The 71,180-nt window shown below is 48.4% G+C and overlaps 3 protein-coding genes across 3 annotated transcripts; 2 read left to right on the top strand and 1 right to left on the bottom strand.

The window, feature by feature from the left end:
* Positions 1-7,054: 7,054 nt before the first annotated feature.
* On the top strand, positions 7,055-8,899 carry LOC137825005 (uncharacterized). The gene is made up of 2 exons (XM_068630678.1): positions 7,055-7,669; positions 7,757-8,899. The coding sequence occupies exons 1-2, from the start codon at positions 7,055-7,057 to the stop codon at positions 8,897-8,899; spliced, it is 1,758 nt and encodes a 585-aa protein (XP_068486779.1).
* Positions 8,900-16,430: 7,531 nt separating this feature from the next.
* Positions 16,431-17,777, top strand: LOC137825006 (uncharacterized). Its single transcript, XM_068630679.1, has 2 exons — positions 16,431-17,055; positions 17,425-17,777. Exons 1-2 carry the CDS (start codon positions 16,431-16,433, stop codon positions 17,775-17,777), a joined length of 978 nt encoding a protein of 325 aa, XP_068486780.1.
* A 15,960-nt stretch (positions 17,778-33,737) lies between these two features.
* On the bottom strand, positions 33,738-34,178 carry LOC137825008 (uncharacterized). Its single transcript, XM_068630680.1, has one exon. The coding sequence runs from the start codon at positions 34,176-34,178 to the stop codon at positions 33,738-33,740; it is 441 nt and encodes a 146-aa protein (XP_068486781.1).
* Between the last annotated feature and the right edge of the window lie 37,002 nt (positions 34,179-71,180).

Below are 71,180 nucleotides of genomic sequence, written 5' to 3' on the forward strand. Positions count from 1 at the left end.
TACACCTATCTACTAACACCCCCCCTAAAGCTCCTAACTAAAGCCTAAAAGATGCTATAACAAAAGAGGTTTCTAAAGTTTCCCTCTAAGCACCTTCAACTAAAGAAACTACAAAAAGAGAAAATAAATGTCCTCTAGCTCCCAAAGCTTTGAACATGCTTCTTGTAATCCTTTGAGGTGGACTTTGACCTCCATGGGCGTCCTCCATTTGTGCCTCCACCTCTTCTTGAGCTTGATGAGTGGCCTCCATGTTCTCTTGAGCTTGATCTCCATCACTATCACCTTGCCACTGAGGTCTGGAAGAGAGCGTGTGGAGGCCACTGCGTTCAACCGATTCAACGCCGGCCTGCCCAACAAGATGTTGTAAGCGGAGCTGGCGTTCACGACCAAGTACCGGATACTTTCGGTACGCGAGGCTTCTCCGTCTGTGAACGTAGTCCTCAACTCCAGGTAGCCTCGGACTTCCACCTGGTTGTCCACAAACCCATACAGGCACCCTGTGTAAGGCCTCAGTAGGTCGGGGGATAGTCGCAACTTATTGAATGTCGACCAGAACATAACGTCTGCTGAACTCCCCTGGTCGACAAGTACTCGGTGCACCTTTCTTCCCGCCGTGCCAACTGAGATGACCACGGGGTCATTGTCGTGCGGCACCACGTCTCTGAGATCCCCTCTCGTGAATATGATGTCCGACTCCCACGGCGCACCCGAGAGTCTTTCTTCGATCGAGTTAACCCCCCTTCGATCAAACAAATCATAGGAGACCGGCGGCGGGGCTTTGTTTGCTAGGTATTGCTCCCTGAACAATCGCGACAGTTGTCGAAAAGACGTGATATGACCATCCGGGAGTCTGACGAACCAGTCCATAGCCATCCCAGTCAAGGTGCTCATAAAGAGCTTGCACTTGGCAGCGTCAGAACCGCCTACCAAGACCATCTGTGTGTGAAATGCAGCGAGGTGCGTCTCAGGGTCCTCCATCCCGGTGAAGATCACCTTGGGCCCCGCGAACGTGTTCGGGATCACTGCATCCAGAATCTCCAGCGAGAAGGGAGTAGAAAACTCCCTGGGCGGGGAGTGGTTCTCCATCTCGACATGTTCACGTTGCCCCCGATTATTTCTCAGACCCCGGCGCAACTCCTCGTTTACGCGGCGGAGCTCTTCATTCCTCTCATGCGAGGCTTCAAGATCTTCCTGCATGCGTTCCTGTTCCAGCTTCGACTCCGCCATATCCTCCTGCAGCCCCCGCATTATCTCCAGGACCTGTTGCATGGATAGTTCTGCTGGGGCTGCGCGTGCTGTACTTCGTCTGGTGGGGGCCATTGTCACGGTCTCTCCCAACTTCCTCAAACGTTACTGTAACTTGGTAGATCTTTTCGAACTTGTGATGGGACGGATGTTTTATATCGGCCCCACGATGGGCGCCAAATGTTCCGTTCGGTTGACCTGGGACGTCTTCGTGCGCGACCTCAACCGTCAGCTAGGGACTCCTTCCCACTGGTTACCTGTGGATTCCTGCAAAGAAGAAGGACAAAAGGGCGCCCTAGCGGCCGTTTGCACTCTGACGCTCAAGTCAGCCAGCAAGAAACACCAAAACTATGCACCTCCGTATCAGAGCACCGCGTATGGCACTCTAAAGGTGGTAAAAAGGAAATTGTGTCTAGTGTATATTTCTCCTTCTAGCAAAAATCTTTCCCTAGTCCCTTGTGCGTAACCTCAAGGCTCGAGCAAGCAACTAGAGAGTTTCTGGGAAATTTGCCAAAAGTTCGAACCCTGTTTCCGACATTCCCGGCACTATTTAAACTGCCCAAGCATTTAAAGCGCCTTAAAGCGCTTTTAATCACAAGCTAACGCGTTCAATTAAGGCGCCTAATTAGAAAACGTAGCGAATTTAAGACGTTGAAACGCTTGGGAGCCATTATAGTACCTGAACGCTCGAAACAGAAACTGTATTGAATGACTTTAATTACCTGGTACCTGACTAAAGGGTGTTTCTATTCTGACCTGGCTGTCGTACACGTGGAGGGCCTCACAACGCCATGACCCCATCTGGGGGCGTTTCTGCCCATCTGGGGACGTTTCTACGTGTGAGTCCTCCTGCTCAGGAGTGCTACTGCGCAACGGGTGACCTTTTGGGTGCCAACTCATGCCCCCAATCATTTAGTCACTCGCTTTGAGAGCGTATCTGCCTTCCTCTCGTACCCTGCACCCGGCTACCGTGGACGTGACCTTCCTCTCGAGTCGTATCTGTCCCAAAGGCGTCTCTGGGGCGGCAGGGGTACTTCGCGAGTCAGGCTGCCCTACATTGATGTTGTTACTATGGCCTTGAAGCCACCTTTCTCTTCTCTTTATCACTCTCCCGGATCATCGGGACCTGAGGCCTTCCCACGGTGTCGCTCCCTCCATGGTCTTTCCTACCCATGGGTATCGGGGAACCACACTGTGATTGCCTTGCTTTAGTAATGTTTGATCTGGTGACGCCTTGGTTGGGCGACGCCTTCACCTAGGCGACGCCTTGACTTGGCGACGCCTCTTCTTGACGACGCTGGCACTTGGCGTCTCTTTACCTAGGCAACGCCTTGTGTTGACTTTGAGTTTGACTTAGTCAATGCCCGGATACGGGACGGTACAATAAATTTTTCAAATCTGTTGCCAAATCACCGTTTCTGTTCGCTCCAGAATGCACAATTTTTTAATTTGATTTATCATTTTTTTTTCTATTTTGAATTTTGATTCACTTTTTTTTAACACTGCAAACTATTCAGATCCAGAATTTCATAATTTGTCTCCAACTAATGTTTAATTTCATAAGCTAAAACAGTCAGCACAAAATCAAAAACAGAGGAAGCCTAATTCTGGAATTAAAAACAGTTTTAAAAAACTTCAAAAACACAATGGAAGTGATATATAAGAACTTGTGTGGTTATCACTCAAGCATGAACTCAAATCTAAAAGAAAAATGCACCAAAGGATCAAACAATTTAGATTATAAACTGGACAAAAAACAAATCAAGAAACCAAATCAATCAAGAAAAGTACTACTAGGATTTGATAACAATTCTTGGAAACACATGACTTGACAAAACACAATTGGATTCCAAAATTAAAATGACTCAAATCAACACCATATGAACCAATTAAAATTGAAATAAAGACTCAAACAGAGAAAAAACAAAACAACACCACAATTAGGAACCTAAAATTGTTTGTAAATGGAAACTCAAGAACAATTTATGCCAAATGCACCGATTAAAATTGTTCAAACATCAACATTAACCAAAAACGAAATTAAAACAGCAAGACATATAAGGAATATGATAAAACTCTCGGAATTAAGAAGAACACACAATTAAAATCAAGATAAGGAACTTATCTCTTGAAGACTATAGCTCATGATACCAAATGATGGAAAAAATGCCTTCATGTGTGACGAAACTTGAATGATGGTGTCGAAAGCATATGAAAGAGGTGTGCAAGGATCTCCTAAGAGGTGTGGTATCCTTGAAGATGCATGAGATGTATGCTGAGTGATAGGTGATGCCTAATCACTTGGAGGGTGAAGAATGAAGATGAAACGTCTATCCTAGGGAGAGTAGGAGAAAATAGTGTAATTGGCACAAATTTGACAGCAATTCACTCATATGATTAATCTTGCAAATACATGAGCCAAGCACCTCATTATATAGCAATTGAGGGCTGAAAATTCAAATGAAAGTAAAGGGAAATTCAAATGAGAAGCATTTGAATTTGGTGCCAATTTCCTAGTCACAAGGGAAGTGTGACTTGGTTTCTTTCTTTGGCACCTCCTAAATCTACACCTACACCTTCTTTTTATGTCACATGGAAGGTGTGTCTTATCTTTATACATTTGCACCTCTTATATCTATATCTTCACCTCTTATTCTATGTGTTGGGCTTGAGCTGAAGCTTGAACTTGTATTTGGACTTGGGCTTGGGCTTCTTCTATCATGTGCTTGGGCCTCTGCCATCATAAGCCAAACAATTTAGTTATGGCCAAACATGATTTAGGGCACCTGAACTCAGAGTCTCACTGATAAAAAGTTGTCCCATCTAAATCACCATAAACATCAAAACACCTAGACTTGGAATCTTACCAAGAGAAGGTCACCTCATTTGAAAACAATCTGCACAGAATGCATGCTCGGTTATTCTACCAAAGCAGTTCGCCTTACCTAGCATTAAACAATCAAAATTTCCGGACGCCTGAATTTGGAATCTTCCCATGGGTACGATTTCTTTCATATCTTCTTGTGCTTAGAGTATCTGACTTGGGTGTCGGCTCACACGCCAAGTCTACTCTTTTAATGACTTTGGTTGGAGTATCTGACTTGCGTGTTGGCTTTCACACCAAGTCTACTCTTCAACACCGAGGTAGGTTAGCTTACCTACCCTCAGCCACTCAATCTTAAGCCATTTCAGGGTTCCTGCACTCAGAATCTTACTAAGAAGAGGTTTCCCCATCTGAATTGTACGAGCGTCGAGTCACCTAGGCCTCGAATCTTACTAGGGGAATAGGTCGCCTCGTTTAATAATTAATCATGCACACGTTGCGCTTACTCAGATAACTAGTCAGTCAAGTCGCCTTATTGTGTGTTAGCAAAATATCCTGACAAATCACCTTTCAAGAACAACTTTTCATTGGGCGACCTCATTAAAAAACTCTCGTAAGGGATAAAAAGTGTCCCCTTAATTATTTGAATTGTAAATAAAAGATTGACAAAATATATCAACTGAAATAAAACTTGAGGTTGGCCCCATTCCATGTTCGGGGTATGGCTCTACCCTTTAGAGTCTCGAGTGTAAGAATTGATGGCTTAAACAAGAGGGGGAGGTGAATTGTTTTATCAAAGATTTTCGCAAATACTTCATCTAAAATGAATCTTTAACAAACAATTCAGATAAGGACTTAAGGAAGGCAATCAAACAATCCAAAAGAAACAAATATTAGAATTTTAACCGGTTAAAACTGTGTTTTATTCAGTTGTTTATAGCAGCGAAAATATCAAACAATTTGAGAGAAAGAGAGATTTACACACAACGTTTATATTGGTTCACTCAATCCCTGAGCTACTGCCAGTTCTCAGACAAACCTATGAGTTTCCACTAGTAATCAACACAGATTACAATCACATATCACAGAGAGGTGACTTTGAATCCCACAAAGCCTACTCACCCGCTTTGCAAAACTTCACACCTCAAGACAAAACAACCTCTATCTTTACAGGATTTCAAACATAAACAGTATGTAAAAGAAGTACAATTACAAAAAACTGAGAAAGGATAGTGTACCGATCAGGTCATCGGGTGTGATGACGTGGACAAGAGAAAGGTGGGTGGTCAAGAAGTCAACACAGTCGCCGTTTATGGAAGTGGCGTTTTGCGGTGTACATAGTCGCCGTTTATGGAAGTGGCATTCTACAGTGTACATAGTCGCCGTTTATGGAAGTGGCGTTCTGCGGCATACATAATCGGTTGTCGCCGCTTTGTGTGTCACCGACGTGTTAGATAATGGAAGATGAGGTGGTCTGACATCGCCCAAAAGAGGCATCGCCAAGCAAAGACATCGCCCAAGAGAGGCATCGCCCAAAGAGGGGCGTCGCCAAGTTAAGACGTCGCAAGGAGGCTTCGGGCCTCGACAGTCCAGAACAGTAGCAAGGAGAAGAGAAAGGTGGCTTCAAGGCCATAAGTTCTAGCACCAGTAGGGTATATCCTGACTCGTGAAGTATCCACGCCACTGCTGGGAGACCCTGGTATAGATACAACCCATGAGAGGGCGATGACCAGGGGAGAACCACGTGCGTGGTACGAGAGAAAGGTAGATACACCCCAGGGCAAGTGACTAGTGATTGGGACGCATGAGTTGGCACCCAGAAAGTCAACCCACGCGTCAAAAGCACTTCGAAGGAAGGAGGGCCCACACAATGGATTAACCCTAAGTTGGCTTGCGACACTATGGGACCCTCTGCACAGAATAACGATCAAGTCAGAAGGGCACGTGGCAATGCACACGTGCTCATTAAAGGTTTCAGTGAAAGTTTGACAAGGTACGCGTTAATTTAGTTTACGTATCAAATGTTTCAAGGCACATTTTTATACGCCTTCAATGCGCTTCAACGCGCTTTAAATGCAGAAGGTATATAAAAGGGGCCTTGGGTCGTTTGAAAAGAGGACCGAGTTTTGACCGAATTCTCGCAGTTTTACACAGAGCACAAACCCTAGTTGTTTTTGCTGCGCACCCACTGTGAGCACAAGGCAATTAGGGAAACACAGTTTTAGTCACTTAGTTATTTCTGACCACCTTCAGAGCATTCGTTTACGGTGTTCCGATACGGAGGTGCGTCACCTTTGATGTTTCTCGCTAGCTGACTTGATCGTCGGAGTGCAAATGGCCGCGAGGGCGCCCCTTTGTTCACTTCTTTTCAGGTACTCACAGACGGAGCAAAACGAAGGTGCCCTAGCTCGCGAGTACAAGCCACGCGCAAAGACGATCCCGGTCAACTGGTGGGAACATTTGGCACCCACCGTGGGGCCAATATAAAACATCAGTCCCACCACACAAGTTTTTCAGTTCCAGTTCTCAAAACCCAGATAAGTTAAGAGGGTTTCCAGAAAGCCATGACCACAAGACCTGCACGCGCTAGGAGTGAAGAGATGACCATGCAACAATTCATGGGCATGATGCAAGGGCTGCAGGAAGCAATGGCAGCGTCGAAAGCGGAGCAAGAGCGCATGCAGGCGGATCTCGCAGCTTCTCAGGCGAGAAACGATGAGCTCCACCGTGCCAACGAGGAGTTACGCCGTGGATGGCGCGATGTAGACGAGCCCGAGGCTGCCTCCCCACCTAGAGAATTCACAACACCATTCTCACAAGCGATCCTAGAGACAACGATCCCCCAACACGTTCACGGGGCCCAAGGTAACCTTCACAGGGATGGAGGATCCTGAGGCACACCTCACTGCATTCCACACACAGATGATGTTGGTTGGCGGTTCTGATGTTGTAAGGTGCAAGCTCTTCATGAGCACTTTGACTGGGATGGCTATGGATTGGTTCATCAGCCTCCCAGAGGGTCACATCACGTCTTTCGCCCAGCTCTCACGACTATTCAGAGAGCAATATTTAGCCAACAGGGCCCCAGCCCCAGTTTCGTACGACCTTTTCGACGTGAAGCAATACCAAGGGGAAACTCTAAAGGAATACATAAGCCGCTTCGGAGCGCAGGTGGTAAAAGTGGGTACTACAGATGAGCCCATGATCGTGTACGCATTCAGGAAGGGGGTGTGTCCCGGGTCTTTTAGTAAATCGCTTAACCGCAGCCGCCCCCAAACTTTTGCTGAAGTAAGGCGACGAGCGGTACAGCACATTGCCTCAGAGGGCGAGGCGTACGAGAAGTGCACGATTGCTGCACCCGCACGGTCGAGAGCGCAGATACGCACGCAACCTGCTAGGGTTCACGAAGCTGCCACAGAGATAAGGAACCCAGACAGGAAGCGCACCTACGAGACAAAGAGGACCCAACCTAGGGGTCGAGCAGAAGGAAGGAGAGAGGGAAATAGGCCACTAAGGCACAAATTTGTGGTGGAACTCAAAGACCTCATCGTTGTGCCCAACATAGCTGATAGGTTGAGGCCACCAGTAAAGTCTGACAAGGTGCTGGGACCTCACAAGGAATCATGGTGCGAATTCCACAAAGCATTCGGGCACCATATTAACAACTGCTTGGCGCTGGGCTATCAGTTGGATGAGCTCGTGAAGAATGGCTTTTTAAAGGACTACCTCGCAGGGTCTACTACAACTGCGGCCACGACAGTGCCAGAGGAAGGCCAGACACACGAGATGCCAGTCCATGGGGAGGTTCACACCATTTCTGGTGGCTTCTCAGGAGGAGGGCCCACTGCCTCTCAACGTAAGAAGTATGCAAGGTCCGTGATGTCAGTGGAGGCTTTTGAGGATCACTCACCCGACGTGGACATCACGTTCACCAAAGAAGATCTTAGGGATGTTGTGCCTCATGACAATGATCCCATTGTGGTCTCGCTTGTTACGGCGGGGAGGATGGTTCACCGGGTGTTGGTCGATCAAGGAAGCTCGGCAGATGTGATGTTTTGGCCGACTTTCGAAAAGTTACAGTTGTCCCCTGACCAGCTGAGGCTATACGGGGGCTGCTTATACGGTTTTGCCGGTGATCAAGTGGAGGTCAGGGGGTACATTGAGTTAAGGACGACGTTCACAGATGGGTCGGCCTCGCGCACAGAAAAGGTCAGGTACCTCGTTGTGAACGCTCCGTCGGCATACAACATCCTGTTGGGAAGGCCAACACTCAACAGGACAGGAGCGGTGCCTTCAACAAGGCACATGAAGGTCAAGTTACCATCAATGGAAGGGGTGGTTATCACCATCCGTTCAGACCAAAAGGAGGCGAAGAAGTGTTATGAAAACAGCCTCAAGAACATGAGATCGGTATGCCACGTAACCACAACGCCGCCCCCTGGTGTGGAGCCTGAGCAGGGAAACCAGCGAGTTGTGGATACAGCGTTGGAGGTGGCCACCGAGGGCGATGTGATAATGGAGGATGTTGAGGCGAGGTCCGAGAGCGCCGCTCGGGTGGAGGAAGAGAGAAACTGCCCGGAGATCGCTAGGGAGTCAGGTATTGCGAGAGCGCTGATCGCCAGCGAGAAAAGGCCTCAGCCAGTCGAGGAGTGGCTTGAGAAGAAGATCAACGGCAAGACGTTTAAACTGGGGAAAACCTTAGACGGCGAGACACAAAACCAGATCGCCAAGGTAATAAGTAGGCACCTGGACGCGTTTGCATGGTCTGCTTTAGACATGCCGGGGATTGACCCCGATTTTTTGTGTCATCGTTTAGCAATGGATCCCTAGGTCAGGCCAATTCGCCAGAGAAGGAGAAAGTTCAACGAAGAAAAGAGGCAGGCGATCAAGGACGAGACGCAGAAACTCCTTGCAGCAGGCCATATAAGGGAGATCCAATATCCAGAATGGCTCACCAACGTCGTTCTGGTCAAGAAGAGCAGCGGGAAATGGCGGATGTGTGTTGACTTCACGGATTTGAATAAAGCCTGTCCAAAGGATTCTTATCCTTTGCCAAGTATAGATGCCCTGGTAGACAGTGCATCAGGGTGTAAGTTGCTCAGCTTCTTGGATGCCTTTTCAGGATACAACCAGATTAGGATGCATCCCATGGATGAGGAAAAGATTGCTTTCATGACAGAAAGGTCGTGCTATTGCTACAAGGTGATGCCCTTCGGGCTGAAGAATGCGGGGGCCACGTACCAGAGGCTAATGGACAAGGTGCTCGCCCCTATGCTCGGGAGGAATGTGCAAGAGTATGTTACGACATGGTCGTAACATCTCTGGAAAAGAGCAGGCACGTCACTGATCTGGAAGAGTTGTTCGTCACAATAGCCAGGTACAAGCTGAAACTGAATCCTGAGAAGTGTATTTTCGGCGTGGAGGCAGGGAAATTTCTGGGATTTCTCTTGTCGGAGAGGGGAATCGAGGCTAATCCCGACAAATGTGCCGCCATTCTGGCGTTGAGGAGTCCTGCCACTGTAAAGGAGGTGCAGCAGCTCACGGGCCGGATGGCCGCCCTGTCTCGATTCGTATCCGCCAGCGGAGAGAAGGGCCACCCGTACTTCCAATGCTTGAAGAGGAATAAAAGGTTTGTCTGGACGAAGGAGTGTGAAGAAGCTTTTGTGAAGCTCAAAGAGTACTTGGCAAGCCCGTCGGTTCTGTGCAAACCTCAAGTGGCGACACCCCTCAGGTTATATTTTGCCATAACTGAGAGAGCGATAAGTGCGGTGCTCGTCCAGGATCAAGATCAAGTCCAGAAGCCCATTTATTTTATTAGCAAGGTGTTGCAGGGCCCGGAAGTGAGATATCAGGCCTTAGAAAAAGCGGCGCTAGCGGTTTTGTTTTCAGCGAGGAGGTTGCGCCATTACTTCCAGAGCTTTACAGTGTTGGTAATGACTGACTTACCCATCCAGAAGGTTTTGAAGAAACCGGATGTGGCTGGGAGGATTGTAAAATGGGCGGTGGAGTTGTCGGAATTCGACATCAAGTATGAGCCCCGAGGACCGATCAAGGGGCAAATCTTCGTTGACTTTATGGTCGAGCTATCTTCTGAAACAGTGCAGAGCGCCGGGGATGATTTTCGTTGGGCGCTCTCGGTGGATGGGTCGTCTAACCAGCTGGGTAGCGGGGCTGGGGTTATTTTGGAAGGACCCAACGGCGTGTTGATAGCGCAATCTCTGAGGTTTGCCTTTAAAGCCAGCAATAATCAGGTGGAGTATGAGGCTTTGATCGCTGGTATTTTGTTGGCAAAGGAGATGGGAGGAAAGGTGCTGATGGGCAAGAGTGATTCGTTGTTGGTCGCTGGCCAAGTAACCGGCGAGTTTCAGGCCAAAGATCCACAGATGGCGGCTTACCTGGAGTACGTGCAAGAGTTAAAGAGGTCCTTTGTCTTGTTTGAAGTGGTGCACGTGCCAAGAGAGCAGAATGCCTGAGCTGACTTGCTGGCCAAGCTCGTCAGTTCGGGCAAGGGGGGCAGGCAGAGGACCGTTATACAAGAAACTTTGAAGACACCTCGAGCATTTGTGGCAGATCACCAGGTTCTTCAAGTGTGCAGGTCAATAGAAAGGACGGCGAGGAGTCGTAGATCCTTGACTCAGGAGACTTTGAAGACGCCGAGAGTTAGGGCACATCCAGCGGGAGTAACAAAGATGACGCAAGTTTGCGCTATCCATGACCCAGATACATGGATAACGCCCTACCAGCGCTACATGGTGGATGGCGTGCTCCCAATGGACTCGACAGAGGCCAGAAAGATAAACAAGAACTCCAGCAGGTTCACCCTCATCGATGGCGAGTTGTACAGGTTTGGGTTTACGCACCCTCTTCTGGTATGTGTACACGGAGAGAAGTGCATGAGAATCATGGCTGAGCTCCACGAGGGGATCTGTGGGAGTCACATCGGGGGCCGAGCTTTGGCAACGAGAACCCTCCGTGCAGGTTATTACTGGCCCACAATGAGGGAAGATTGCAAGAAATATGCCCAGCGTTGCAAGCAATGCCAGTAGCACGCTGATTGGCACAAGGCGCCTCCAGAGGAGCTAAAGTCGATTTACAGCCCCTGGCCGTTCCATACGTGGGGTATCGATATTCTAGGACCCTTTCCGTTGGCGATCAGGCAAATGAAGTATTTGGTTGTGGCGATCAAGTACTTCACAAAGTGGATTGAAGCAGAACCAGTAGCCTAGATCACCGCGCACAAGATTCAGAGTTTTGTGTGGAAGAATATTGTGTGTCGTTTTAGTGTGCCCAAGCGTTTGGTATCAGATAATGGGACTCAATTTGCGAGTCACCTATTGAAGAAGCTGTGTGGGGATGTTGGAATACAGCAGGTGTTTGCTTCTGTGGAGCATCCTCAAATGAATGGGCAAGTGGAGTCATCCAATCGGGTTTTGCTGAGAGGCTTGAAGAGGAGGTTGGAGAAGGCCAAGGGGTCTTGGGCTGAGGAAGTTCCCCGCATAGTATGGCCATATCACACCACCGAGCAATCGGGAACCCACGAAACCCCGTTTAGTTTGGTGTATGGGTGTGATGCTATGATTCCAGTTGAAACCCAAGAAAGCTCGCCGAGATTCCAAAACTTCGTGGCGGAAGACTCGAACGAAGAAAAGAGGATGAACTTGGATTTGCTGGATGAGGTCAGAGAGGAAGCACGGGTGAAGGCCGAAGCAGTGAAGAGAAAAGTTGAACGCAAGTACAACTCTAGAATAAGGCCAACGTAATTCAGAGATGGCGACCTGGTGATGAGGAAGGCCCACCAGTACGAGATGGAGAACAAATTGTCACCCAAGTGGACAGGACCATTTAGAATAACCGAAGCACTCAGGAACAGCGCCTACCGCTTGGAGACGCTGGAAGGAGGGGCGATTCCTCGCACTTGGAATGCCACCCATCTCAAGTTTTATTACAGTTAAAGCATTGTAAGTAGCAATTAACTCGAACAGTTTAAGATGTTTCAGTTAAAACAGTTTTTCAAGGGGGCACTCTTTTTCCCTAAGGAGGGTTTTTAACGAGGCCACGCAATAAAGAAGGTTTCGAAGTTTATCAAAGTTTCCCAAGTATTAAGTTTGCATGCTCATCATTTTTTAAGTTTTCGGAAAGAGACTTTATCGCCCTTGTGTAGTTTCAAGGCCACAGCGAATTCAGATTGCATACATTCAGTGCAAAGTTTGAAAGCATAAAGTTTTAAACCCTCATCGCCACCTGGCGATCGGAGGTGAAACTTAAGTTTTAAGTCCTCATCGCCACCTGGCGATCGGAGGCACAAGTATAAAGTTTTCTAAGTTCTTATCGCCTTCCGGCGAGAAGAGATTAAAAAGTCCTACTCGCCGTGAGCGAGTGTAGGCGAGAAGAGATTAAAAAGTCCTCCTCGCCCCGAGCGAGTGTAGGCGAGAAAAGATTAAAAAAGTCCTCCTCGCCGTGAGCGAGCGTAGGCGAGAAAATATTGAAAAGACCTCCTCGCCTTGAGCGAGTACAGGCAAAAACAGATTACAAGACCTCTTTGTGTGAGCAAATTGAGGCAAGTTTGAAAGTCCTCAGTGCATCCAGGGGAGGAGGAGATGTAACCCAAGGGCAAGTTGAGCATAAGGAAAAGTCCTTCTCACCCTCGAGTGAGTTCAGAGCAAGATGACAGGTATGTCCAGTATGAGTTAAAATCCGGGAGCATAGTCCTTGATCAGGGGTTAAGGGATTCTTTCGGGACGCCCCCTCCTCAAGTATGAACAGCTAGCCCCGGTATCAGATATCAGTATAAAGTTACAATCCAGGAGCCTAGTCCTTGATCAGGGGTTAAGGGATTCTTTCGGGACGCCCCCTCCTCAAGAATGAACAGCTAGCCCCGGTATCAGGTATCGGTATAAAGTTAAAATCCGGGGGCCTAGTCCTTGATCAGGGGTTAAGGGATTCTTTCGGGACATGATATGAATGCAATAACAAGAATACATGATTCTTTGACATTCTTAGGAGCAAGTTGAGTTGGTCATGAAATGGCACTTTACTTAGAATTGGATCAATGTTCTAATTCAAGAACTCACCAAGACTTTGCACCAAACCAAAGCTCATACGGAAGTCCATATATTGTCAAATGGAATCAAACACAAGGAATGAAGAACAAGAATGGAAAACCGAACAGAATTGCAAGCTTAAGCTACTGTACCGAACAAAAATTGAAAACAAAGCTGGAAAACACAAATTTAAACGGTGAAAATGAAAGGAAACACTAAGCATGAAGAAACTACCGAATGGAATTGAAAGGAATGAAAGAAAGAACACTTATGGAGTGAAGCTTGCTGGATTTGAGACTTGGAAAAAGCAGTCACGCCACTTGGAGCCTTATTCCAAGATAAGTGAAGGAATGCCGCCACTTGAAGCTCACCATTGGCACACAAGATAAGGCAAAGGAAGAAGAAGACAACAAGACTCACAATTTCTCTCTAAATTTGAGTATAGTCTCTCTACTTCTAATTTCCAAATCTGATTTGTACAAGGGCAGCACCTTTATTTATAGCCTATAAGGTGTTGAAATGCAAAGCCAAATGTGCCCCAAATGACACTCAAATTCGGCGCCAACTAGTGCATGAAGGAAGTGTGACTTTCCTTCCTAGTTTGGCACCTCCTAACTCCTATCTACACTCCCCCTAGCATCCCTTACTACTTACTCACCTATTTATTACATCCGCACCCCTGCTCTATAAAAGAAATACGAAGAGCCATCTTTTGATACTCTTGTCCCAAAGCTCTTACCATGCTCCTAGTTGGGCTTGGGCCCTTTGTTAGGCTTGGGCCCCTTGTTGGGCTTGGGCTTCATGGGCTTGAGCATCCTCTACTTGGTTTCCATCACGACGCCCCCTCCTCAAGTATGAACAGCTAGCCCTGGTATCAGATATCAGTATAAAGTTAAAATCCGGGAGCCTAGTACTTGATCAGGGGTTAAGGGATTCTTTCAGGACGCCCCCTCCTCAAGTATGAACAACTAGCCCCGGTACCAGATATCAGTATAAGTTAAAAACCCAGGCGCTTAGCCCTTGAGCAGGGGTTAAGGGATTCCTTCGAGACGCCCCCTCCTCAGGTATGAATAGCTGGCCCCGGTATCAGAAGATAGATGAAAGCTAAAATCTGGGTACTTAGTCCCTGGGCAGGGGTCAAGGGATTCCTTTGGGACGCCCCCTCCTCAGGTAGGAACAGCTAGCCCCAGCGTCTGATGTTCAGAACACTTCGCCTTGGTGTTTTTAGACACCCTGGGGACAATACGACGTTGCTGTAGCAGGCCTCTCCTCAGGCGTGGGCACCGAACGCAAAAAGATAAGGGCTAAGTTGCCCTGGTGTTTTAGACACTCCATGAACAATGCGGTACTATTGTTTAGACCTCCCCATGAGCGTGGGCACCAAAGTGCGACTTTTGTCCCAAAGTATTCAGACGCCCTGAGGATACCCAGAGCAGGTCCCTCCTTCAGTGTAGACACCCAGCACAGGTGAGATAAGCCCTCCTCGCCCTCGAGCGATGTTGAGGCACCAGAGACGAACAGGTATAGTCCTCCCTTGCCTTCGGGCAATGACAAGGCAAGCGACGCTTTCATGAGGAAGATTCCTCGCAGATACGAAGGCCAAGTAAGTTCCTTGGTGGAGAGACCAAGGGAAGGGTACGCATCACGACTTAAATGGGAAGGGTAAGTGTACCGTCCCGTCCCCGGGCGTTGACTAAAGTCAAAATCAATGATACGGTGGGACCCATTGAGGGGCCCGAGGAAGGAGGATGAGGCGTCGCCAAGAAGAAGAGGCATCGCCAAGATGAGGCGTCGCCAGTAGAGGGAGTCGCCGGTATAAGGCGCTGATGGTGTCGCTAATGTAAGGCGCTAGGGCGCCCATTTGTTCACTTCTTTGTAGGTGTTCGCAAATTACCAGAAAGGGGTGACCTAGCAGACGGGCAAGGTTGCACAGAAAGACGTACCCAGGTCAACCGGCGGGAACATTTGGCGGCCACCGTGGGGCCGATTTAAAACATCAGTCCCATCACAGGTTTCAGACCGACAGTTCCACAGAGTTTATCAAAGCCACCGTAACAACAAGCACGAGGGCCAAGAGACAAGGTTCCGCGCGCGCTACGAGTGAGGAAATGACCATGCAGCAGGTCATGGACATGATGCAGGGGCTGCAGGAGGAAATGGCAGAATCAAGGGCGGAGCAAGAACGTATGCAGGCGGATCTCGCGGCCTCCCAGGCGAGAAACGAAGAGCTCCATTGTATGAATGAGGAGTTGCGCTGTGGTTTGGGCAATAACCAAGGGCGACGTGACATAGATGAGACCGAACGTCTCACCCCACCAAGGGAGTTTTCCACACCATTCTCACAGGAGATTCTGGAAGCAGTGATCCCCAACACGTTCGCAGGGCCCAAGGTGATCTTCACCGGGATGGAGGATCCTGAAGCACATCTCATTGCGTTCCACACGCACATGGTGGTAGTAGGCGGCTCCGATGCCGTGAGGTGCAAGCTTTTTATGAGCACCTTGACGGGAATGGCCATGGATTGGTTCATCCGCCTTCCAGACGGCCATATCACCTCCTTCCCGCAGCTGTCGCGGTTATTTAGGGAGCAATACCTAGCGAACAGGGCCCCACCGCCCGTTTTATACGACCTGTTCGACGTGAAACAGTATCAGGGTGAGACTTTGAAGGAGTACATCAACCGTTTCGGGGCCTAAGTAGTAAAGGTTGGTACTACGGAAGAACCCATGATCGTGTACGCATTCAGGAAAGGCGTGTGTCCTGGCCCCTTTTGCGAATCCATCATTCGCAATCGCCCCAGGACCTTCGCTGAAATAAGGCGTCGCGCGGTGGAGCATATTGCCTCTGAGGGAGAGGTGTGTGAGAAGCGCACGAGCGTCGCACCCTAACGCTCGAGGGCACAGACACGGGCTCAACCCGTCAGGGTCAACGAGACCACGACGGGAAGGAAGAAGCAGGAAGGGAGACGCCCCTACGAGGCAAGAAAACCCTAACCCAGGGGTCAAGCGGGAGGAAATTGTCCGGTCAGAGAAAGGGCCAGACCAGCGAGGTACGAATTTGTGGTGGAGTTGAAGGACCTAATCGCCGTGCCTAATATAGCTGAAAGTTTGAGGCGACCGGTGAAGACTGGCAAGGTGCTAGGGCCTCGCAAGGACTCTTGGTGTGAGTTCCACGAAGCTTTCGGTCACCACATCAACAACTGCCTATCACTGGGGTACCAGTTAGACGAGTTAGTAAAAAATGGGTTCTTGAAGGATTATCTCGCTGAACCCGCCACAACCGCGGCCCTACCAGAACTAGCGGAGGATCAAGCGCACGAAATGTCGGTTCATGGCGAAGTCCATACCATTTCTGGTGCTTTTTCGGGAGGGGGACCCACGGCATCCCAACGCAAGAAATATGCGAGGGGAGTAAATTCGATTGATGAAAAGATCTCAGGCGACCCGTGGGAGTCAGACCTCGTGTTCACGAGGGCGGATCTGCGAGATGTTGTCCCACACGACAATGACCCCGTGGTCATTTTGGTTATCATAGCAGGAAGAAAGGTGCACAGGGTGCTAATCGACCAGGGAAGTTCTGCAGATGTTATGTTCTGGTCGACCTTCAATAAGCTACGGTTGTCCCCGGACCTTTTGAGGCCCTACACCGGGTGCTTGTATGGATTTGCTGACAACCAGGTGGAAGTACGTGGCTACTTGGAGTTGAGGACGACATTCACAGATGGAGCGGCCTCACGTACTGAAAGCATTCGGTACTTAGTAGTAAACGCCAATTCGGCTTACAACATTCTGTTGGGAAGACCGGCGTTGAATAGACTGAGAGCAGTAGCCTCCACGCGCCACATGAAGATAAAGCTGCCGAATCTCAGTGGCAGGGTGATTGTCATCAAGTCAGATAAGGAAGAAGCGCGAAAATGCTACGAAAACAGTTTAAAGACAAAGAGAGGTGTGTTCATGGTGTTCGAACGTCCACCGAGTTCAGACACTATGATGGAAGTAGAGCCCTCGAACGAGGCGACGCCTAAGGAGTCAACGCCTGGCGAGACCGCACCCGTAAGGGCGACGCCTAAAGCAGACGCGCGCACAGAGGAGAGACATGACGACGCTTCGCCCATAGAAGAGGCGACGCTTGGAGATCACTACCGGGCGACGCCCCCTAAGGAAGATAGCAGAGACCAACCGGCGGCCAACGTGGTGGAGAGATAGATTGGCGGCAAAACGTTCAATCTGGGGCATTTGTTGAGCCAAGAAGAACTGGACGAAGTGGCGGAGGTGATTTCACGTCACTTAGATGCTTTCGCATGGTCCGCCTCAGACATGCCGGGCATCGACCCTGACTTTTTATGCCACCACCTTAGCATGGACGCCACGGTCCGCCCCGTGCGACAGAGGAGGAGAAAGTTTAACGAAGAAAGGCGGCTTGTGGTGAGGGAAGAGACACAAAAGTTGTTGAGCGCCGGACACATCCGGGAAATCCAATACCCCGAGTGGCTGGCCAACGTTGTTCTGGTGAAGAAAGCAAACGGGAAGTGGAGGATGTGTGTGGACTTCACGGACTTGGACAAGGCGTGCCCCAAGGACTCATATCCACTACCCAGCATTGACGCCTTGGTGGATAGTGCCTCGGGTTGCGAGATTCTGAGCTTTTTGGACGCTTTTTCGAGTTAAATCAGATCAAGATGCACCCGAGGGACGAGGGTAAAACAGCGTTCATGACAGAGACATGTAGCTACTGCTACAAAGTGATGTCGTTTGGGTTAAAGAATGCAGGCGCCACCTATCAGAGGTTAATGGACAAGGTCCTGGCGCCCATGTTGGGAAGGAACGTGCAAGCCTATGTAGACGACATGGTGGTAACTTCGCGCGATAGGAGGCGACATGCAACAGACCTGGAAGAGTTGTTTGCCACCATCTCAAAATATCGCCTCAAGCTGAACCCTGAGAAGTGTGTCTTTGGGGTTGAGGCAGGAAAGTTTTTAGGCTTCATGCTTACAGAAAGAGGAATTGAGGCAAACCCTGATAAGTGCGCAACCATCATCGCTGTGAGGAGCCCGACATCAGTGAAGGAAGTGCAACAACTGACAGAGCGAATGGCAGCATTATCAAGGTTCGTTTCTGCGGGAGGAGAGAAGGGACACCCCTATTTCTAGTGCCTCAAAAGAAATAGTCGCTTTGCGTGGACCAACGAGTGTGAAGCAGCTTTCATCAAGTTGAAAGAGTACTTGGCGACACCACCCGTCCTTTGCAAACCAGTGGCAGGCGTGCCCCTCCGACTATACTTTGCGGTAACAGAGCGGGCCATCAATTTTGTGCTAGTCCAGGAGCAGGACCAAGTACAGAGGCCCATCTATTTTGTGAGTAAGGCCTTACAAGGACCAGAGACGAGGTATCAGTCGCTGGAAAAGGCATCATTGGCCGTGGTATTCTCGGCCAGGAGGCTCCGCGACTACTTTCACAGTTTTACAGTAGTGGTGATGATGAACCTCCCCATCCAGAAGGTACTGCAGAAACCTAACGTTGCTGGAAGGATGGTTCGCTGGGCGGTGGAGCTGTCAGAGTTTGACATCCAGTACGAGCCCAGAGGATCTATCAAAGGACAGGTATATGCGGATTTCGTTGCAGACCTCTCACCCGGAGGCGACCAAGAGATGGAGTCGGGATAGCAGTGGTTGCTCTCGGTCGATGGCTCCTCCAATCAGCAAGGAAGTGGAGCACGAATAGTCTTGGAGGGACCTAATGGTGTGCTGATCGAGCAAGCTTTGTGTTTCGCTTTTAAAGCGAGCAATAACCAGGCTGAGTACGAGGCACTGATCCCATGGATGCTCCTGGCCAAGGAGATGGGTGCGCAAAACCTCTTGGTGAAGAGTGATTCAAGCTAAGGACCCGCAAATGGAGGCGTATTTAAGGTACGTCCAGCTGTTGAAGGGAGCATTTAGCGCTCTTGAGTTAGTACATGTCCCAAGAGAGCAGATTGCCAGAGCTGACCTGCTTGCCAAGCTGGCCAGCTCAGGCAAGGGGGGCAGTCAGAGGACAGTAATCCAAGAGACGCTCAAAGCTCCACGAAAATTCGTGGAAGATAACAGGGTGGACGTCCTCCATATTTGTACAGCGAGAGGGAGACCAAGGAGTCATCATTCTTTGACTCAAGATACGATGAAGACACCCTGCATCAGCACATACGCGGACGCACCCGAGGAAGGAAAGTATACGCAGATATATGCTTTAGCCGAGGGAGACACTTGGATGACGCCATACAGACGATACCTGGCGGATGGGGTTCTCCCAGCAGAACCAGAAGAAGGCAAGAAGATTAAGAAGAACGCTGCAAGATATACCCTGGTAGACGAGATATTGTTCAGACACGGGTTCACACACCTCATCCTTACGTGTGTAAGCGGCGACGAGTGCACCAGGATAATGGCTGAATTCCACGAAGGTATCTGCGGGAGTCACGTGGGAGGAAGGTCTTTAGCTTCCAAAGTGATACGTGCCGACTTCTACTGGCCGACAGTGAAAGAGGATTGCGTGCGGCACGCCCAGCGCTGCAAGCAGTGTCAGAGGCACGCTGATTGGCACAAGGTGCCGCCAGAGGAGTTGACATGCTATGATGAGAATCAAATAAAGGAGGCTTTTATTAATGGAGGAAGAGGACATCCACCCTCACATTTGAAGTTCTTCCTTCTAGTCTTCTCAAAATTAAAAGAAGAAATAAAATAAAGATGAGGCCCAAGCCCAAAGCCCAAGCCCGTGTTATCTCGAGATGTTACATATAGTATTCCTTTTGCAATTACCTTTCCTTGCTTATACCTTTTCTTGTTTGTCTTTATTGTTTCTTTGGTTTTGTGGTGGTTTGCTCTTAAGATTGGTGTGCTTGCTTTGACATATTTCATTTGAGGATTCCAAGGCCTCAAGATCAGATTGGTGCAAGAACATTATTTCTTTGAGAGTGATCTCTTTTTTCAGCCTCATTTCACTTCGGCAGTTTCATTGCCAAGATCACTGTTTTTGCTAATTTTGTTTCTTAACTTGTTTGCTGTTTTTGTGTGTTTGCTGTTTTTTATTTGCAAAATGGCTGGCTATTCAAGTGGTGCATCTTACAAACAGCATTCTCCTTCCAAAGCTTCAGTCCTTGGTGAAGAAGAACATAGAAGAAGGAGGCATCACCATCATTCTCATGAAGAGAGCTATAACCGTGACCAAAGATATCACCAAGTGTTCAACATTGCTTGTAAAAAAGTCCCTAGTTTTAATGGTGATAGTGATCCTAATGTGTATTTAGAATGGGAGACTAAGGTTGACCATTATTTTCATGTGTATAAGGTCCAAGATGACCAAAAACTTAGATTAGTTTCTTTATCCTTTTTGGGCTATGCCAAAGAATGGTGGCATAAAATTGTAATGGACATTATATATCGCAAGAAACCTCCCGTGGTTTCTTGGAATGCTTTGAAAGAGTGTATGCGCGCGAGGTTTGTTCCTCCTTCTAGGAAGGAACACTTCTTGAAGTTCCAAAGGCTTCCTCAAGGACATAGGATGGTAGATGAATACTTTAAAGATTTTGAAACAACTTTGACTAAAATGAATATGCATGCTAATGAAGAGTCAAAGATTAAATGGTTTGTACGTGGTTTGAAAAGAGATATTAGAGATTTTGTAGAATTAAAAGAATATTCTTCTTTAAAGAGCGTGTTTCGCAAAGCCATCAAGGTAGAATCATATCTTTTGAACAAAACTTTCAAAAATACTCATGATGATGATTTCTACAACTCTTCTAGGAAGGATGCAAACAAAATTTCTCCTTCCAATTTTTCCAAACAAACCATGTTTCCAAACAAAGTTTCTACTACAAATCTTTCTACTCCTAAGTCACCTACCAAAACTTCAAATATCAAATGTTTTAAATGTTTAGGTTTTGGGCACATAGCTCTTCATTGTCCACAAAAGCAAATCTTAAAGATCAACAAGGTAAAACAAGACCTAACTCACCCACCTACCACAAGTAAACAAGAAAAAGACAAAGAAGGCCAAGTTGACATGGGTCTTATCCTTTCACCTCCAAGGTGTTTTCCTTCCTTATCTTTTTCATTACCCAAGGTTCCTATTTCACCACCATCTTGGTTAAAAAATGTTAGGGATGATTTGTTCATACCTCCTAATGGTTGTCACCATTTAAGAGGTCTTTTTCCAAAACATCACATCATTCCCAAACAAATTTTTCCAACTTGGTCGATTTATAGAACCTCCTTTTCTGAAATCCCATTATTTACAAATGCTAAGTCATGTTTACATTTTTCTTCCACTTTTAATTGTAAAACTAAACTGACTTTGTTATATGCAGGGATTCAGAATTCGTGGACGAATTCTCTCCAACTCGAGGAGTATGATGAGAATCAAATAAAGGAGGCTTTTATTAATGGAGGAAGAGGACATCCACCCTCACATTTGAAGTTCTTCCTTCTAGTCTTCTCAAAATTAAAAGAAGAAATAAAATAAAGATGAGGCCCAAGCCCAAAGCCCAAGCCCAAGCCCAAGAAGGCCAAAGCCCAAAGAGCCCAAGTCCATCCCATGAGGGCCAAGGCCAAGCTTTGAAATACTCTTGTATAGTTTTAGGAGGTTTGGTTATTAAATAAAGGTGTGTGAAAATGTAAAATAAAGTCACATTGTCCATGTGACTTAGGAGAGTGGTGTAGGTGTAGTTTTTGGGAGGTGTCATAGTAGAAAAAGGTCACACCTCCCATGTGACTTGTTTTTGGTGGGAATTTCAAATGAGTTTATTTGAAATTTCCCACCTATTTTTCAGCACCTTAGGCTATAAATAGAGGTGCTTCCTTTGTAAAATTCAGATTGGAATTAATCTAAGAAAACTCTACTCAAATTTTGAGTGACCTTTGGAGAGCTTTTGGAGCCTTCTTCTCTAGTCTTATCTTGATGGATCATTGGAGTCCTCAAGTGGCGGCATCACTCTCATCTAGGAGCATTCCACACTTCTAGTGGCGAGATCATCCATCCTCCTTCCATCTTCATGAGCATTCTCTTCTCCTTCCTTTCTTCTTCTTCAATTGTTCATGTTGCTTTGTGTTCTTGAATTTTTCAGTTTCGGTTTTTCTATTTTTTCCAGCACTATGTTCTGTTTCTGTTTTTAATTTCTGTTTTGGTTCGGTTCATTTGATCATTTGTTCAATTCTGTTCGGTCAATTCCAGTTTTAATCTCTTTGTTGATTCAATTTGACAATATTTGGTTCATCCAAATGAGTTTGGGATTTGGTACTAGTTATTGGTGAGTTCTTGTCTTAGAACAATGATCCAACTCTAAGAAAAGTGCCTCTATATTTTCCAGCTCAAGGTGATTCCTAAAAATGTCAAGAATCTTGTTCTATGTGGCTATTGGAATCACATCATGCTAGGCCCTTTCCCACTGGCGATAAGACAGATGAAATACCTGATCGTCGCCATTGAATACTTCACCAAGTGGATAGAGGCGGAGCCTGTGGCCCAGATTACTGCGCACAAGGTGCAACACTTTGTTTGGAAAAACATCATGTGTCGCTTCGGTGTACCTAGGCGGCTGGTGTCCGATAATGGCACCCAGTTTGCAAGCCAACAGTTGAGAAACCTATGCGCAGAGGTAGGCATCAAGCAGGTGTTCGCATCAGTCGAACACCCCCAGACGAATGGACAAGTAGAGTTAACGAATAGAGTTTTGCTGAGAGGACTGAAGAGAAGGTTAGAAAAAGCTAAAGGGGCGTGGGCAGAAGAAGTGCCAAGGATTGTATGGGCGTACCACACCACACCCCAATCCGCCACCATGGAAACACCTTTTAGTCTAGTATATGGGTCAGATGCGATGATCCCAGTCGAGATCCACGAAAGCTCGCCACATTACCAGAATTTTGTGGCTGAAGAGTCCAATGAAGAAAGGCGAGTGAACCTAGACTTACTAGACGAAGCCAGGGAGGAAGCAAGAATAAAGGCCGAGGCAGTAAAGAGAAGAGTGGAGCGACAGTACAGCTCCAAGGTAAAGCCCCGGCAATTCCAGGTTGGTGACTTAGTCATGAGGAAGGCTCACCCATATGAGCTAGAGAATAAGTTATCTCCCAAATGGACCGGACCCTTCAGAGTCACCAAAACCAAGGGGAATGGTTCGTACGATCTAGAGACTTTGGAAGGAGGTCCCATTCCACACAGCTGGAATGCGGCCAATTTAAAATTTTATTTCAGTTAAACTATGAGTAACGAAATACGAATTGTAAAGGGGACACTCTTTTTCCCTCTCGGGGGTTTTTTAATGAGGTCACCCAAGTAAAAGAGAAGTTCAAGAAAACGTTGTCTCAGTTTTTCTCCTCCCACTCAAAGGGTAAGACCAAAGGTTAAAGAGATAAAAGACAAAGACCCAAGGCAGCGTCAGGCGTCGCCAAGATGATGTGTCGCCAAGATGAGGCGTCGCCAAGAAGGGGCGTCGCCAAACGTAGGCGTCGCCAAGAGGGGGGCGTCGCCAGAAAGAGGCATCGCCAAGGTGAGGCGTCGCCAAACGTAGGCATCGCCTAAGCAAGGCGTCACCAACAGGAGATGCCGCCAAGATGGAACATCGCAAAGATAAAGAGTCGCCAACGTGAGGCGTCGCCAAACGTAGGCATCGCCGAATAGGGAGCAGACATCAGAATCCGAAGCAAGTAGTAAGAACACGTGCATTCGCCTAGAGGTCAAGATGACAGGTATGTCCAACACAAGGTAAAACCCGGGAGTTTCAGTCCTTGAGCAGGGGTTAAGGGATTCCTTTGGGACGCCCCCTCCTCAAGTATGAATAACTAGCCCCGGTATCAGATGGGAGCACTTCGCCTTGGTGTTTTTAGACACCCTGAGGACGATACGACGCTGCTGTAATAGGCCTCTCCTCAGGCGTGGGCACCAAGCACCAAAAAGATAAGGGACCAGTTGCCTTGGTGTTTGAGACACTCCATGGACGATACGACACTGTCATACAGGCCTCTCCATGGGCGTGGGTACCAAAGCGCGATTTTGTCCCAAGTGTTAGACACGTTAAGGGCACCCAGAGCAGGTCTCCCCTTAAGAGTGGACACTCAGTACAGGTAAAATAAACCCTCCTAAAAATGATGGAGGGGAGTGCCAGAGGTAATGCACGCAGCATGGCAGAGGAAGCAGAAGTAGACGCAAATATGCAAAAATAAAATGGGCAGCGCTTAGACGAAATCAAAGTATAGATCAAGAGTTAGGGTTACAGATAAAGTTCGTGATAACTACAGATTAGACAAAGGGCAATCATGTACACGCCCTATATTCATATGAAAAGCGAAATCAGGCCACCTTTTAGTGGCCTCCGGAGTCTAAATGGGATGATGATGAAGCCCCGTTCTCGGACCTCAACGCCTGGGCCAGCTGCGACCTTTGTTGTCGGTTTATCTTCGAACCTGCACCAAAAGAGACAAGCATGGTGAAGGCACCACAAGATAAGTCATGCGAAAATCCAGTAAAGGCGAAGAATGGGAGGTTTTAAGGTAATCTCTCGTACATATATATTTTTCCAAGTCCTCAGCGTTGTACTCCAGACTTATCAAGGCGGCAGCGTCAAAACCCCCCTCCCCAGCCAAAATTCGACAAGCTTCCTGGTCGTTCAAAGGCAACCTCTTAAGAGGCTTGGACTTCAGGGCTCTTGTCTCCCTCACCCAGTACAGTGGAAAGCCGTCCAGGGCGGAAGGCACGAGATTGGAACAACAAACCTTAGAGAACTTGCCCTTCCACCCTGTGAAGGAGTGCTAAAAGGGGGTTAGGAGGACCCTGCCAAGAACATTGTTGAGGGTCACCCAAAGGTTGTTCCTTTGCCTCTTCACCTCAAAGAAGTGAAGGAAGATGTCCACAGAGGGTGCACACCCCAGGAAACCAAACAGTATGTCGAAGGCTTTGACGAAAACCCAGCTGTTAGGGTACAGCTGGGCCGGGGCAGCATTGATTTCCGTTAACAGTTCCCTCTCGAACCTAGAGAAGAGCAGGTGCACGCCGACGCTCTTAAAGACTACCTGATAAAAGTACAAAAAGGGGACCCCGTCGTTAGCCCGCTCGTCCCCACACACCGACTCCCCTAAGGTGCAAGGAAGCACGACGATATCGTCATCATGTCTCTGCGCGAAGGCACGGTGGTCGTAAGTACTCCGGTCCCCCACATGTTCCCTCAGGGCCCTGACGGGAAGTAAGCTAGAGCACTCGTCGAGGAGTTCGCGCGAAGCCCACGCGTAAAGATCCTTAGGGTTGACTCTAGGGGAAGGAGGATTGGTAGACATGTTGGCACAAGCTGTCAGTGAAGGAACTAAAAGATCAAAGGAGAAAAATGCGGTAGAAGTGCAGAAGGGAAATGTCAACGAGAAAAGAATGCAGGAAGAACTCTTTGGAAGGAGGAGGAACAGTGCGAAGAAGATGCGAAAACACAGAAACGATGAGTGCAAGTACGAGATTTCAAAGACCCAAACATTATAGTTGAGGCGCCAAAGGACACGAAAAGGGGCACCGCGCGATCGAGCCACGTGTCAGGAGAGTGGAGGACGACCTTTAGCGTCACTTTTTCTCGTTCAGAGAACGTCGTGTCGACAGAGTCCCCGAGGGTACGACACGCCGGCGAAGAAGAGAACATCTTGTCAAAAGCTCATAAAATGTCAAGATTAAATCGAGCAGGGGAACGTCCCATCAGCAATATGGAAAATGCCACGTGGATGGCGTGGACGAGACCTTAGTATTTTCGCTAAGGCAAATGTCCCGCCCCTGGGCGTTGACCAGAGTCAAAGTCAAAGTCAACGTCAAGGCCAAAGTCAACAGATTGACCGCACCAGGCATCGCCAGGACGAGGCGTCGCCAGAAGGGGGCATCGCTAGGACGAGGCGTCGCTAGTAGAAGGGCGTCGCCAGTATAAGATGCTGATGGCGTCGCTAGTATAAGACGCTGATGGTGCCGCCAGTATAAGACGCTGATGGCGTCGCCAGTATAAGACGCTGATGGCGTCGCTAGTATAAGGCACTGATGGCGTCGCCCCCCGATACCCACGGGTAGGAAAGACTGTGGAGGGGACGACCCCACGGGAGGCTTCAAGCCCGCCTAGTGTTTGGCGTTTCTAGACACCCTGAGGACGATACGGCGCTGATGTAATATGCCTCTCCTCAGGCGTGGGCGCCAAGCACCAAGAGTTAAGGGACAGGTTGCCTTGGTGTTTGAGACACTCCATGGACGATACGACACTGTTATATAGGCCTCTCCATCGGCGTGGGCACCAAAGCGCGACTTTGTCCCAAGTGTTCAGACACGCTAAGGACACCCAGAGCAGGTCTCTCCTCGAGCGTGGACATTCAGCGCAGAATAAGAAGAAGAAGAAGCGTGAAAGCGCGAGATGCCAAAGACAAGAAAAATACGAGGGCCGGGTGAGGCTCTAAGAGTAGAGATAGCAATCCAATGACATCCGGTTTCTTAGGAATAGGCAAGCAATAAAGCGGAGATTAATAGCGAAAGTAAACCGTAAATTGCGTTCCCAGTAAATGTACAGAAGGGTCGAGTGCTACGAATGTTCAGATATTTACAAATCACCAAACCAAAGGAAAGACAAGAAGTAAAAATGGAAGCTGAGAGCCTGCGGTTCAATCCTCCAGGTCAAGAGGCACCACCTTTCCATCAACGATGTGGTTGGCAGGGTCGCAGTTCGAGACGTTAATCCCTGGGTTCTCGCAAGATGCTTGAGCCAGGGCCTCCTTGAAGCCTTCCTCGAACATGCCCGCCATCTCGTTGGTGAGCTCCTGGTTCGCCCTCTCCAGCTCATCGATCCTAGAATCCTTAGACGCCAGCTGCTTTTCCAAGAACTCCTTCCCCACCTGGAGCTTGTTGGATTTAGTGTGGAGCCTCTCACATTCAGCTTGGAGAAGGTCGAGGGCCTCGACCTTTGCCGCCAGGGCACCCTCAACCTCGGTCAGTTTCTGCCCCCGAGCGGCATACAGCTCTTCAATTTCTTTCCGCTGCACTTCGAAGGCACGAACCACCTCTTGAAGGCCAATGCTTTGGATTTGATGGTAGGTGAAGAGGGCCAACAGGTCTGCATACGCTTGTTCGATCTCGTGTGCATATGCTTCGGCCCCCTCCTTGGCCTCTTGGGTCATCTTCAGTGAAGCTTGGTGAGTTTCCTCCCTAAGCCCCCAAGCCTTTCCCTCCTCCTTCAGCGCCCCCACCTCCTGTTTCAGACTTTGGAGGGCCTGCCTCCCCGTCGCGACGCTCTGGCCCTGGGAGCGCCAGTCGAGTGCTACCGCCAGGAAGGCCCCCATGTAGAAGGGCATGCCTTCTCCCCTGTTGGGGTTTCCCGGCGACATCCCCTCGTTGAATCCCCGCGCAAACTGCCTGAAGACGGGGCTGGGGATCAGAATCTCGGAGGGAGAAGGAACAGGAGCAGGCGCGGGAGGGGCTGAGCCTGAAGCTGCAGCTGCTTCAGACAATGGTAGTGGTGGAGGAACAGACTCAGCCCCTTCATCCCGTTCTTCTTGGACTGTTTAAGGTGGAGGGCTGTCCCTTAGAGAGTCCACGCCACCACCTGGAGACGCGGTTGGCAGGGTAGGGACCCTAGTAGCCTTTCTCTTTTTGAAGACCAAGCCGACATCTGAGTCGTCACTATCAGAAGTTATCTCCAGCACCCTCTTCCCTTTATCTGGGGTGCTGGAGCACACGTCGACGCCGCGACCAGTGGGACCGCATCAATGGGAGAAGGGGAAGTAGGAGTTTGGTATGTTTGGGGAGAGGATGGTGGAGATGGTAGAGAAACGATGGGCGCCGTGGGATTAGGGGGAGGCACGTCAAGGGCGAGGGAGTCCCCACCCCCTTTAGCGGATTTCATTTGCTTTAAGGCCTTGGCGAGTGTGCGGCGCTTTGAAGAGTCCATTATCGAACCTGCGTCAGTCAGAATAACCAAGCAAAGATTAACTCGGGTGAGAAAGAATGAAAGCACATGCAGGCAAACCACTGAAGTTCAAGCAATTCAAGTAAGTTCACATACAACGATTCGGACAATCCAATTCAAACAAGACAAAGTAAGTGCAAGCAAGTTCAAGCAGACGTAATCAAAAGCAAATACCGAAGTAGGTGGAAAGGCCGTGGGCCTTGAACTCGTCGGCAATAAGCTTGGCGGTGTCGAAAACCACCCCGAGCCCAGCTAAGACCTTGCATACCTCCCTGTCAGCGAAGGCAAGTTCATCCAAGGCCTTGGGCTTGGTCGATATGGGCTTCTCCGACCAGTACAGGGGAAAGCCCTCCAGTGCAGTGGGATCGAATTTAGTGGCACGCACCTTGAAGAACTTTCCCTTCCACCCCTTGAATGAGTTTTGGAAGAGGGTGAGGATGATGCGACCGGCAACGCCGGAGAAGCTCATCCAGAGACTCTTGCCCTGCTTTTTCACCTCAAAGAAGTGAAGAAAGACGTCCATGGAAGGGGGAATGCCCAGGTACCCGCAGAGAATTTGGAAGCCCCTTACGAACGCCCAGCTGTTGGGGTGAAGCTGGGCAGGGGCAGTGTTGATCTCGGTGAGTAACTCCCTTTTGAAGGAAGTAAAGGGAAGGCGCAGGCCCACTCGTTTGAATACCATTTGGTAGATGAAGAAGAAAGGACTTCCCCAGTGGCCCTTTCGTCTACGCAAACGGGTTCCCCCAGCTTTACACGACACACGAAGATGTGGGAGTCGTGGGTCTTGTGGAATGCATTGAAATTGTATAGTGTGGGGTCCCCCCTGTGGGCCTCAACGTCTTCGACAGAGGTTAAGGTGGAGCACTCCGCAAGAAGTTCATCGGAGGCCCAGCGGTATTCCTCCTTGTAGTTGGACCTGGGGGGGTGGAGGAGTAGCAGTAGTCTTGGTTTTCGCCATCGACTTAAGAGCTGAAGAATGAAGAAAAAGAAAGGGCTCAGCGAAAGGGGGTTTTGAAGAAGAAAAAAGGGGGAAAAAGAGAAACCCTCGACAAACCCTACCCACGCGAGAAAGAGGAGAAAGACATAGGAACATGGAAACACAAGAACAGTGCAACAAGGCAAGAAGATAAACAGTCCCAGGCAGTTCATTCACACACAAAGCAAGGCAGTGAAGAAGAAGAGTCATTGAGGGGGAAAAGATCGTACCTTTGAGTATTGGAGTGGTTGGAGATGGATAGTGTGCAGGAAGAACGAAGATCGCAGAGAGCCTCGAGCGTTCAGAGAAGATGAACAATGAAGTGCGAAAGAGAGTGAATGGAACAGTGATTTCAAGCGCGGGCTCTGGGGTAACTTAAACGTTACGAAGGAAGCCCAAAGGATGTTAAATCAGGACCGTTCAATAAGTCCACGTGTCGAAGGATCATGCGCTCCCTGGAAGCGCAAGAGGCTCTGAATGGTGGCCGCGTGATGAGCCACGTGGCCAGCGATTAAGCGTGAACCAAAGCGTCACTTTCCCCGATTCAGAGGATGTTCCGTCAGCCATTAAGAAGATGTCATGTCAACTGCTCAGGGAAGGTCATGTCAACTGTTCGGGGAATGATGACATGTCACCAGAGTGCCACGTGGATGGCGTGGGCGAAGCCTTAGTCTTTTCACTGAAGACAAGTCATCAGCTCAAGACTGGGGGGCTTGTGTACCGTCCCGTCCCCGGGCGTTGACTAAAGTCAAAGTCAAAGATACGGTGGGACCCATTGAGGGGCCCGAGGAAGGAGGATGAGGCGTCGCCAAGAAGAAGAGGCGTCGCCAAGATGAGGCGTCGCCAGTAGAGGGAGTCGCCGGTATAAGGCGCTGATGGCGTCGCCCCCCGATACCCACGGGTAGGAAAGACTGTGGAGGGGACGAAATCGCCAGAGGCCAAGTTAGAGAGAGGAGAAAGATGGCTTTCAGATCGCAGTTATAATACCAATAAAGGTGGCTTCAGGGCCATAGTTCCAATACCAGTGGGGAGTATCCTGGCTCGTGAAGTCCACGCCACTTCAGGGTGATCCCTGGGATAGTTACGACCCAAGACAGAGTCATGCCCAGGGATGAACTAGGTGCGTGGTGCGAGAGGAAAGTAGATACACTCCCAGGGTGAGTGGCTGAAACCTGGGGAGCATGAGTTGGCACCCAGAATGTCACCCCCTGCGCCAGCAGCACTTCGAGAAGGAGGAAACTCACGTGACAGAATGTCCTTAAGATTGGGATACGGCGCCATGAGGCCCTCCACGTGTGATAGTAATCAAGTCAGGGAAAAGATAGTGAGTCAACGAGAAGTTAGCAGAGATAGTAAATGAGGACACATTAAATGTTTCCTCATCAGGTATGTTTTTATTCCAGTTAACGCTTTAAACGCTTTAAAGCGCTTTAAATGCCTCCATTAAAGGTTTTAAGGAAACGTGTTAAATGCGCCTTAAAGCGCCTTAAATGCACTTTAAGACGTGTTTAATGCAGGGTGGCGTTGAAAGGGTTTTTGAACGTTCGAACCAGGGATCGGACTCTTGGCAAATTTTCCCCAAAACACAGTCTAGTTGCTTGCTCGAGCCCTGAGGTTACGCACAAGGGACTAGAGAAGGATTGTTTGCCAGGACCAGAAAACAGTACACAATATACAGTTCATTACCACCTTCAGAGCGTCTTTCACGGTGCTCCGATACGAAGGTGCAGAGTTTTGGTGTTTCTTGTTAGCCGACTTGAGCGTCGTAGTGCAAACAGCCGCTAGGGCGCCCATTTGTTCACTTCTTTGCAGGTGTTCGCAGATTACCAGAAAGGGGTGACCTAGCAGACGGGCAAGGTTGCATAGAAAGACGTACCCAGGTCAACTGGTGGGAACAGTAAGAGAGGAGATCACGTGCTACCCAAAGAGTTAAAGTCGAACACAATGACAAGGAGTACCGAAGGTAACGCACGCGATATAGCAAAGAAAGCAGAAGCAGACACAAGTATGCAAAGATAAAGCAAATAAACATTTAGGTAAGGATCAAGAGTTATAGTTACAGATAAAGTCCATGACAGATGTAGATTAAGCAAAGGGCAATCACATCATATACACATCAAAATGCCACGCGGACGATAGGGCGAGGCCTTAGTCTTTTTGCTGAAACAAGTTATCAGCTCAAGACTGGGGGGCTTGTGTACCGATCAGGTCATCGGGTGTGATGACGTGGACAAGAGAAAGGTGGGTGGTCAAGAAGTCAACACAGTCACCGTTTATGGAAGTGACGTTCTGCGGCATACATAATCGGTTGTCGCCGCTTTGTGTGTCACCGACGTGTTATATAATGGAAGATCAGGTGGTCTGACATCGCCCAAGAGAGGCATCGCCAAGCAAAGACATCGCCCAAGAGAGGCATCACCCAAAGAGGGGCGTCGCCAAGTTAAGACGTCGCAAGGAGGCTTCGGGCCTCGACAGTCCAGAACAGTAGCAAGGAGAAGAGAAAGGTGGCTTCAAGGCCATAAGTTTTAGCACCAGTAGGGGATATCCTGACTCGTGAAGTATCCATGCCACTGCTGGGATACCCTGGTATAGATACGACCCATGAGAAGGCCATGACCAGGGGAGAACCACGTGCGTGGTACGAGAGAAAGGTAGATACACCCCAGGGAAAGTGACTAGTGATTGGGACGCATGAGTTGGCACCCAGAAAGTCAACCCACACGCCAAAAGCACTTCGAAGGACGGAGGGCCCACACAATGGATTAACCCTAAGTTGGGTTGCGGTGCTGTGGGACCCTCTGCGCAGAATAACGATCAAGTCAGAAGGGCACGTGGCAATGCACACGTGCTCATTAAAGGTTTCAGTGAAAGTTTACCAAGGTACACGTTAATTTAGTTTACGTATCAAATGTTTCAAGGCACATTTTTATACGCCTTCAATGCGCTTCAACGCGCTTTAAATGCAGAAGGTATATAAAAAGGGGCCTTGGGTCGTTTGAAAAGGGGACCGAGTTTTGACCGAATTCTCGCAGTTTTACACAGAGCACAAACCCTAGTTGTTTTTGCTGCGCACCCACTGTGAGCACAAGGCAATTAGGGCAACACAGTTTTAGTCACTCAGTTATTTCTGACCACCTTCAGAGCATTCGTTTACGGTGTTCCGATACAGAGGTGCGTCACCTTTGATGTTTCTCGCTAGCTGACTTGATCGTCGGAGTGAAAACGGCCGCGAGGGTGCCCCTTTGTTCACTTCTTTTTAGGTACTCACAGACGGAGCAAAATGAAGGTGCCCTAGCTCGCGAGGACAAACCACACGCAAAGACGATCCCGGTCAACCGGCGGGAATAGATAGAAAACACCTGGAATTACAGAACCAGAGATCCTATGAAAGCACTCTTGGTCTTTTTGAAAACACTTTCAGAAACCAAATCTCTTTCTCAAATCTGAATCAATACTTGTTGTATTTGTTGTTTATTTTGATTTGAATGAAAGCCTTATTTATAGCTTTTGAAAAGCATCCGTTTAAGGCAGATTTGAACAACTGAATCAGTTAAAACAAGTTTTCAAAAAACTGTTATGAAAACACACATTTAACCGGTTGAAACCACGATTTAATCGGTTGAATGAGTCACACAGTTATACAATTGATTCAAAAAGCAGTTTCAAAACTTCCAGCCAACTAAGTGACAAACAACCGATTATTTCGACAAATCAACCGGTTCTTTTCCCTTTTCTTGGAAAAGCACTTAGTTTCTTAAAGCAGATTTAATCAAGCTTTGTGTAGGCTTCAAGGAATGATCTTTACAAAGATTATAAACAACCTAATTGAAACCCAAACCTAGAAAGCAGCACAGCTTCAGGCTTCATGTGGATTTGATGCATAAAAACTCCCATCTTCAACATCGAGCCTGTAGGCTCCATTTTCGAGTACTTCCACCACGCGGAATGGGCCAGTCCATTTGGGAGACAACTTATTCTCCAACTCGTAAGGGTGAGCCTTTCGCATTACCAAGTCGGCGATTTGGAAATGCCAAGGTCTGAAATTGGTCTTTTGCTTCAGCTCCACCCTTCTCTTCAAGGCTTCAGCTCTGACGCATGCTTGCTTTCGTACCTCGTCGAATAGGTCTAGGTTTGCCTTCCTCCCTTCATTAGATTCTTCCACCATGGAATCATGGCAAGCTCTCCTGGATCTCTACAGGGATCATGACGTCAGACCCGTTAACCAGACTGAAGGGTGTCTCCTTTGTGGTGGATTGAGGAGTGGTGTGGTAGGCCCACAAGATTCTGGCACCTCTTCTGCCCATATTCCCTTAGCTTTCTCCAACCTCCTTTTCAAACCCCTTAGCAAGACTCTGTTGGCAGACTCGACCTGGTCTTTCGTCTAAGGATGCTCCACTGAGTCAAACACCTGTTTGATCCCAAGCGTTGTGCAAAACTTTCCCAACTGTTGGCTTGCAAACTGGGTACTGTTATCACACACCAAGTGTCTCAGGACCCCAAAACGACAACTGATGTTTCTCCACACGAAGTGCTGAACCTTGTAGGCGGTTATCTGTGCAATTGGTTCAACTTCTATCCACTTGGTGAAATACTCGATTGCCACCATTAGGTATTTAATTTGACGAATTGCCAAAGGGAACGAACCTAAGATGTCTATTCCCCAAGTATGGAAAGGACAGGGACTATGTATTGATCGCAACTCTTTAGGGGATGCATGATGCTAGTCAGCATGCTTCTGACATTGCTCGCATCGCTGTGCATACCTCATGCAGTCCTCCTTCATAGTCGGCCAATAGTACCCTGCACGAACGACCTTCAGGGAGAGAGATCTTTGTCCAACATGGCTTCCACAAATGCCATCATGGAGCTCTGCCAAGATACAGGTACACAGATCCCCACTCACACAGGTGAGGACGGGATGAGTGTAGCCTTGACGGAACAACTTTCCATCAATCAGGGTATAACTTCCTGCGTTTCTCTTGACCGCCTTCGCTTTTGCAGGCTCTGCCAAGAGCATTCTATCAGCAAGGTAACGCTGGTATGGTGTCATCCAGGTCTCCACTATGGCGACCTGCAAGACGTCCAACGATTCTTCTCCCGACAAGCCATAAACTCTTATTTTGGGCACCTTCTGATGGAAGAGGCCCCAACACCAATCCATTGAAAGGCCACCAAAATGTCAAATTGAGGCAACCACTGGAGTTATGGTCAAAGAGGGGTCAAGAGGACGAATTCTACATGTCATAAACTCTAGTGTAGAATAGTTTTTACATTTTTGTCAAAAGTAGCATAGTTTAATTCTTTCTTATTTTTGTTGAAACATGCAAAGTGGTACCTAAAATGCTAACCTAAGTTTAATTAGAGTTTCCTACTCCTAATTAAACTTAGGTCCAGCCCACATTTAGCCTAAGTGGAGCGTAAGGTTCTAGAATTCCTAGCACATGGAAGAATTCTAGAACCTACCTCACATGTGCTGAATTTAGGAGCCACTTTCCCATGTGCCAACATTTGAATTTCCCTCCACTTCTCTTTTCATTTTCAGCCCACTCTTGCTATATATAGAGGAGCTTGGGTCATGTAAATTCAAGATTAATACATGAGTGAAATTGCTGCCAAAATTGTGCCAATATCACTCTTTGCACAAAACCTCTAGGTTAGGCTTTTGATCTTCCTAAACCGTCACCTTCCAAGAAGAGTTGGCCTCACCACTCTCAAATCCTACCTATCATGCACCTTCAAGGTCACCACCACTCCTAGGAGGACCTTGTTCCATCTCCAATTCATGAAGCTTTCGCAACTCACCTTCAAAACCGCAAAGAAGAAGACACAAATCCATCACCTTCAATGTTTTTTGTGTCAACAATTTGTGCCCTCTTCTTTTTACCGAGCCGACCTCCAAGGTTTCCACATGACTGACCTCTACTGCTCCATCTGCAGTGGACCTGGGTGACTTATTGGTCTCCTGAATAACTGACCTCTATCGACCTCCCTTGCTTGAGTTCGCCTGCTTGGCCAGCAGGTATGCTCAAGCATTCTTCTCCCTTAGGACATGCACTAGTTTGAACGTGGGAAAGTGATGTGAACCAAAAATACATAAGATGACCGAGGATGCTATACTTGAAGGGTCATCTCAACAAGCATTTAAAGATGCCATCAATAGGAGGAATGGTCAAGGACCACAACACTTCAAGTTCTTCCTATTAGTGTTCTTAATATTGAGGCCGAAGCCCAAGAACCTCAAGGAAGGATTACTAGAAGCAAGGCTAAAGTTTTGGGTAAAGAGCATCAAATGCTTTCTTTTTTTAATTACCCTTGTATAAATTTGTAAATAATATAGGAGTAGCCTTAGGAAGATGCCAAAAGAGGAAAACCAAAAGACACCTCTCATGTAAGGCTCTTAGGCGCTACTTTAGAGTAGGAACTAGAAGAATGACTCTTCCAACTCCTTTCTCTCTTAGGCGCTAATTTAGAGAAGGAACTAGAAGAGTGGCTCTTCCAACTCCCTTGCCTTGTATACATAGAGGTGCATGGTGCCTTGTATTAAAAAGTTAAATGTTCAATATTGAAATTGAAAGTGAGGTTACTCTCTAGAATTTGAGTGGTTTCTTTGTGAGACTTGCTCTCCTTCTCTTTGTCTTATCTAGTGGGTCTTGGGAATCCTCAAGTGGCGGCACTCTCACTCATCTTGGAGCCTTCCACCATCCAAGTGGCGTGATCACTCCCATTGTCTTCAACCACATAAGTTTCTTCAACTCTTCATCTTCTTCTTCCATACCCATTTTATATCAAAAACTCTAAAACATGTTTTATTTCTTGTTCTTGATTTTCAATCGGTCAAATGTTGTTATTGAATGTTTCTAATCAATAGTTTGTCATTGGTTCTTGTTTTAATTGGTTGGAATTACTTGTTGATGTTCTATTCGGTTCATTTTCTTGAAATGGGTTTCCCATGGGTTTCTTGATTTGTGTTCTTGAATTGCTTGTAGAATCTTAATCCAATTCTTGAAAGTGTCTATTAATGTTCATCCCTTAATCAACTCACATCAGAAAGGCTTCCCTCAGGAGTGTAACATATCTCAAGTACGCATCCATTTGTTGATCCTTGGCCAAGTACTCACCCTTGACTTGCCCAGTTACCAAAAGCGAGTCACTTTTCACCAACAAACTTCGAGTGCCCATTTCCTTGGCCAACAACATCCCAGCTACCAGTGCTTCGTACTCAGCCTGGTTATTACTGGCCTTGAAAGTGAATCTAAAGGCATGCTAAATCAACAGTCCATTAGGTCCCTCCAAAATGATGCCAACACCGCTACCTTGCTGATTAGAGGATCCGTCCACGGAAAGGACCCACTGAAAGTCTCCACCGTCTACCTGGATGGCTTCTGAGGATAGCTCTACCACGAAGTCAACATATACTTGGCCCTTGATAGGCCCCATGGGTTCGTACTGTACGTCGAACTCTGATAGCTCGACTACCCAGCGTACCATCCGGCCTGCTACATCAGGCTTCTAGAGGACTTTGCGGATTAGAAAATCGGTCATTACGATCACAGTAAAGCTCTGAAATAGTGATGAAGTCGCCAAGTTGCAAACATTACTACCAAGGTTGGCTTTTTGATGGCCTGATATTGTACCTCGGGCCTCTGCAACACCTTGATCATGAAGTATATTGGCCTCTAAGCCTGATCTTGTTCTTGCACAATGACCGGGCTGATTGCCTGATCTATGACTGCAAAATAGAGACGAAGGGGAGTACCTGGTAGCGGCTTACAAAGGACAGGCGAGTTGGCCAGGTACTCCTTCAACTTGATAAATGCCTCTTCACATTCACGAGTTCATGTGAAGCGCTTGCTCTTATTCAAACACTGGAAGTATGGGTACCCCTTATCTCCTCCTATTGATAGGAACCGGGACAGGGCGGCCATCTACCCAGTCAGCTGCTGCACTTCCTTCACAGTGGCGGGGCTTCTCATCCCTATGATTTTTGCACACTTGTCCAGGTTCGCTTCTATCCCCCGTTCAGTGAGCAAGAATCCTAGGAACTTCCCTGCCTCTACCCCAAACACACTTTTTTTGGTTCAATTTTAGATTGTAGTTAGCTATTGTAGTAAATAGCTCTTCCAAATCAGCGACGTGTTGATCCTTCTCTTCCAAGGTGACGACCATGTCGTCCACGTATGCTTGCACATTTCGCCAATCATGGGGGTGAGAATCATGTCCATCAACCTCCAATAGGTAGCGTCAACGTTCTTCAGCCAAAAAGGCATGACCTTATAGCAATAGCTGGAGAGCTCTGTCATGAATGCGGTCTTACTCTCATCACGGGGGTGCATGCAAATTTGATTGTACACCGAGAACGCATCTAAAAAGCTCAGAAGTCGGCAACCTGAAGCATTGTCCACCAAGGAATCAATGTTGGGCAGTGGGTTTGAATCTTTGGGACAAGCTTTATTTAGGTTTGTAAAATCGATGCACATTCTCCACCTTTCATTGTCCTTCTTTACCAATACCATATTTTCTAGCCACTCTGGGTACTGGATTTCCCTTATGTGGCCAACTTTCAAGAGCTTTTGGGTCTCTTCTTTGATGACTAGACGTCCTCTTCATTGAACTTTCCTCTCCTCTGTATTACTGGCCTGACTTTCTCATCCATAGTAAGTCTATGGCACAAGAAGTCAGGGTCTATGCCAGGCATATCTGCAGAAGTCCATGCAAAAGCGTTATGGTGCCTCTCTATCACCTCGACGATCTGATCTTCCATCTCCTGACCTAGTGAGGAGCCGAGCTTGAACTTCTTCCATTTGATCTCTTTTTCCTGAACCTCACCAGCAGGCTCAGGTTACCTTTCGCTGGTGCCTTCCGCTCAGGTGGTCATATCAGGTCCCTGTGCTTGGGCAGTGACCATACATACTCCCCTTCTGCTTTTTAGGCTATTTTCATAACATTTCCTCGCCACCTTCTGATCAGACTTTATGATGATTACCACTCCCTCAAGGAAGGGCAGCTTCATCTTCATGTGCATTGTCGAGGCCAATGCGCCTAACTTGTTCAAGGAGGGCCTACCGAAAAGCATGTTATAGGCTGAAACAGCGTTAACAAGTAAATACCTGATACCAATTGTGCGAGATGAGGTCGTCCTCAGCTCCACATGCCCCCGAACCTCCACCTGATCTCTAGCAAAACCGAACAGGCAACCGTCATATGGTCTCAGCTGGTCAAGCGACAACTGTAATTTATTAAATGTTACCCAAAACATCACGTCGGTCGTGCTCCCCTCTTCAATGAGAACCCCGTGTACTCTTCTTCCCACGGTAATGACCGAGATCACTACTGGATCATCCTCGTGTGGGACCATGTCTCCCAGATCAGCCTTTGTAAAGCAGAGATCGAGCTCGACTGACTGATCAGACCCTCATGCCTCTACTACCATCACCTCCCTCGCGTACTTCTTATGTTTGGAGGCGGAACATCCCCACCTGAAAATCCTCCTGAAATAGTATTAATCTCGTCGTGGAAAGGTACCTCATGTCCTTCGTCTGCTAGAGGAAGCTCCTCCTTTGACCCCTCCTGACTTCCTTCCACGTACTCTTTTAGAAACCCATATTTTATCAAGCCTGTTAGTTGGTAGCCTAGGGTTATACAGTGCTCAACGTCATGCCTGAACGCTTTGTGAAACTCGCACCAAACCTCTTTGCGCAGTCCTAAATTCTTATCAGATTTCGGGGGGAACCTCAGTTTGTCTATCATTCCCGGCATAGCTAATAACTCCTTGTAAGTCATTTTGAACTTTGGTCGGAAAGGCAGGTCATCTCTCGCCTTCGTCATGGTTTGGCCCTTCTTTGGTGCGTAGGGTGCTCGTCGTACGTCCGACCTCTTCTTGGTTACAGCTTCATGTACCTTCAAGCGTTGAGCTCGATTGCCCTCCTTGGGCTTGGCCTGTCCTGGGTACATGCTACTACGCTTCACTGTTACAGCTTATTCCGCGGTGATGTGGGCGACAACTTCTCGTCGAATTTCCCCAAATGTCCTTGCCCGATTTTTGATCAGCGACTCGCTGAACGGTCCTAACATGATCCCCTGCCCAAAGACATGGACCATCAAGGCCTCATCCTGAGTCTGGAGCTTTACTACGAACACCCCAAACCTGTTCAAAAATCCTTCAAAGGTTCTCCATGTCTCTACTTCACACTGAAAAGGTCGAAAGGGACCGGCGGTTGAGCTTCGTTAACAATGAATTGTTCCCTGAACAATCCAAAAATTGATCGAAAGAGGTGATGTGACCGTCTGGGAGGCTAACAAACCACTGTAATGTCGTGCCTATGAACGTGCCCATAAACATCTTGCAATGCATAGCATTAGTTCCTCCCGAGATCATCCTCTGGGAATTAAATGTTGTAAGATGGGCCTCGGGGACTTCTGCACCTATAAAAACAATCTTGGGCATTATTAAACTGGCTGGTATGACAACGTCCATAATCGCCAGTGAAAATGGACTGGGGCGAGCCCTTTGTTGAGTAATTGGGCCTCGCTCCTCTGTGGAGCGTTCATTGGCTTTGCGTAACTCCTCATTACTCGCCCGTGACGCATCTATTTTTGCCATGAACTGGTCTTGCCTGAGCACTTATTCGGCTTGGACCTCCGCCATGAGCCTCTCCTACTCAGCCTTGGATGTCGCTATCACCTCCTAGAGAGCACTTACAGTCTTCATAAGCTGTTGTATGGTGGGGTTGTCACTCTCTTCAGATCCTAACAGACCTTGCCTTTTATTCCTCATCACGTCCAAGAACTCGAGCACGACTACGGGTGGGACTTGGTTTTCTTGGATCCCATGGTGGACGCCAAATGTTCCTACCAGCTGACATGCTCGCCAATTGACTCTAATCACAAGCTCTAGCTTCGTCTGTCTCTTCACGAATTCGTCCTATCTCTTACTGCTCTTGAACGTAACTCCATTGAAACAAATGGGGCCCTAACTGTTGATTGCACTTCGATGATCAAGTCAGTACAAGGCTTATAAAAAACAAGAAGTAGTAAGTTTCAGTCTTAGAAATAACATACCTTAACCTGGGGTCTCAAACCCCTTTTATAACTTACCTCTTGTAACAGCTTTCTCTCACGAGAATATAAACTCAACTGAAAGCATACTCACCAGGAAAATGTTCTACTCAAGGTGATGAGGACCAAGGAGAGAGGGCGCCTAAGGCCCAAACCTAACAAGCCCAAGCACAACCTATGATCTCATCATCCACCATGCCTCAGAGGATTACTAGGAGTAGGGCACAAACATTAGGAGATGAGCATCAATTGATGTGTCTTTTTGTAATTTCTTTTGGTAGATTTAAATAGAACATAAAAGGGAGGTATGGATAGAAGTGTAGGGCTTAAGAAAAGAAGTAGCAACAAGTCACACCTTCCATGTGACTTGGTTTAGGCGCCAATTTCAAATGGCTTTCATTTGATTTTTCCCACCTTAAATCCGGCCCTCTCACACTATAAATTAAGGTGCTTGGCTCATGTAAAATTACATTGAATGAAGATTAAAGTTACTATACACAAATTGTGTGAGAATAGTGAGAATTGTTTCTCCTAGCTTAGTTTTATCTTGTGAGTCTTTGAGAGCTCTCAAGTGGTGGCAACCTCACTTATCTTGGAGCCTATTCACCATCCAAGTGGCGTGAACCTTCTTCCTAAGCTTCAACCACATAAGCTTTCCTAACCTTCATCTTCCAATTCCATTTCCATTCCATTTCAATTTCTAAATATGTTTTTTTCATGTGTTCTTGATTTCAATCAGTTCATTTGTGTTGTTTCTTGATTCTATTCGACTGAATTGCTTTATTTGTTGTTCTAATCAGTTCGTATGTCTTGTGTAATGTTCTTGTTTCCGCACCTCCAATTGTCATTCATAATCACATATAGTGTGCTTTTTCCTTTGGTGTTATGGAATTGAACCTTCACATCTACTTAACACTTGTTAAGTTAATGTCCAGTGGGGATTTTCCTGAGACTTCTCACCTTAATTGCTTAAGAATTACCGATCATAATTATAAAAAGTTTCACTAATGAATCAACCTAAAATCAACTCACATCACAAGGGCACACCCTCACGATGCTGCAACAGAACAAAATCTTTCCTCCAGGGAGTGTATAAAATAATAACAAAATAACCACCAGGGTACCAACTCATGTACTAGCATCAGAGATCAAGTCTGTTTACGTAGGCGCCCTCAGCGTGGCGCTACGCTCCTCTTCTGCATACATGCAACCTTACCTTTACGTGCCCTAACACACATGAGCTTAGGTTTAAAAGAAAATGTTTTACTTGAACTATACCCTATACGCACTAAGCGCACCCCCAGGTCCATAACTACCCCTCGCTAGCCACCTAGGCCTTATGCATGAAGGTTTATGCGAAAAAGAGACTAATATATACATCTGGGGCCCAATCACATGGATGGAGATCAAGCTCAAGAGGACATGGAGGCCAATCAACAAGATCAAGAAGAGGTAGAGGCACAAATGGAGGACGCCCATGGAGGTCAAAGCCCACCTCAAAGGCTTACAAGAAGCATGTTCCAAGCTTTAGGAGCTAGGGGACATTTATTTTCTCTTTTTGTAATTTCTTTGGTTGAAGGTGCTTAGAGGGAAACATTAGAAACCTCTTTTGTTATAGCATCTTTTAGGCTTTAGTTAGGAGCTTTAGAAGGGGGGGTGCGTTAGTAGATAGGTGTAGGAGTAGAATAGGAGGTGCCAAAGTGAAGGAAGAGGTCACACCTTCCTCATGCCTTGTAATTGGCGCCGGTTCTAGAATATGTTTAGGGGGAAATTTGAATTTGTGTAGCTTGCATTTCAGCACCTTAGGCTATAAATAGAGGTGCTCCCTTTGTAAAATTCAGATTGGAATTGAGAGTAAAGAAACTATACTCAAATTTTGAGTGATCATTGGAGAGCTTTTGAGCCTTCTTCTCTAGTCTCATCTTGAAGGATCCATGGTGTCCTCAAGTGGCGGCAGCACACTCATCTAGGAGCAACCATCCTTCTAGTGGCGCGATCATCCAACCATACATCCATCTTCATGAGCACTCTCTTCTCCTTCCTTTCTTCTTTTGTTATTTCCTTGTCTTAGCTTGTTTCCTTGTTATTTTTGGTTCGACAGTTTCAAATTTTAATTGTGTTGCTTCGGTTCTTTTGTTGTTCCTTGCTGTTCTTCATCTTTCTTCTTCATTTTCCAGCTTTTGGTTCGGTACATTTTAATTTCCAGCATTCTATTTCAGTTTGCTTAGCTTTTGTTCCTTTTTGTTCGGTTCAATTTGACTATAATTGGAACTTCCATATGAGTTTGTGTTTTGGCACTAGTTTTGGTGAGTTCTTGTTCATAGAACCTTGATCCAATTCTATGATAAAGTGCCTATCTCATGACCAACTCAAGATGATTCCTAAGAATGTCAAGAATCATTCTAATTGTGCTAGTGGAATCACATCACACATGGCCCTCCAACTCAGCCCAAGAGCCAAGCTAACCTGTCTATGGCAGGTGTTGAGGTCCGACCATCGAGTGTTGGGCTCTGAGCGCTCTGGTCCAGTATAGTTTGTGATAAATGTTTAAAAACAATTCACCCCCCCTCTTGTTTTAGGCCTACAATTCTCACACTATTGACCGACCATGAAGGAGGATTGCGAGAGATATGTCCAACATTGTGAGTAATGTCAAAGCACCCCTATTGGTGCCATGCGCCAACTAAAGAGTTGCGATCTATTTATAGCCCATAGCCTTTCCATACATGGGAAATATAGACATTTTGGGTCCTTTCCCTCTGGCCATACGTCAAATGAAGTACCTCATCGTTGCCATTGAGTACTTTACCAAGTAGATTGAAGCTAAGCTGGTTGCGCAAATAACTGCTCACAAAGTCCAACATTTTGTATGGAAGAGTATTGTGTGCCGTTTTGGGATTTTGAAGCATCTAGTATCCGACAATGGAACCCAATTCGCTAATCAACAATTGGGAAAGTTGTGCACAGAGCTCTGAATAAAGCAGGTATTCACCTCGGTAGAGCACCCACAAACAAATGTGCAGGCAGAGTCGGCAAACAGGGTCCTTTTGAGGGAACTGAATAGGAGATTGGAAAAGGCAAAGGGAAACTGGTCGGAGAAAATTTCTAGAATTCTGTGATCTTATCACACCACCCTACAATCAACAACTAAGGAAACACCATTTAGTTTGGTATATGGGTCGGATGCCATGATACCAATCGAAATACAAGAGACTTTTCCCAGGTTCCAAAGTTTTGTTGTTGAAGAATCCAATTAGCGAAGAAAGGTGAATGTGGATTTGTTGGATGAGGTACGCGATCACGCCCGTATCAACTCAAAAGCTTTAAAGAGAAGGGTGGAATTAAGGCACAAGACCAAGATGAAACCTCGATAGTTCAAGGTTTTCGGCTTGGTGTTGCGGAAGGCCCACCCCTATCAAATTGAGAACAAGTTGTCTCCAAAGTGGACTGGCCTGTTTCGTATAGTCGAGGTACTAGGAAACGGTGAGTACAAGTTGGAAACCCTGGAAGAAGGAGCCATCCCACGAACGTGGAACGCGACAAACCTCAAGTTTTATTTCAGTTGAGACATTTAGATCTTTATTCTTTTCGTTTGAACATTATGCTGTTTGAGGTGACGTTTTTTTTTCCAAAAATGGGTTTTTTAACGAGGTCAACCAGTAATAAATTTGTTCTTGGAAAATGATGTGTGATATAAGTTTAGCTCAAAGTGTAAGTAGTATTGGTAAGACGACTTAACTTGACATAAGTACGACTGCTCGAGTATTGGCACCATGTGATATGAATTTATTTGATTTAAGTACTTGGTAAGATTACCTAACTCGGCGTAAGTACGACTGCCCGAGTATAGGGGCCCTGTGAGATGAATTTATTTGATTTAAGTACATGGTAAGACGACCTAACTTAACGTAAATATGACTGCTCGAGTATAGGCGCCTTGTGAGATGAATTTATTTGATTTAAGTACATGGTAAGACGACCTAACTCGACGTAAGTACGACTGCCCGAGTATAGGCACCCTGTGAGATTAATTTATTTGATTTAAAGTACATGGTAAGACGACCTAACTCGGTGTAAGTACGACTACCAGAGCAAAGGCGCCCTGTGAGGTGAATGTATTTGAGGATTTAGTACACGGTAAGACGACCTAACTCAGTGTAAGTACGACTACCCGAGCATAGGTGCCCTGTGAGGTGAATGTATTTGAGGATTTAGTACATGATAAGACGACCAAGTATAGGCGCCCTGTGAAGATGGATTTATGTTGGTGCATAGTAGGACCACTTAGCTTGGTGAATGTGTGACTACTCGAGTATAAGCGCTAGCGACAGGTATTAGTTAAATAAAGTGTACCGTCCCGTATCCGGGCGTTGACTAAATCAAGGTCAAAGTCAACGACTGGAGAGTCAAAGTCAACGCAAGGCGTCGCCCAACCAGGGCGTCGCCAGATCAAACAGTGCTAAAGCAAGGCAATCACGGTGTGGTTCCCCGATACCCATGGGTAGGAAAGACCATGGAGGGAGCGACGTCGTGGGGAAGCCTCAGGTCCCGATAACCCGGGGCAGTGATAAAGAGAAAGAAAAGGTGGCTTCAAGGCCATAGTAATAGTACCAGTGTAGGGCAGCCTGACTCGTGAAGTGCTCCTGCCGCCCCAGAGACGCCTGTGGGACAGATACGACTCAAGAGGAAGGTCACGCCCAGGGCAACCGGGTGCAGGGTACGAGAGGAAGGCAGATACGCTCTCAAAGTAAGTGACTAGATAATTGGGGGCATGAGTTGGCACCCAAAAAGTCACCCCTAGCGCAGTAGCACTCCCAAGCAGGAGGACTCACACGTAGAAACGTCCCCAGATGGGCAGAAACGCCCCCAGATGGGGTCATGGCGTCGTGAGGCCCTCCACGTGTACGACAGCCATGTCAGAATAGAAACACCCTCTAGTCAGGTGCCAGGTAATTAAAGTCATTCAATACAGTTTCCGTTTCAAGCGTTCAGGTACTATGATGGCTCCCGAGCGTTTCAACGTCTTAAATGCGCTACGTTTTCTAAATTAAACGCTTTAATGAGTGCGTTACGTTTGTGATTAAAAGCGCTTTAAGGCGCTTTAAATGCTTGGGAGGTTTAAATAGCGCGGGGAATGTTGGAAACGGGGTTCGAACTTTCTGCAAATTTACGAGAGCTCTCTAGTTGCTTGCTCGTGCTCCAAGGTTACGAACAAGAGACTGGGAGAATATTTTTGCCAGAGAGAGAGAACACAGACACACAATACACAATTATTTTACCACCTTCAGAGTGCCATACGCGGTGCTCAGAGACGGAGGTGAACAATTTTGGTGTTTCTTGCTGGCTGACTTGAGCGTCGGAGTGCAAACGGCCGCTAGGGCGCGTCTTTGTCCTCTTTTTTGCAGGAATCCACAGGTAATCAGTGGGAAGGAGTCCCTAGCTGACGGTTGAGGTCGCGCACGAAGACGTCCCGGTCAACCGGACGGAACATAAAGGAATTATTAAAGATGACGAATGATAAGACAACCGAGCTCGGAATAGATGCAACTATCCGAGCAGGCACTCTGTGAGGTGATATATCATGGAACAAATACTAAATTCACGTTGTAAAACAGCTCGATTGAAAGGACGTGGTGACTTAACCATGCCCGATTTTGGAGTAATCTTGAGAATTCAAGGTATCATGCCCTTTACCTTTACCTAACTTCCGAAATAAAGTTATGAAGTGAATGCCCAAATAGAAAGAGGGTGTGTGTCAAGTTGAAGTGAAAGGTTGTCTTAACCACGAAGGCGTTGCTTATCAAAGGTTAGACATTTCAATCAAGAGAAATAAGTTATTACTTTCCACACTTAAGTTGGCAAAACACTGTTATATTTTTTGTCTTAAATGGGTTAAGTTAATTGGCAAAACATTAGTGCATGCATTTATGGAGATGAAAATAAACTCTTTTAAAATCCAAAAGGAAGTATGCATCAAAGAAGTTAAGAGCGTTGGATAAATATAAGTAAAGGTTCAGTGTATCAGATAAGTACGAAAAATGAAAAAGTATTACAGTCCATAAAACTTAAAGTTAATCTCCCATTAGTTTGTCGTTGACCACGATCTTTCCCGGGTCTAGCTCAGAGAGATCCATAGTGGGTTGGACTATCGTTGCTCTCTAAAGCGGTTTCGAAACTGGCCAGGAACGATTGGGTGGCATCTTCTTTGAGAGAGTCAATGATTTTGGCAGAGTTTTCTTCCTTGAGAGCCATCTCTTTCTTTAAGCCTTCAATCTTTCCTAAGAGCATGTTCCTCTCTTCGGATAAGCTCAAGAACTCTTAAGTCTTCTCCACTCGGATACGCTCGGCTTCTTGACGAAGTCACTCAGCTTCTTGGTGCAGGTCACTCAGTCGGTTAACCTCCGATTGGAGACCTTCCATGCCTTTGCAAAGCTCCATGATTTCCTTAATCTTCTGATCTTCAGACGCCTTTCAATCATGCGCTTTGAAGTCAACTAGGAAAGTTAAGGCAAATGCTTGGCCTAACAGCTTCAAGGTGTCATGATGAAGGTGGTTTTCGCCATGGACTATTAACCTAACTCTGCCTTTGCTGGGTAGAAAGAAAGTTTTGCCATGAGTTGGGACGTCGAAGTCAGGGTCCCATTAGGTTTCCCTTCATGAGCTTTCAGCCTCACACTCTTGGATAATAATGATCTCTTGATGTGGAGTTCTCGGTGGGGGGAGTTATCTCTCGCCTTTTCCTCTTGAAAATGGGGCCTGAGTTGGTTTGCTCGTCCTAATCAGATTGGACTGGAGCAACCTCGACAAGGGCCTTCCTCTTTTACGCCAATGAGTCCTTGCTCATGCTGGCAGCCGCTCTCATCTTTCTGATGCGCTCAACCATCTCGGTCTTGCTAATGTTGGACAACATTCTCTCTGCAAAGAAAACAAGTAAATGATTAATGACAGTGATATAAATGTGTTTATCAAGGGTAGGAAATGAGGAGTATTGATGTAGGCTTTCAGGGCACCGGAGAGGTATTCTTTGGTCAATAGAAAAAAGGTGTCAAAGACGAGTTTCAAGCTTGTCAAAAATTAACAAATCCCTTGATATTTTGGTGAGAAATCTTCCAAGCACCGAGCACTCTGGAATCTAGGTTCATGGGTCCAGTACAAGGGAAATCCGTCCAATAGGGTCGGATCTCCTGTTGAAGCTCGAATTTTAAGAAATCGACATTTTAAAGTTTTTATATGAAGTCTGGAAGGGTAAGCAAACCTCTTCCAAGGGCACTGTTTAGGGAAACCCACACTTGACGGCCCGAGTGTTTGGCCTCAAAGAAATATAGGAAAACTTCCACAGTCAGCGAAATGCCGAGTTGAGAACACAAGATGATGAAAGCTCATATAAAATCCCAGCTATTTGGATGTAGCTGGGTAGGAGATACGTTGAGCTCTGTTAAAATCTCTTTCTCGAATATAGATAAAGGTAAACGAAGGGGACCTTTTTTGAAAAAAGTGGCATAAAAGAAACAAAATGGACCGTTAGGGTCCGACGACTCGTCACAACAAACGGGCTCACCTTCCCTACACTCTACTGTCTTAACAAACCCCTCACGTTTTTTGCTTAAAACACACCCATTTTCCCTTAACTCTCTAATACGCATGCGAGTGGTATAATAGAAGGTTTCTTTTAAGAGATCTTTTTTAGCCCAGGGGTATATGGAACTATAATCCATCGCTGATATAACTAAAGCATAAACACAAATAGAATACGAGCACATTTCAGGCCAGGTAGAATAAGCAAATCGAAATAAGATAACATGCATTTCATTTCAAGTAATACAATCAACAAGCTAACTAATGATTGTTAATGGAGATTAGTGGAAAAGGAATACATGGTGCAACAGTGATGTGTGGAGGCGCGACGATGAAAGAAGAAGTGTTAAAGGAAGATTTGGGAGCAAGAGAGTTATGGGGAGCGGTAGCGTTTCCTCACCATTGACGTAAACGCCAGGTGGACGCTCCAAATTTAGTATGGTAAGACGTCTTGTTAGGAAACGCTTCAACAATCACACCCCACCTACCTTATTTGGAAAACGTCATGTCAGCCGCCAGCGCTGGAAAGCCTCTTCGCCTAGTGATGTGATTCCACTAGCCATATGGAGAATGATTCTTGACATTCTTAGGAATCACCTTGAGCTGGACATTATTGAGGCACTTTTCTTAGAGTTGGATCATTGTTCTAAGACAAGAACTCACCAAAAACTAGTACCAAATCCCAAACTCATTTGGATGTTCCACATATTGTCAAATTGAACCAAAAGAGATGGAGGAAAGGCAAAAACACTAACTAACAACTGTACCGCCCTGGTAGTCGGAAGTGATGACGTGGCATCCAGCTACAGTATAGGCGTGTTGACAAGACGCCAGGTTGGCAGAAGGGAAGGAAGTCGGGGGGCTCGTGTAGTCGCCAGTTACGAAGTTGGCGTGCTCCGATCTTCAGCATACCAGAACCGGCGATCATCGGGTCAAAGATGAAGTCGCCAGTTGTAAACTCAGGCGACCAAGTGATTGGAGATCGCCGGAGCAAGCACATCGCCGAAGATGAAGGTGGTGCAGATTATGAAGGCGGCCGGCGAGACCACAGGGAAGGTGTACGAAGGCACCCTAGCTCGCCAATCCCAGTAGAGATCGCGCTCCAAGTTAGCTATGCACTGGGCAGTACCATGCATAAGTAACTTAGCCAAGAGAGAGTCAGAAGCAGCGCCCAAGTCAAGGAGGCTCCAGATGATGGCACGTGTACGACTGGATGCGAGCCACGTGTCCAGGTGCGTAACTGCCAGGAGAGAGAAAGTGACCAGGTATAAAAGGGTTTCCCAACGAACTTCTGAGGTACGCACGTTCAGATTGTCTTCTTTACGCTTGCGAGCTCTTGAGCATATTGTGAGAGAGAGAGAACTGGTTCACGGTTCCTTGAGAGTTCTTGAGTGTTACTCTTGAAGTATTTGGTGGTTCAGTCACTGACTTGGGCGTTGGAGTGCGATCGGCCACAGCGGCGCCGCTCTGTTCTTTTGCAGGTTCTTGAGGTGGATCGTGACGAAGGACGGAGGTAGAAGTGGTGCACACGTCGATCCATTGACGAGGCAAGTTCCAACGTTTTGGTCAACAGGCAGGATCATCAGCCGCCCACCGTGGGGCTGTGTAAAACCTGTTCCCATCCACAGCGTGACTTCTTGGAGGTTTTCGTAGTTTTCTGTCTGGTTGTGTGCTGGTGCAACCGCTGTTCGCTGTTCATCTGAATTTTGTTCTGTATTTTCGCATTTTCCACCGTTCGTTTCGAGTTTTTGGTTCGGTGAAGTGAAGTTTCCTGCTGTTTACGCGAGATTTGTTCGGTGAGGTTTGAGTTCTTTGGCTCGTTTGGTTTGTCGCGGGAGAAGCGGTGGTTTCTTGTGGAGTTGCAGGTTTCTGTGGAGGTTCGCTGCGTTCTTGAGTTTTCTTGCGGAGTTTCGCGCAGTCTTGACCGATTGATCGTCGCTGAAGGAAGTGTTGTTCATTGCATTCTGTGATTCGTCAAGTTTCATGAGAAAAATGAGAAGCAACCGTTCAAGTCCAGTTGCGCCCGTTGCTGCTGAAGGCGCCGTCGCCATGACCATGGCGCAGATGGTGGAGATTATGCGCTCGTTGCAGGCAACTGTGGAAGCCTCGCGCATAGAACAGGCGTGAATGCATGAGGACCTGGCCGCCTCTCGGGCCAGGAATGATGAGCTTAGCAAAGTGACTGAGGAGCTGCGTCAAGCCCTTCAGGAGCAGCAAGGGCGTCCTATTGCTGAAGAGGTCGCGCCATCAACGCCGCCTCGTGTTTTCCCCATGCCTTTCGCTCAGGCGATTACTGACACGCCTATTCCCGCGAGTGTGGTTCCTGTTAAGGCTGTTTTCACCGGCGTGGAGGATCCTGAAGCTCATCTCACCACGTTCCATACGCAGATGATGCTGTCAGGAGGATCAGACGCCGAATACTGCAAGATGTTCGTGAGCACACTCCAGGGAACGGCGTTGGAATGGTTCGTGAGCCTGCCTAACGGTCACATAACCAACTTCCAACAGTTTTCCAAGATTTTCGTCAAGCAGTACACCGTGAATAAGGCACCGCCCAGGGTGTCTTATGATTTGTTTGATATAAGGCAGTATCAGGGAGAGTCCCTCAGGGACTACCTGAATCGCTTTGGGGCGCAGATGGTCAGATCGCCGGCCAAAGATGAGGAAATGCTGGTCTATGCATTTAAGAAGGGCGTGCTGCCAGGACCATTCTGCGAGGCATTGATCAGGGCTCACCCCGCCACGTTTGCTGAGGTTAGGCGACTTGCGGTGGCCCACATCGCAGATGAGAGCGAAGTCGCCGAGAAGAGAGGAAGCTGGCTCCCGCCAGGCCACGCGCCCAGACCAGAATCCAACCACAGAGGGTGCTGGAGACAGCGGCGGCCAGAAGGGATCAGAGGACTCGCCATCCTTATGATCCAAGGAAGAACAAGGGCAGGGGCCAAGGGCGCCAGCAACCTGCACGCCGGGAATATAATCGCCCGCCTAAGCACAAGTTTGTCATGGGATTGGCGGACCTGATCGCCATTCCCAACATATCCGCTAGGTTGAAAGCGCCAGAGAAGGTGGGCGACAAGGTGCTGGGACCAAAGCCAAACGCCTGGTGTGAGTTTCACCAGGGCTTTGGCCATACAGTGGATTCGTGCTTGGCTTTAGGATACCAGCTCGACGATCTCGTTAAGAGCGGGTTCCTAAATGACTATTCGCTGGATAGAAGGACGGGGGGCGTGTCGAGCTCCCAACCAGCAGGTGGAGAAGCTCAGCAGCACGAGATGCCTACGCACGGGGAAATCCACACCATTGCAGGGGGTTTCTCAGGGGCTGGATGCACCGCATCACAGAGGAAGAGGTACGCGAGGTCTGTGATGACGGTGGATATGTTTGAAGACCACTCGCCGGATGTGGATATTACATTCACCAAGCAGGATCTTCGGGACGTTGTGCCTCATGACAACGATCCCATAGTAATCTCATTGATCACAGCAGGAAGAAAGGTCCACAGGGTTCTGGTGGACCAAGGAAGCTCGGCAGACGTGATGTTCTGGCCGACTTTCACGCAGTTGGAGCTGCCCCTTGACCAGCTGAGGCCCTATGGAGGGTGTGTGTATGGTTTCGCTGGTGACCAAGTGGAGGTCAGGGGGTACATAGAGTTGAGGACTACGTTTACAGATGAGGCGGGTTCGAGAACGGAGAAAATCAAATACCTTGTTGTAAACGCTCCTTCAGCATACAACATCCTGTTGGGAAGACCCACGCTCAACAGGATAGGCGCTGATCCTGCCTGTTGACCGGAGCGCTGGAGAATGCCTCGTCAAAGGATCGACGCGCGCGCCGCTTCTCACCTCCGTTCCTCCTCTGGATCTGTCTCAAGAACCTGCAAAGAAACGATACGGCGCCGCTGCGGCCGATCGCACTCCGACGCTCAAGTCAGTGACGGTATCACCAAATACTAAGAACTGGAACCGTGCAAATCTCTCTCACAAACAGCTCTGTCACTCGCAAGCGTAAAGTGTATGAACTGAATGTGCGTACCTTAGGAAATCTGTTAAGAACTCTTATATACCTGGTGATTTTCTCTCTCCTGGCAGTTACAGACTTGAACACGTGGCTCGTATCCAACCGCACACGTGCCATCATCTGGAGGATCCCTGACTTGGCGCTGCTTCTACTCTCATTTTGGCTAAGTTACCTATGCATGGTAGTGCCCAGTGCATAGCTTAACTTAGGAGTGCGATCCCTACTGAAACTGGCGAGTTAGGGTCTTCATACACCTTCCCTGTGGTCTCGCCGGCCGCCTTCATAATCTGCTTCTCCTTTATCTTCGGCGATGTGCTCGTTCTGGCGATCTCCGACTGCCTGGTCGCCTGCGTCTGCGTCTGGCGACTTCATTCTCAACCTGGCGATCGCCTATTCTGGTAAGCTGGAGATCGGAACACGCCAACTTTACAATCGGCGACTATACGTGCCTCCCGACTTCCTTCCCAACTGCCAACCTGGCGGCTTGTCAACACGCCTACACTGTAGCAGGGTGCCACGTCATCGCACCCGACCACCAGGGCGGTACACAAGCCCCCCAGTCTTAAGCGAAGACTTGTCTGGCGAAAAGACTGAAAAAGCCTCCGTCAACACCGGTCTACGTGGCATGGACGCAGAATTCCAAGCGATAGTACTTTCTGCTGCTCTGACGCTCCACCAAACCCTTCGCGCATCGTTCGACACGTGGCTTCATCAACGGCTCTCTTCATCTGCCGTTAGCGCTTCCAAACTTATTTCGAAAACCCCTTAACCCCTTACGCTCCTACTGTTCCATCACTTTCTTCACACTTGCATACGCTCTTATTTCCTTCTGCAAAAACTCTCGACGTTCCTCGACGCTCCAGATCACCACCTCCCTTCAACGTTCTCCTGATCATCGAAAGGTAACTACTTTCCTTCGTCTAGTGGGTTTCCTTGCATTTTCACCGATTTGCATCATCCTGTATCTGTCTGGTGCATACGCTGTGGGCTGTTTTTCCATTTCTCCTTCTGCGTAACTTAGGGCTTTGTCGATCGTCGCAACGAACTCACATTCGTTCGTCTTTCACCTTCCCTCTATGATCGAGTCAGCCTTTGTAACCCTCCTGATTATTTTTTTCTTTCTTCTTTGTTTGCAGTTGCTATCATGACTCGCACGAAGATCACCCCGAACCCCCCTCCATCAGCGCGAAACCCTCCTTCACAAGCACACGACTCAGTGCAAGTTCGTGGTGCTCCCTCTTCGCAGGCTGTGAGGCCTGCGTCTTCCCAAACCGCTCTGGCCCAGGCGACTCCACCAAACGCTGGAGGAGCCCCCATCCCTCTGCCAGACTTCAAGGCTTTATACCCATGGGCTAGCCCAACTCTCTTAAAGGAAACCTCGTTGGTAAACACTGCGGGTGCGGTTCTGCGATTGACCAACGGGGACGAGGTCCACCAATCGTTTCACAAGGAGCATGATGAGAGAATGATGGTGCTGCCTTGCCCCGCCGCTCTGCCAGTGTGCGCCGATGACAAAGTGAGCGCCGATGGGCCCTTCTGCTTTGTCTACACCACCTTCTTCAAGAAGGTCAAACTCAGGTTCCCTCTTACCCGATTTGAGAGGGAGCTCTTAACCGAGCTCAACATCGCCGCCGCCCAGCTTCACCCCAACAGCTGGGCGTTTGTCCGAGCCTTCGAGATAACATGCGCCCACCTGGGGTTGCCCGCGTCAGTGGACGTGTTTCTGTTCCTGTTTGAGGCCAAACACCCAGGAGACCGCCTGTGGGTCAGCCTGAATGCCATTGCTGGGAGATCCATTTTCACCATCTTCCAGCAGTCGTACAAGGATTGGAAGGGGAAGTTCATCCAGGTTCGCGCAAATGACAAAGACACTTCCCTTCTCGACGGTTTCCCCTTGTACTGGGTGGACAAGGGGAAAAAGGAGTCCAAGAGCTGCTTCAGGAGGCCCAGAAGTCCTGATAGCATGAGAGCTTTGGATCGAGACCTCTGCCTATTCTGGAAGAGGGTGGCAGATGCCCACATAACATTCTTGACCCCCACCCTGATTTCCTTCGAGTTCTTTGAGGACCAGTTGGAATTCCAAATAGGTTAGGACGCTACACCCTTGTCTTAACATTGCTTCTGATATTGTTTCTGGGCGTCTTGTGCGACACACACAAGACTTTGGTTTTATCTTTTCTGCATATGCCTGCTTTTGCTGTTTCATTGCCTTGTACACTTACCCCTTTCTCCTTTGAGCTAACTTATGCACTTTCATTTTATGCAGACACCATGTTGGGTAAGAACATGCTCGCTGACTTGAAGGCGCTCACCCGCAACCACGGGTTGGCGAGTGGTTCCCAGACGGTGCCCAACTCGGCGGTCGAGAAGGCCATCATTCACGGGCGATCACCGCCGAAGGAGCCCGCCCAACGAAAGAAACTGGTCCTGAAGAGGCCAAAGCGAAAAGCCCCCCAAGTTGTCCAAGAGGATGAGGAAGAGGACGACGAGGTCACTGAGGATGGCCTCGTTACAAAGAGGAAAAGGGTGGCACCACCTTCTCCACCTGCCGCACCCCCTCTTCCAGCTTCAACACCACCATCAACACCTGCCCCTCCTCCCTCATCGCCAACACCACGAGCCCCTTCACCACCAGTCCAAGCAGTTCCATTGGCCACTGCGCCACCTGCAACTGAGGCCCCAGAGCCAAACTTCTTGGAGGACCCCCCGAGCGCCTCTACACCACATATATCAGCAGGAGGGGGCCCTCCTTCCAACACTTCAGCTGCAGGAATCGTTCCAATCGGGGATGAGGTCGCTCACACCTCTCCAATCCTAATCACCGAGTCCCCGATTGCGTCGCCACGCCAAGAAGCAACCACCGAAAATATTGCTAAGGAAGGTGGCGACGAGAACCCTCAACAAGCCCCCCTGGCGCCTCTCCAAGCTGCAAATCTTTCCCTGGAAGTCACGAGGATGTGGGAACCTCTGACTGCTAAACTCAAAACCATTGCAGAGGATATCCCATCGATCATAACGAGAGCTGTGGAGAGCTCCACCAGGCGGCTACAGGATGATATCTACAACCTCAAGACCGAGAACAACACAATGAAGGTTGAGGTGGAGAAGGTGGCCTTCAGCCTAACGCTCGCGGAAATGGAACATTCCCGAGTAGAGGATGCCCTAAGTACCGAGCTTAGGCTTGCGCGCAAGGAAGCTGCTGACCTTCGCCGCAAAGTCCATGAACTTGCCCAAGAAAAAGTTGAACTTGAAAGCAGAATCGTGCCTCTACGCACCAAGGCGAGCGACCTGGAGGCTCAAATTCAAGCTAATGCCGATAAGGTACAAAAACTGGAGCAAAGGTCAATCGACCGCGAAAAGCTACTTGGGCAAGTAGAGAAAGCGAGAGACGACGCCATGGCTGATCTCGCCGAGGCAAACAAGGAGAAGGGGAAGATGGCTGCCGAGTTGGCCCAAGCTCAAACTGAATCCAAGAAGGTTACTGACGACCTTCTCCACGCTCAAGAGACTAACAAACAACTGCGAAAACAAGTCGAAGAGCTGGAGCAGCAGAACAAGGAGCTTAAGCAACAGGTTGAAGAATATCAAAGGCAAATTGAAGAACTCAAGCTAAGCTCCGCTCAGATTCTGGTTGCTGGGTTTGATGCCGCTCGGGAACAATTCGCATGCCTATTCCCGGATCTTGACCTCAGCATGGTGTCGTTAAACAACGAAGTAGTAGATGGAAAGGTCGTCCCCGCCGAAGGCTCAACCAATTCCACCCCATCTGCTTCTTTATAAATTCACTTGTATTTACCTTGTAAAAACTCTTGCGTATGTGCTTTGAATAGCTACTTATTTCAAATAGCGAAACTTGGATATTCTTCTTTCTGACTCCTTTTGAGCGCTTTCAATCTCTTTGTATGTTTAACTTTGCCGAGTTTAACTTAGCGATTATGCAAACACAATCTTTGGCGCAACTGCCTCGAGCCAATTCAAACTTACGCAATAATCGCTTTAAACAACGTGTACTCTTGAAGCACTAACCTGATTATAAGAAAAGCTTCCAAGCAACAAACTGTAACTTAATCATTGGCTCAAACAACGTCCCACTCGACCTGCTTTATCAAACAGGCCTTTCAACCTTCTCGCCGTGTTTGAAATTTTCGCGATCACCAATACCTCTTGGTAACACCAGCGTTTCTTAGCCTCAGGCTTTGGCAGTCATTTCTTTATCTGGGGCAGAAATGCCCTTTGGGATCTTCCTTCACCCCCCTGAACTTCAGAGCTAAAGACTGGCTGGCTAGGCGTTCTCTTCGAACCCACCTTAGCCACCTTTCAAGCTTCTTCCACCCTCTTCGCCATACCTGAACTCGTTCAAGACGAGAAGGATTTTATCTTGCCTATACCCGCACACAAGCGGGAAGGTCTTTTAACTCGCCTGAACTCGCTCATCGGCGAGAAGGACTTTTACTCGCCTGAACTCGCTCATCGGCGAGAAGGACTTTAAATGGCCTTAACTCGCTCGACGGCGAGAAGGACTTTGTCTGGTGCCTCAACTTGCCCAGGGTGTACATCTCCTCCCCCCCGGATGCACTGAGGACCTTTTCTTTCTCGCCTGCACTCGCTCAACGGCGAGGAGGTCTTTACCCTGCCTCAACATTGCCCCAGGAGTTACATCTTCTTGCTCCCAGAAACACGGAGGACTTTTTCTCTTTCTCGCCTGCACTCGCTCAACGGCGAGGAGGTCTTTACCTTGCCTCAACATTGCCCCAGGAGTTACATCTTCTCGCTCCCAGAAACACGGAGGACTTTTTCTCTTTCTCGCCTGCACTCGCTCGACGGCGAGGAGGTCTTTAACTTGCCTCTACGTTGCCCCGGGAGTTACATCTTCTCGCTCCCAGAAACCCGGAGGACTTTTCCTCTTTCTCGCCTGCACTCGCTCGACGGCGAGGAGGTCTTTCATCTGGTGCCTCCGATCGCCGATAAACGATGAGGACTTAAAAACTTAACTGGTGCCTCCAATCGCCGAAAAACGATGAGGACTTTAAAACTTTAGAAAACACGCGACATATCTTTTCGTGCCTTAAATCATGTACGAATGACAAGGTCTTTCTTCGAAACTTTTGGAAATAACACATATGCAATCTGAAAACACCTTATACTTCGAAAACTCTTCTTTTATTGGGTGGCCACTGCTCGACGGGTTTGGGCCTGGATTCTCTGGCGGCCACCGCCTTGGCGATTCCCAGCTCCCTTGCTTCCTCCGGGCGATTCCGCGCCTCTTCTTCCTCCAGGCCAGCATTCCCCTCCCCCAGCTCATCATCTACCATCTCTACGTCCCTTCCGGCGGCTTCCTCTGTTACCGGCGGTCTGGGCTTCACACCGGGAGGCGGGGTGGTCGTTACATAGCTCACTGATCTTTTATTTTTCAGGCTATTTTCATAGCACTTTTTCGCTTCTTTCTGATCGGACTTTATCGTGATCACCACCCCTTCCATGGACGGCAGCTTCACCTTCATGTGCCGAGTCGATGGAATTGCGCCTATCCTGTTAAGAGTGGGCCTTCCCAACAGGATGTTATATGCTGAAGGGGCGTTTACGATGAGGTACCTGATTTTCTCCGTCCTCGACCCAGCCTCATCGGTAAACGTGGTTCTCAGCTCAATGTACCCCCTGACCTCCACCTGGTCGCCAGCGAACCCATACAAGCACCCTCCATAGGGTCTTAGCTGGTCAAGGGGCAATTCCAGCTGCGTGAAAGTCGGCCAGAACATTACGTCTGCCGAGCTTCCTTGGTCCACCAGAACTCTATGGACCTTCCTTCCCGCCGTGATCAATGAAATAACAATGGGATCGTTGTCATGAGGCACAACGTCCCGAAGATCCTGCTTGGTGAACGTAATGTCCACTTCCGGCGAGTGATCTTCAAACATGTCCACTGACATCACCGATCGCGCGTACTTTTTCCTCTGCGATGCGGTGCATCCACCACCTGAGAAACCCCCTGCAATGGTGTGGATCTCCCCATGGATAGGCATCTCGTGTTGCTGGGCTTCTCCACCTGCCGGCTGGGAACTCGACGCTCCTCCGGTCCTTCTGTCCAGCAGATAGTCGTTTAGGAACCCGCTCTTAACCAAATCGTCGAGCTGGTATCCTAAAGACAAACACGAGTCCAGGTTGTGGCCAAAGCACTGGTGAAACTTGCACCAAACGTCCGGCTTTGACCCCAGCACCTTGTCGCCCACCTTCTCGGGCGCCTTCAACCTAGCAGATATGTTAGGGATAGCGATCAGGTCCGCTAGTCCCATGACGAATTTGTGTTTAGGCGGGCAATTGTACTCTCGGCGTGCTGGTTGTTGGCGTGCTGGCGGTTGGCGCGCTTGGCTTCTTCCCTTATGTCTCCTATCGTAAGGATAGCGAGTCCTTTGATCTTTCCTGGCCGCCGCTGCCGTTTCCAGCACCCTCTGTGGCTGGATCCTAGTCTGGGCGCGTGGCCTGGCGGGAGCCACGCTGCCTCTCTTCTCGGCAACTTCGCTCTCATCGGCGATGTGGGCCACCGCAAGTCGCCTAACTTCAGCAAACGTCGCTGGATGAGCCCTGATCAAGGCCTCACAGAATGGCCCTGGCTGCACGCCCTTCTTGAAGGCATAGACCAGCATTTCTTCATCCTTGGCCGGCGATCTGACCATCTGCGCTCCGAAGCGATTGAGGTAGTCTCTGAGGGACTCCCCATGGTACTGCCTTATATCAAACAGATCATAGGACACCCTGGGCGGTGCCTTGTTCACAATATACTGCTCGACAAAGATTTTCGAGAATTGTTGAAAATTAGTTATGTGGCCATTAGGCAGGCTCACAAACCACTCCATCGCCGTTCCCTGGAGCGTGCTTACGAACATCTTACAATAGACGGCGTCCGACCCTCCTGACAGCATCATCTGTGTGTGGAACGTGGTCAGATGAGCCTCTGGATCCTCCACGCCAGTAAAAACAGCTTTAACCGGGACCACGCTCGTGGGAATTGGCGTGTCGGTAATCGCCTGAATGAAAGGCATTGGGAAAACACGAGGTGGTGTCGACGGTGCCACCTCTTCAGCAGAAGAATGAACCTGCTGCTCCTGAAGAGCTCGACGCAGCTCCTCAGCTACCTTGCTGAGCTCCTCATTCCTGGCGCGAGAGGCGACCAGGTCTTCATGTATCCTTTCCTGCTCGACGCGCGAGGCTTCTACAGTGGCCTGCAACGAGCGCATCATTTCTGCCATCTGCGCCATGGTCATGGCGGCGTCGCCTTCAGCAGCGACGGGAGCCACGGGACTGGAACGATTGCTTCTCATCTTTCTCATTAACTTCAGCGAACCACAGAAATACAGCAAATAACACTTCAACCACGAACGAATCAGCGATCGATCGGAGAAGATTCAAGAAATCGTGCAAGAACCCAAGAACACCGCAAACCTTCGCAGAAAACCACCAAAGAACTCGAACTTCCACCAGACAGATTGCGCGCACGCAACAAAAACCTCACTCCACCGATTGAAAGACAAACAAACGGCACAAAACACAAACTCACCGAACGAAACTCAAAGAAACTGCAAACGACGGTTGCACCAGCACACAACCGCGCAGAAAACCTCGGAAACTTCCACGAACTCACGCTGTGGATGGGAGCACGTTTTACACGGCCCCACGGTGGGCGCCTGATGATCCTGCCTGTTGACCGGAGCGCTGGAGAATGCCTCGTCAAAGGATCGACGCGCGCGCCGCTTCTCACCTCCGTTCCTCCTCTAGATCTGTCTCAAGAACCTGCAAAGAAACGATACGGCGCCGCTGCGGCCGATCGCACTCCGACGCTCAAATCAGTGACGGTATCACCAAATACTAAGAACTGGAACCGTGCAAATCTCTCTCACAAATAGCTCTGTCACTCGCAAGCGTAAAGTGTATGAACTGAACGTGCGTACCTTAGGAAATCTGTTAAGAACTCTTATATACCTGGTGATTTTCTCTCTCCTGGCAGTTACAGACTTGAACACGTGGCTCGTATCCAACCGCACACGTGCCATCATCTGGAGGATCCCTGACTTGGCGCTGCTTCTACTCTCATTTTGGCTAAGTTACCTATGCATGGTAGTGCCCAGTGCATAGCTTAACTTAGGAGTGCGATCCCTACTGAAACTGGCGAGTTAGGGTCTTCATACACCTTCCCTGTGGTCTCGCCGGCCGCCTTCATAATCTGCTTCTCCTTTATCTTCGGCGATGTGCTCGTTCTGGCGATCTCCGACTGCCTGGTCGCCTGCGTCTGCGTCTGGCGACTTCATTCTCAACCTGGCGATCGCCTATTCTGGTAAGCTGGAGATCGGAACACGCCAACTTAACAATCGGCGACTATACGTGCCTCCCGACTTCCTTCCCAACTGCCAACCTGGCGGCTTGTCAACACGCCTACACTGTAGCAGGGTGCCACGTCATCGCACCCGACCACCGGGGCGGTACAGGCGCTATACCGTCGACCCGGCACATGAAGGTGAAGTTGCCGTCTATGGAGGGGGTGCTGATCACCATCAAATCCGATCAGAAAGAAGCGAAGAAGTGCTATGAGAATAGCCTGGAAAACAAAAGATCGGTGAGTTACGTGACAACCACCCCGCCTCCTGGTGTGAAGCCCAGATCGACGGTAGTAGAAGAGACCGCCGGAAGAGACGTGGAGATGGTGGATGCTGAGCTGGGGGAGGGGAATGCCGGTCTGGAGGAAGAAGAGGCGAGGAATCGCCCTGAGGAAGCGAGAGAGCTGGGAATCGCCAGGGCGGTGATCGCCAGAGAGACCAGGCCAAAACCCGTCGAGCAGTGGCTCGAGAGAGAGATCGGGGGAAAGATCTTCAAGCTGGGAAGATCTATGGAGGTCGAGCTCCAGGACCAGATTGCCAAGGTGATAGAACGACATCTGGATGCGTTTGCATGGTCCGCTTCAGACATGCCTGGGATCGATCCCGACTTCTTGTGCCATCATCTGGCGATGGACAACTTGGTGAGACCGGTGCGACAAAGGAGAAGAAAGTTCAACGAGGAGAGGAGGCAGGCGATTAGGGACGAAACACAGAAACTCCTCGCTGCAGGCCACATCAGGGAGGTCCAGTACCCTGAATGGCTAGCAAATGTCGTGCTGGTAAAAAAGAGTAATGGGAAATGGCGCATGTGCGTCGATTTCACCGATCTGAATAAGGCTTGCCCAAAGGATTCATATCCTTTACCAAGCATAGACGCCCTGGTGGATAGTGTTGCAGGGTGTAAGTTGTTGAGTTTCCTGGATGCCTTCTCGGGGTATAATCAGATCAAGATGCATCCCATGGATGAAGAGAAGACTGCATTCATGACCGAGAGATCGTGCTACTGCTACAAGGTGATGCCGTTTGGGCTGAAGAACGCGGGGGCCACGTACCAGAGGTTGATGGATCGGGTACTTGCACCGATGCTGGGAAGGAATGTGCAAGCGTACGTCGATGACATGGTCGTGACCTCGCCAGAGAAAAGCAAGCACGTTGCAGACTTGGAGGAATTGTTCACGACGATCGCCAAGTTCAGGCTGAAGCTGAATCCAAAGAAATGCATCTTTGGCGTGGAGGCTGGAAAGTTCCTGGGATTCCTCTTAACTGAAAGAGGAATAGAGGCCAACCCGGACAAGTGTGCCGCCATCTTGGCGATGAGGAGCCCGGCCACGGTGAAAGAGGTACAACAGTTAACAGGTCGGATGGCAGCCCTGTCTCGCTTCGTGTCAGCTAGCGGAGAGAAGGGCCATCCCTATTTCCAGTGTTTAAGGCGCAACAACAAGTTTGCCTGGACGAAGGAGTGTGAGGAAGCCTTCGTCAAGCTCAAGGAGTATTTGGCGAGCCCGCCGGTTTTGTGCAAACCGCTGGTGGGAACCCCTCTCAGGTTGTATTTTGCTGTAACTGAGAGGGCAGTAAGTGCGGTGCTCGCCCAGGACCAAGATCAGGCTCAAAAGCCTATTTATTTTGTTAGTAAGGTGTTGCAGAGCCCGGAAACGAGATATCAGGCCCTGGAGAAGGCTGCGCTGGCTGTGGTATTTTCGGCGAGGAGGTTGCGCCACTACTTCCATAGTTTCACGATACTGGTGATGACCGACTTGCCCATCCAGAAGGTGTTGAAGAAGCCTGACGTTGCTGGGAGGATGGTGAAGTGGGCGGTGGAACTGTCGGAGTTTGACATTAAGTATGAGCCCCGAGGTCCGATTAAGGGGCAAATCTTTGCAGATTTCGTGGTCGAGCTCTCATCTGAGGCAACACGAGTGGAAGGGGACGACTTCCGTTGGGTACTCTCGGTGGATGGATCGTCGAACCAGCAGGGTATCGGTGCTGGAGTCATCTTGGAGGGACCCAACGGCGTGCTGATCGAACAATCTTTGAGGTTTGCCTTCAAAGCCAGCAACAATCAAGCAGAATATGAGGCGCTGATCGCCGGGATCTTGCTGGCAAAAGAGATGGGAGCGAGGGTGTTGATGGCTAAGAGTGACTCGCTGCTAGTTACGGGGCAAGTAACAGGCGAGTTCCAGGCCAAACATCCACAAATGGCGGCTTACCTGGAGTATGTGCAGGAATTGAAGAGTTCCTTTGCCTCCTTTGAAGTGGTGCATGTGCCCAAAGAGCAGAATGCCCGAGCTGACTTGCTGGCCAAGCTCGCCAGTTCAAGCAAGGGGGGTAGGCAGAGGACGGTGATTCAAGAAACTCTGAAGACGCCGAGAGCATTTGTGGCAGATCACCTGGTTCTTCAGATAAGCAGGTCGACGGAAAAAGCGGCAAGAAGTCACAGGTCTTTGACGCAAGAAACGTTGAGATCGCCGAGAATTAGAGCGTGTCGGGGAGAGAGGGTGAACATGACGCAGGTCTGCGCTACCCATGAGCCAGACATCTGGATAACACAGTACAAGCGGTGCCTGGTAGATGGCCTTCTCCCGCTGGATCCGACAGAGGCTAGGAAGGTAAAGAAAAATTCTAGCAAGTACACATTGATTGATGGCGATCTGTACAGGTTTGGGTTCACTCACCCGCTCCTGGAGTGTGTGCATGGCGAGAAATGCACGAGAATTATGGCAGAGCTCCACGAGGGGATATGCGGAAGCCACGTCGGGGGTCGAGCTCTGGCCGCAAGGACTCTCCATGCAGGTTACTACTGGCCAATGATGAGAGAAGATTGCAAGAGGTATGCACAGTGCTGCAAACAATGCCAACAGCACGCCGATTGGCACAAGGCGCCTCCCGAGGAGTTGAAGTCAATTTACAGCCCTTGGCCGTTTCATACTTAGGGAATCGACATCCTGGGACCATTCCCGCTGGCGATCAGGCAGATGAAGTACCTGGTGGTGGCGATTGAGTATTTCACCAAGTGGATCGAAGCAGAACCAGTGGCCCAGATCACCGCACACAAGATCGAAGGTTTCGTGTGGAAGAACATTGTGTGCCGGTTTGGGGTGCCCAAGCGCCTGGTGTCGGACAACGGGACTCAGTTTGCAAGTCACCTGTTGAAGAAGCTGTGTGAAGGGATGGGAATTCAACAAGTGTTTGCATCCGTCGAGCACCCTCAGACAAATGGCCAAGTAGAGTCAGCTAATCGGGTGTTGCTAAGAGGTTTGAAGAGAAGATTAGAAAAAGCCAAAGGAAGCTGGGCTGAGGAGGTACCCCGTATAGTCTGGGCGTACCACACCACCAAGCAGTCAGGAACCCATGAGACCCCGTTCAGCTTGGTCTATGGATGTGACGCAATGATTCCAGTGGAGATCCAGGAGAGCTCGCCGAGATTCCAGAACTTCGTAGAGGAAGACTCGAATGAGGAGAGAAGGTTGAACCTGGATCTACTGGATGAAGTCAGGGAAGAAGCGAGGTTAAAAGCTGAGGCGGTGAAGAGAAGGATTGAACGAAGATATAACTCGAAGGTGATGCCGAGACAGTTCAGAGAAGGCGACCTAGTGATGAGGAAAGCCCACCAGTACGAGATGGAGAATAAGCTGTCGCCTAAGTGGACGGGACCGTTCAGAATAACCGAAGCGCTCGGGAACGGCGCCTACCGCTTAGAGACATTGGAAGGAGGGGCGATTCCTCGCACTTGGAACGCCACGCACCTCAGGTTATATTACAGTTAAGAACTTTGTAAGTAAAGACAAACACGAAATTATATTACAATGTCTCTGTTAAAACAGTTTGAAGGGGGCACTCTTTTTTCCCTAAGGAGGGTTTTTAACGAGGCCACCCAATAAAGAGAAGTTTTCAAAGTTTAAGTTGTTTTAGATTGCATGCTTCTTGCTTTCAGAAAGTTTTGAAGAAAGACCTTGTCACTTATATGTGACTTAAGGCAAGTAAAGATATATTGCATGCTTTCTAAAAAGTTTAAGTCCTCATCGTCTTTCGGCGATCGGAGGCACCAGTTAAAGTTAAAGTCCTCATCGTCTTTCGGCGATCGGAGGCACCAGTTAAAAGACCTCAACGCCCTCGCGCGCTCTGAGGCGAGATAAAGACCTCCTCGCCGTCGAGCGAGTGCAGGCGAGGAAGAGTGAAAAGTCCTCAGTGCTTCTGGGGGCGAGAAGATGTAACCCCTGGGGCAATGTAGAGGCACCAGTGAAAAGTCCTCAGTGTTTCTGGGGGCGAGAAGATGTAACCCCTGGGGCAATGTAGAGGCACCAGCGAAAAGTCCTCAGTGTTTCTAGGGGGAGAGGAGATGTAACCCCTGGGGCAATGTAGAGGCACGAGTTAAAGACCTTCTCGCCTATGAGCGAGTTCAGGCGAGCTAAAGACCTTCTCGCCTATGAGCGAGTTCAGGCGAGCTAAAGACCTTCTCGTCGATGAGCGAGTTCAGGCAAGATAAAATCCTTCTCGTCTCGAACGAGTTCAGGTATGGTGTAAAGGGTGGAAGAAGTTTGGAGGATGGCTAAGGTAGGTTCGAAGAGAACGCCTAGCCACCCGGTCTCTTGTTCTGAAGCTCAAGGAGGTAGAGAAGGATCTGAAAGGCGCCTCTACCCCCAGATGAAGGAACAATGGCCAAGTTGTAAAGGCAGGAAGAATCTGATATCGCCAAGAGTCTCTGGCGACCAAGAAAAGCTCAAGCAATGGCAAGAAAGTTAAGACCCGTTTTGATAAGGCAGATCGGGTGAAGTGATGTCTTAAGCCATTAGTTGAGTTAAAGTTCGTTGTTTGAAGAATGATTTTACGCTAAGGTTCATTGCCTTGAGATTACGAGTTGTTAAAGTGATTGTTATTCGAAATCAAAGTGGGTCGAAGCAGTTAAGTATAAGATCGCGCTTACGAAATTGCTAAGTTAATTTCTTGAAGCAAATTGTGCAAGGGAAGTTAAAGCAGCCAAAGAGGTTGCAAGAGGAAATACAAAGATTTTATCATTAAAGTAAATGTCAGTTCAAGGCACATGTACAAGAAAGTATAAAGTTTATTACAATTGTATGTAATAAACTCGTTGATGGAGGTAGTGGATGGAGGAAATCGATCAGTCTTCAGCGGGAACAACCTTCCCATCCACCACCTCGTTGTTGAGGGACACCATGCTAAGATCTAGATCGGGGAACAAGCAGGCAAACTGTTCCCGTGCGGCTTCGAATCCAGCAGCAAGAATTTGGGCAGAACTCAGATTAAGCTCTTCGATCTGTTTCTTGAGTTCTTCAGTTTGTTTCTTCAGCCCCTCGTTCTGCTGCTCCAGCTCTTCAGCTTGCTTCTTGAGTTTTTCGATGGTTTCCTGAGCTTGAAGAAGGTCTTCAGCAACCTTCTTGGATTCTGCCTGCACCTGGCCCAGTTCAGCAGCAATCTTCCCTTTCTCTTTGTTGGCTTCAGCAAGCTTAGCCATGGTGTCGTCCCTCTCTTTTTCCACCTTTCCCAGGAAGACCTCCCGATCGGCTGACCTTTGTTCCAGTTTCTTCACCTTGGCGGCGTCAGTTTTAATCAAGGCCTCCAGGTCAGCCACTTTGACGCGATAAGGCACCAACTTGCTTTCTAGCTCAATCTTCTCTTGAGCCAAAAGCTGTACCTTATGGCGGAGATCGGTGGCCTCCTTGCGCGCCACCCGGAGCTCGGTGCTCATTGCATCTTCTACTCGGGAGTGTTCAATCTCGGCGAGTGTCAGATTGAAGGATAACTTCTCCGCCTCAACCCTTATAGTGCTATTCTCAGTTCCAAGGGCGAAGAGGTCATCCTGGAGCTTCCTGGTGGAGCTCTCCAAAGCTTTGGATATAATGGCGGGGAAATCCTCCGCCATCATCTTTAGCTTTGCTGAGAAGGGCTCCCACATCCTCGTGACCTCAAGAGAGAGGTTTGTTTGTGGAGGCACCGGGTGGGCTCGTTGTTGGTTTTCGCCGCCACCTTCTTGAATTGGTTGTTCAGCGGGTGCTTCTTGGCGTGGTGGCGACGTCGGGGATTTAGTGATAAGAATTGGAGAGTGGTGAGCACCTTCATCCCCGATTGGTGCGGCGTTTGCGGTGGAGGCGTTTGAAGGAGGACCCCCTCCAGCTGATATGTAAGGCGTGGAGGCGCTCGGGGGGTTCTCCAAGAAGTTGGCTTCGGTGCCCTCAACCACAGGAGGCGCAGATGCCAAAGGGATTGCTTGGACTGGAGAGGCGGGAGCTGGCGGAGGAGGCAATGTTGGAGGTGGAGCAGGCGTGGATGGCGGTGTTGATGTTGGAAGAGGGGGCAGAGCAGGTGGTGAAGAAGGTGCCACCCTCTTCCTCTTCGTGACGAGGCCATCTTCAGTTGCCTCGTCGTCTTCCTCTTCCTCCTCATGGACTACTTGGGGGGCTTTCCTCTTGGGTTTCCTGAGGACAAGCTTTTTACGTTGGTTGGCGGGTTGGACATCGGGAGGAGTTGGGCCTTTGGGTGGCGATCTGCCCTGAGAAGCGGCGATGTCCACCACAGAGTTTGGCACAGTTTGAGAACCCGATGCCAACCCGTGGGTTCGGGCGAGCGCCCTCAGTTCAGCGAGCTTTCCCTGGCCCAACATATGATCTGCATAAAGCAAAAATGCATGGGTTAGCTCAGAGAGAAAATAAATGCATAGGGCAGTATGCAGCAAAGCAGATAAATGGTGCAGAAAATAAAACCAAAGTCTTGCGCACGACGCACAAGACGCCCAGAAACAGTTAACAGAGATAATGTCAAGGGAATAACTTAGACGATTAAGGTGAGTTCTAACCTATGCGAATCTCGAGTTGATCTTCGAAGAACTCGAAGCAGATGAGCGTGGTGGTGAGGAAGGTGATGTTGGCATCTGCCACACTCTTCCAGAAGAAGCAGAGGTCTCTGTCCAAGGCACCCATGCTATCAGGACTTCTTGGCCTCCTGAAGCTACTCTTGGACTCTTTGTTCCCCTTGTTTACCCAATACAAGGGGAAACCGTCGAGCAAAGAAGCGTCCTTGTCATTGGGGCGCACCTGGACGAACTTGCCTTTCCAGTCTTTGTAGGATTGCTGGAAGATAGAGAGGATCGACCTCCCAGCAATCCCGTTCAAGCTTACCCACAGGCGATCTCCTGGGTGCTTGGCTTCAAAAAGAAATAAGAAAACGTCCACTGACATTGGCAGCCCCAAGTGGTCGCACATTATTTGGAAAGCCCGTACGAACGCCCAGCTGTTGGGATGGAGCTGGGCGGCGGCAATGTCGAGCTCGGTGAGAAGCTCCCTTTCAAAGCGAGTGAAGGGAAACCTGAGTTTCACCTTCTTGAATAGAGTGGTATATATGAGGCAGAATAGCCCGCCGGTGTTCCCCTTGTCATCGACGCACACCGGCATATCGGGAGAGCAAGGCAGCACCCTCATCTTCTCGTCGTGCTCCTTGTGGAACGATAGGTGAGGCTCGTCCCCCTTCTTCAATCGCAGAACTGCCCCAGCAGAGTTTACAGAAGATGTTTCCTTCAACAAAGTCGGGGTGGCCCATGGGTACAGTTTTTTGAAATCTGGAGAAGGCACGGAGGCTCCTCCGGCGACGGGTGGAGTGGCCTGAGCCAAGTTGGGACGGGAGGGTGCAGGCCTCTCAGCCTGAGAAGAAGAAGCATCACGTGCTCGCGGTGGGTTGTGTGCTTGTGAGGAGGGGTTTCGTGATGAAGGAGGAGGATTTGGGGTGATCTTTGAGCGAGTCATTGCGGAAGCTGCAAAGGAAGAAGAAAAGAAAAGGTGATCAGGATTCGCAGAGGCTGACTCGATCAGGAACGAAGGGTGAAAAAACAAACGAACGAAGGTTCGTTGTAACGAAGACGAAGCCCTAAGTTACGAAGAAGGAGAAATAGCAAAAACAACCCACAACGTATGCACCAGACAGTTAAAGGATGATGCGAATCGGTTAAAATGCAGGAAAAACCAGCAGAAGAAGGAAAGGAAGTACCTTTTTATGATCGGAAGAGTGATGAAGGAAGTTGGTGATTCGGGAAGTTGAAGAACGTTGAGAGCTTTTTTGCAGAAGAGAGTTGGAGCGTCTGAGAATACGAAGAAAGTGATGGAACAGTGAAGCGAAATGGTTTTAAGGGTTTTTCGAAATGGGTTTGGGAAGCGCAAACGTTAACTGAAGGTAACCGTTGATGAAGCCACGTGTCGAACGATGGGAGGAATGTTTGGTGGAGCGTCAGAGGAGCAGAAAGTACAACCGCTTGGAATTCTGCGCCAGTGCCACGTAGATCGGTATTGACGTGACTCCTTTAGTCTTTTCGCTGGACAAGTCTTCGCTTAAGACTGGGGGGCTTGTGTACCGCCCTGGTAGTCGGAAGTGATGACGTGGCATCCAGCTACAGTATAGGCGTGTTGACAAGACGCCAGGTTGGCAGAAGGGAAGGAAGTCGGGGGGCTCGTGTAGTCGCCAGTTACGAAGTTGGCGTGCTCCGATCTTCAGCATAACAGAACCGGCGATCACCGGGTCAAAGATGAAGTCGCCAGTTGTAAACTCAGGCGACCAAGTGATTGGAGATCGCCGGAGCAAGCACATCGTCGAAGATGAAGGTGGTGCAGATTATGAAGGCGGCCGGCGAGACCACAGGGAAGGTGTACGAAGGCACCCTAGCTCGCCAATCCCAGTAGAGATCGCGCTCCAAGTTAGCTATGCACTGGGCAGTACCATGCATAAGTAACTTAGCCAAGAGAGAGTCAGAAGCAGCGCCCAAGTCAAGGAGGCTCCAGATGATGGCACGTGTACGATTGGATGCGAGCCACGTGTCCAGGTACGTAACTGCCAGGAGAGAGAAAGTGACCAGGTATAAAAGGGTTTCCCAACGAACTTCTGAGGTACGCACGTTCAGATTGTCTTCTTTACGCTTGCGAGTTCTTGAGCATACTGTGAGAGAGAGAGAACTGGTTCACGGTTCCTTGAGAGTTCTTGAGTGTTACTCTTGAAGTATTTGGTGGTTCAGTCACTGACTTGGGCGTTGGAGTGCGATCGGCCGCAGTGGTGCCGCTCTGTTCTTTTGCAGGTTCTTGAGGTGGATCGTGACGAAGGACGGAGGTAGAAGCGGTGCACACGTCGATCCATTGACGAGGCAAGTTCCAACGTTTTGGTCAACAGGCAGGATCAACAACACAAAACAGTAAGGAACCGAATCAAATTGCTGGAATTGAAGAAGAAAAGATGAAAAACAGCCAAAAACACAAATGAACCATAGCTACACAAAACAAGCTGAAATTGCCGAACCAAAACAACTAGGAAACAAGCTAAGACAAGGAAATTAACAAGATAAGAAAGGAAGGAGAAGAGAATGCTCATGAAGATGGAAGAATGGTTGGATGATCACACCACTAAAAGTATGGATGCTCCTAGATGAGTGGGCAAGCCGCCACTTGAGGAAACCATGATCCTTCAAGATAATACTAGAGAAGAAGGCTCAAAAGCTCTCCAATGCTCACTCCAATTTTGAGTATAGTTTCTTTAGATCAATTCAAATCTAAAAAATACAAGGAGAACACCTCTATTTATAGCCTAAGGTGCTGAAAATCAAAGCTAAGAGAATTCAAAATTCCCTCCTAAACTTCTTCAAAACCGGCGCCTAAACCTATGCATGAGGAAGGTGTGACCTCTTCCTTCACTTTGGCACCTCCTATTCTACTCCTACACCTATCTACTAAGAATGGTTGGATGATCACACCACTAAAAGTATGGATGCTCCTAGATGAGTGGGCAAGCCGCCACTTGAGGAAACCATGATCCTTCAAGATAATACTAGAGAAGAAGGCTCAAAAGCTCTCCAATGCTCACTCCAATTTTGAGTATAGTTTCTTTAGATCAATTCAAATCTGAAAAATACAAGGAGAACACCTCTATTTATAGCCTAAGGTGCTGAAAATCAAAGCTAAGAGAATTCAAAATTCCCTCCTAAACTTCTTCAAAACCGGCGCCTAAACCTATGCATGAGGAAGGTGTGACCTCTTCCTTCACTTTGGCACCTCCTATTCTACTCCTACACCTATCTACTAATACACCCCCCCTCCTAAAGCTTCTAACTAAAGCCTAAAAGATGCTATAACAAAAGAGGTTTCTAATGTTTCCCTCTAAGCACCTTCAACTAAAGAAATTACAAAAAGAGAAAATAAATGTCCCCTAGCTCCTAAAGCTTTGAACATGCTTCTTGTAATCCTTTGAGGTGGGCTTTGACCTCCATGGGCGTCCTCCATTTGTGCCTCTACCTCTTCTTGATCTTGTTGATTGGCCTCCATGTCCTCTTGAGCCATCACCTAGTCTAGCTTGGCTCGAGCCTGGGGGTTTGTGTACTAGCCAGGAGTGTTCGGGACCTCGGTCCAAGCATTTAGGTATGGTCAACTCCGTTGTTTGAGTTATGCTTAGCTCAGCCTGGGTCCGGCGCAGGAACAAAAGTTCGTTACAAGGTCAACCCATATTTTTTAAATAAGTTTACGTGGAAAAGATAATTAATTATAAGAATAATTGAATTGGTTATAGACCCCGAGTAAAGGTACGCTTTTCTGAATACTTTAGACTAAAACAATTTTTAGTTTGAATGCTCTCACTTACTTGATCGTCGAAGTGTGATCAACAGGTAGAGCCCCCTTTGTCCTAGTGGAGCAATATCTCGGAGCACCAATTGAACACAGGTCAGAAGTGGAGCTCGCCCATTCAATCCAATCGAGGTCAACCGATAAGAACAATATTCATCATCATTATTATTAGTATTACTGTTATTAACATTTTAAATTTTTTTTTTTTATTATATATGTTCCGTCCGATTGACCTGGGACGTCTTCGTGCGCGACCTCGACCGTCAGCTAGGGACTCCTTCCCACTGGTTACCTGTGGATTCCTGCAAAGAAGGACAAAAGGGCGCCCTAGCGGCCGTTTGCACTCCGACGCTCAAGTCAGCCAGCAAGAAACACCAAAAACTATGCACCTCCATATCGGAGCACCGCGTATGGCACTCTGAAGGTGGTAAAAGGGAAACTGTGTCTAGTGTATATTTTCTCCCTCTGGCAAAGATCTTTCCCCAGTCCCTTGTACGTAACCTCAACGCTCGAGCAAGCAACTAGAGAGTTTCTGGAAAATTTGCCAAA

Source organism: Phaseolus vulgaris, chromosome 8, assembly GCF_000499845.2.
Source record: "Phaseolus vulgaris cultivar G19833 chromosome 8, P. vulgaris v2.0, whole genome shotgun sequence".
Lineage (NCBI taxonomy): Eukaryota > Viridiplantae > Streptophyta > Magnoliopsida > Fabales > Fabaceae > Phaseolus > Phaseolus vulgaris.

Excerpts from the sequence above, each read along its gene's own strand:
- LOC137825005 (XM_068630678.1), top strand. The coding sequence starts at position 7,055 with ATGGCTATGGATTGGTTCATCAGCCTCCCAGAGGGTCACATCACGTCT. Across the intron at positions 7,670-7,756 it reads CACCAGTAAAGTCTGACAAG|TTGGATGAGCTCGTGAAGAA; the intron begins GTGCTGGGACCT and ends CTGGGCTATCAG.
- LOC137825006 (XM_068630679.1), top strand. The coding sequence starts at position 16,431 with ATGTCGGTTCATGGCGAAGTCCATACCATTTCTGGTGCTTTTTCGGGA. Across the intron at positions 17,056-17,424 it reads CAGTTTAAAGACAAAGAGAG|ACATGCCGGGCATCGACCCT; the intron begins GTGTGTTCATGG and ends GGTCCGCCTCAG.
- LOC137825008 (XM_068630680.1), bottom strand. The coding sequence starts at position 34,178 with ATGGATTGGTGTTGGGGCCTCTTCCATCAGAAGGTGCCCAAAATAAGA.